The sequence below is a fragment of the Epinephelus fuscoguttatus genome, linkage group LG16 (genome assembly GCF_011397635.1).
Source record: "Epinephelus fuscoguttatus linkage group LG16, E.fuscoguttatus.final_Chr_v1".
Classification (NCBI taxonomy): Eukaryota; Metazoa; Chordata; class Actinopteri; order Perciformes; family Serranidae; genus Epinephelus; species Epinephelus fuscoguttatus.
In genome coordinates, this window is record NC_064767.1 from 41301399 (window position 1) to 41363128 (window position 61730).

Consider the following 61730-nt stretch of genomic DNA (forward strand, 5'->3'; position numbering starts at 1 on the left):
ATCATCCCAAAAGAAAATAAAGATCCAGAAGATCCAGCTTCATACAGACCTATTTCAAATCAAAATACAGACTGCAAAATACTGGCAAAACTTTTAGCTCAAAGACACCATCATTCCAAGGTTAGTATCTCCTGATCAGACAGGATTCATTCCTGGGAGACAGGCTTATTCTAATGTCAAAAGACTGTTGGGAGTTATGCAGTACATTAAAAATAAGAACAAAGATGCCTATATAGTAAGCTTAAAGCCTCAGTGTGTAAAAATGGTGAGTAACAGTGACATCAGCGGTCAAATTCTAGATTGCAGCACTCACTCGCACTCACTCACTCACTCACCCCTCCCGTCGGGTAGGGGTGAGTGAGTGAGGTGGCTTCATAGGACAAAAAGCCTTGCGCAGACAGCAGAGTTTTTCAAGTTTTTCAGAAGTATCTAGTGACGAGGTGAATATTTATTTAGGAATCTAAACCATGTTACGATATGTTATAGCTTACCAGTGAGATATAGGTTATCTGTGACATATATGTTAGGAGAGTTTTATTTCTAATTGTTTTGGTAACACGAGCATTAGCACAGTAATGCTAAAATAACACGTTTTATGTGATCGTCATGGCACAGTGCGGCAAATTATAGGTTGGTATGATTATAATATATGCATTTCCAGAGTGTTTTTCCACAGGACACAGGGAGATGAGAAAGAGGGAGAGAGAGAGGAGGAAGACCAGGGAGAGGAAGGGGGCAAAGGGGTAGAGGCGGTGCAGAAACAGCCAGGAGAAGAGGTGTGTCTCGGCTACCCCGAGGGAAGAGGAGGAGGAGAGGGTGGCAGCCTTCGCAGCAGCGCGAGAGGAATCAACAGATTAGGCTGTAGGCTAGGCTAACCATTAAGCTGTAGCTCTGGGATAATGTTAGCCAAGGCTAGGATAATGTTAGCACGTAAACGTAGCCGTCACGCAAACTTAGACAAGAGAGAAAATTAGTTGCAAACATGAAGCCAAAATGATTTTAAAATATCAGATTGAATTACCTGTCTAGCAGAAAGCAGGCAATCCCTGCATCCCTTGTGAAATCCTTCTCCTTCAGGAGTTCTTTCCACCTGGATTAAGCAGCGTCGATATTCACTCGCGTTTTGTCCCGTCCTCGCTTATCTGATCTTTTTCTTTTATTTGGTGGTGTGGTTTCCCTCTTACAGGGCAAAACATACGTTTGGTCCTCTATTTCAAGTGCGACAGAATCATAAAAGTACAAAGCAGGTTCACGCAGAAGCGCCTCGGATTGATCTTCTCCTTAACCCTCTCCAGTGACGGCAAGTTCTAGATCCCTTTCGGCCACTGTATTCAAATATGGCGACGCAAGAGGGCAGCCTCCAGCAGACCGCGCCCTGCCTGTGTATATATAGAGAAATCATTCTAAGCCTATGAGAAAGCTTCCATTTGTATGTGAATTGCATTACACTTTAGTAAATATATATTTATGAAAGCAATAGTTGATATTTGCTAATAAACAACCACGTAAATTACACAGTGTAACTTTAAATGCAGAAAAAGCTTTTGATAGAATTGAATGGATGTATCTTTTTTAAGTTCTTTACAAGTTTTCTTTTCTTGAAAGATTTATACATTTGGTTAAATTACTTAATACAGACCCGAATATATCAATCAATCAGTGATCTCAGTAAATGGTTCACTCTCGTCAAATTTCACCATTCTCAGAGGTAGGCCTACAAGACAAGGGTGTCCTCTGTCACCACTGCTGGTAGTTCTTGTTTTGGAATCCCTGGCTGAAGCTATCAGACTGAATGAAAAACTGGTACTGAAACTAAGAATAGAATGCACAAAATTGTCTTGTATGCAGATGATGTCTTGCTGTTTTTAACGAACCCAGACACTTCTTTGCCAGAACTTATAGAGGTTATTAATGAGTTCAGTTGTTTTGCAGGGTATAAGATTAATTTTGGAAAGTCAGCGGCCCTACCAATGGGCAGAATAAGAGAGAGTAAGTAAGACATCCCATTCCAGATGAACAGATCAGGTTATCAGATACTGGGTATTTTTTATCCCATATGACCTACAGCAATTAATAAAATACAATTTAGTACCTGTTATAGCCAAACTCAAAAGCAACTTACAAAGATAGTCTGTGCTTCATCTTTCTATGATTGGAAGGATTGCATTAATTAAAAAGAATATTTTACCAAGGATATTGTATCCCATTCAAATGTTGCCAATCGACATTCCAATTAAATACTTTAGAAATCTGCATAAATATTTATGTAAATTCATATGGCATAGTAAAAGACCAAGATTTAAATTTGTTAAACTGCAGCTTCCCATTTCTTAAGGAGGCCTCTCTGTACCCAACTTTAGGTTCTACCACTGGACATATCAAATGAGACATATTTACATAGACATATTTACAGAGAATCCTAAAAACATATTCACAGATTTAGAAATGATAGGGTGTGAAATACTATTACCATCTGATTTACCATTTATAGAGAGAACTAGCATGCACTCTTAGCCTGGTTCCAGACCATAGACTCTGCCCACTCAACTGAGTAGGCTTGCATCTCTGGTCTGGCATACTTCAATGAATTTGCGATTTATCTCGTCCAAACGATATACGGACCAATGAACGCTGGGGGTGGGGGCGGGTCTAGTGATTAGCCAATCAGCGCCACGCTGATGTCAAGCTGTACACCGGTGGGTAACTGGTGAGGATAGCAACAATGGCGACCGCTACAGATCCTACAGACCACATTAACGATGCTATCGAGGTATTTCGCCACTACTCGCGTTAATGGAGGACCAAATTAAGGAAGCTGCTAAACTGGATTTAATGGCGATGCAGCTGGGCGTGCACAACGACGGAGACATTTTAAACGGGCAATGCTCGCTTATTTTCGGCACCCCCGAGGCATGGATACTAATGACGTCAGATTCTGGGTGAGTCGTTGATCTCTACTGATTGGTTAGGGAAAAAATCAAATTCCCTCCCCCTTGTAAATCGCCTTCAATGGAAGCCATGTCAGACGGAAGGTTCTGGGAGCTTCAGTCTGACACTCTAATGGCTAATGCACTCTTTAATAAAAAAAACAATTCCGTGGTTTAACCATTTTAAGCACTGTTTGTAAATATTATGGTACGGAGGGATCCTTATCCATTTACTTGTGGTCCATAACCCTCATCCCCCCCCCCCCTGCTCAGACACCGGATTCAGGAGATGACGGGAAGTAGGGATAATTAATATGAAGGATCTGTTCGATGGACATGTGATGAATTCATTTTTTCAGTTGAGAACAGAGTACGGACTAGAACAAACTCAATTTTTAGATACTTGCAACTGTTCATTCGGTTTCCCACTATAAAAAGAAGGCTGAGATCAGTTTTTCTGAAAAATTGCTGGTTAAATCTGTTTCAGTACATAAAAAGACAAAGTTATGTGTATGGGGAACTTATTTAATGTGAGAAAATGGATACTGATGTCAGTAGATGTTCCTGGCAATTGGATTTTGGGTCCACAATAAGTAAGGTTGATTGGGAAAAAATGTTATTAAATGCAAAAAAGATAACTTGCTCAAGTACTTTTCATGAAAGTATGATCCTGTTTGTACTATTATCTGCCCAAAATGTAATACTGGCAAAGCTACATATTTTCATGTCTTCTGGGAATGCCCAAATATTGTTGAATTTTGATATAGTGTCAAAAGGAAAATTGATGGTATGCTGGGATGTAGGTCAACATTAAACCCAGGTATTAGTATTTTAGGACTAGATGAGGGAGATAAGTATGCTGCTAAGTATAAATATATATTGAGAATTTTTTGGTATGCAGCTAGATTATGTATTCTTCAAAAATGGGAGATTCCAGTCAGGCGAGGTTGAGAGAGTAAGATGCCTTGCAGTGGAGTATGAGGGGGAGGGAGGCTGCAGCTTTCATTTGTTTGGTGTTCTTTGTGCTTCAGTTTCATGTAGTGTTGCTGTATTTCTCGGGTTCAATTTTTGCCTTTGTTCCAGTAAACTTTTTGTTGATAAATGCCAGTCTTTTTTGGGCTACTCCTGTTAGTTGACCTGGTTCTTCAGTGGTGTGGTGCCAACCACCTCATCTGCCCTTTATATGGCAAATCTACTATTTTTTTTTTCCCCAAGTTAACTAAACAAATGTTTATTTTATTATGTCTAGTTACCCAGTGATGGCCATTTTGATGTGTAGGTGCACTCTTTATGTCTTACTTAACTCACCTCGATTAAAATATGATTTTAAAATGTCAATTTTTCAAACCACTGGTGCAACAAGGCTCATTACCTGTAGCAGCTGACTGTGAAAAGGTCATCAGGGCTGCCTTCAGTTTTTCTGAGACTGACAAGCTGGTTTCAGCACTTAAATACTGAAGTCAAGTCTTAAAAAAAAACAACTTTGGATTCTCAGTTAGGACTGACATACTGACACTCTTCTTGTTAACAAATGCCATGCGCAGATCCAAAGTAACAATAAATGGAAGTATTAACAAGCATATTGTGTATATGTACAGCTTGATGTATCTTCTTCCTCTGTGCCGTAGAGCTCTATTATTGTTAAAAACACGTGATACACACTGTTGCAGCAGAAAGTTATAGCCATTTATCATAATATTATAAAACTAAAGATCTATGCATTCAATAGTAACCAATGTGCTTGGAGCTGAGAGCCACAGACAGAACAGGGGATCAGGGAGTGTTGAGGCACATTGTTGGTTTGAATCTGCATGATGGAATTTGTTGACTTTAATAACAGTAGAGAATTACAGCAGCCTTTGAGAGTTTCTCCTAACTTGACATGTTGGGTTTAGGGCTACTTTTAGCCTTAGGATGTTCTGTGCATATGGTTGCCAGCATTTTATTTTAAAATGCTCTTTCTCCAACCACTGTGTACTTGACATTCTACAGAGTGTTCATGCGAATTTGTTTATTTTACTGTGAGGAGACAGGAACTAGAATTACTGCCCCGTGGCTGTATGCCTCCATGCACCAGTCAAGTTTCTCTTACAGTTTAAATCCATCCATCTCTTTAAGAGAACATGGATGCTTCACACCCATTGTTTCAACAGCACAGAATATCTATACAATCAGCAGTTTCAAGGTGGGCACCAAAGATGGCCACAGTGACCTTAACCTTTGACCACTAAATTCTATCAGTTTATTCTTCAGTCCAAGTGGACATTTGACCTTTAACCAGCAAAATATTATCAGTTCATCATTGAGTCCAAGTGAATGTTTGTGCCAAATTTAAGGAGATTCCCTCAAGGTATTCTTGAGATATCATCTTCACAAGAATGAGACAGACAAGGTTACAATGACCTTGACCTTTGATTTATGACCATCAAGAACTACTCAGTTCATTGTTGAGTCCAAGTGGACATTTGTGCCAAATTTGAAGAAATTCCCCAGAGGCATTCTTGAGATATCATGTTCACAAGGATGGGACGGACAGACAACCTGAAAACATACTGTCTCCGGTTGTGGCTATCATTGGTGCGGAGGCATGAAAATGGTAAGTGTTGGAAGTCTGAACAGATCTCTGGTGTAAAACATCTGAAATTTTATTTCAAAGCTGAATGAGAACCACAGTTTTTAGTAAACTAACTGTATCAGAAACTACAGAGGCCAGGAAAACTGTTATATTTGTACATGGAATGTAAAAACATTATTGAAACAAGGAACCATAATGGCAAACTGTACTGATTTAAATTATCTAATCTTTAACAAATGCAATTTATTGAATGGACAGTGGAACATAAAAAGTGAACAGCACTCCACTCACACATATTGTTTTTTTCCTCTTTATCAAGACAGATTCCATATCACCCCACCCCCCCACCCCCACCACCACTGCCACATCACCTATCTACACCACCTGCAACAAACAACAGTTAAAAAAACAGACCCATAAAACAAGAATCCTCACTTGGCGTCCAGCTTGGCCATTTCCTGAAGGTATATTCCAATACTCTCACTGTCAAACAGAACAAAGTAAATGTTTTTCAGAGAGGAGCTGGTGGACGACACAAAATGGTTGGAGATGGCCTTGAGGATAAGCTGGGCAGCTGTTTGTTTTGGGAATCCATTCCTGTGAGAGAAATTCAGGATGTGAAATGAATTTCATGGCAACAGCAGTTAGAGTACAGACTAGTAAGGACTTATGAATATAAGCTGCAGCTAAAAGCAACACAACAAACGAGGGTGCTTTGAAATGTCATTGTAAATATATATAATCTGTGAAAACAAATCAAAATCCTCTGCCCACTCTACTGCCTCTTAGCGCTTCTAATTGCCTAACCGCACCTAAATGAATTCAACCAATCAGAGCTGAGGAGTCTCTAGCGCAGCTGTAGCTCACTGCCCATTAACTGTGGTCAAACTGTCAAACTAGGCAGCACTGATCAAATATGTATCAAAATACTGTTACTGCCTTTCCTATTTCTCAACTCAAATGTTTTCAGAGACATATCGCTCATATCTGTTTGGCTTAGGGCTGCGCAATAATAATAATATCACCATATTTTTAGGCTTTATCCTGATACACAATATGTATCACAATATTTTGGAATCTCCCTCAAAGTAATGCAGACTACTAAAACACAAAATCATTAAATTAACTGCAGTTTTACAATAAAGCAGCTACTGCCATAGAAAGGTTAAAAAAGTACTGTTTTCACACACATAGTATTTGCAAGTCGCAGTGGTGTGACGGTCACAAAATGCAACTAAATAGTGGCAGTCTGGAGCCCTGCAGACGAGAAAACACAACTTGCTTTCTATCGCTCATAAAATGATCTGGATGGTTGGAGGATTGTGTGACGTGTATCATGTTTGTGAGTCTTTCTTTTTTTGTGTGTGTCAGTAAGAGGGAGAGAGAGCCACAGGAGAGAGTGAGAGAACCAAAACGCTGAAGTGAGTCTCATGCCGCTGGCTTAAAAAAATGACATGACCATTTCGAAACAAATTTCCAACATTCATTATATACATAGGACATAGAGCAAGCCGTGATACATCGAATATATTGCCCAACCCTTGGTTTAACTCTAAAATAAGGATTGAAGGATTATCATGCCAAAACACTGCACAGCAGTTTATAATGACACAAGATTTTACAACTCTGTAATGCTGTCAAGGAAGTATTTATCTTTTGTCGTGACAATTAAGAAATAAATACTAAAAATATGGGGTTCTACCAAAAATGTGAACTTGCATGTCTGTGATTGGCAACCACAGTGTCTTGTTGGATGATGGTGTATTGTTTAACAGCAAAAGTAGAGCTTTGAGAGAGGGGGTGTCACTGCTGGAGATCTGTGGTGAGCTGTAAAGTTTAACCACTGAGAGGAGGAAGAGTGTTTTCAGTTCTCTAACAGGCTGCATCAGTGATGATTTTTAAAATGTATTTTGCTGCTTTAGTTAATAGCCATCACTCACCATTACTTCTTACAGTAAATCCACAGATAAATTCATGTCAATGAATGTTTTTATTAGAGAATTCTGGTGCTGGTTTATAAAGTCACACAGTGCCAAAGTGTGGAATGACAAGTTGGGACTCTGATTGCTCCTGTTTGCTCACATGCTGTGTTTGGCTGGATATTCATTTATTCATCAAAACTCTAAGGATAAATATAATAACTTTCCCTGGGCTGAGAGGGAAAACAGTTTAGACTGAGCTGATCTGTGAAGAATCTCCAAAACATGTTCTACATAAGAGATGTATGATACATTTATCACAGTGCTCTGCATGTTTTACCTTGTGCTGCTGGAGTGTTCACATTAATCTGACTCTGCTGTGTTGAAAGTAATAGGGAAGATCAATATTACCAGCAAAACTCTTTCTTTTCCTGCTGGGTGACTGAAACAAATGCACAGGCACTTTTAAGTTTAAAGGCATCTGACACTTGCATTAGCGAGCTATCATACAGACTGTGAACCTGGCGTTCATTCTCAGACTTCATGTCAGAGTATATAAGCTCTAGTGAAGTGCTCATCATCTCTGAAGTGATAAATACATTAGCACACCGAGAGTTTGATGCGAGTCCTGTGTCAGAGTAGAGCTCACCGTCCAGCTGGAAGTGAAGGGAAAGCCACAGACTTGAGCTTCTTCTCCTCTGCAGCTGAGAGGCAGTTCTTCACAGTCTTCTCTAGCTGGTCCTCACACTTGTCTGAACCCCACTGAGGGACGTTACAGTGGATGATGAAGCGGGCTGCCATCCCACTGGCCTGGCTAACTGCCACTGCAGGGTGAAAAGACCCAAACACTAAGTTTGACAATTTAACCCTAACACACATACCTTGGGTCTCAAGAGAGTGGGGTCCATATTACACCCTGTTCACTAAATTCATTTTAGGCCCCTTGTCAATGAATCAATTTTATTTATAAAGCCCAATATCACAAATCACAATTTGCCTCACAGGGCTTTAACTATTTGTTTGTAACTATTTGATGCTGTTACTAGTGTTGGAAGTGATTGTTTTTCTGATGTTTTCCTTCCAAAAGCTGATATGGTCTTAGAGACCCAAGGTACGTCAGATTGTTTTTCATTTTTCACGGTACTGTTTGTAGGTAGCTGGAACATTCTGTTCTCCTTTTGGGCCTTATTGTGTCTCACTGATGCTATAGATTAACCCTAACGTAAGAATGACTGAGTTTATGTGTTACTGCTTCCTGTCACAGTAACATGATGATGCAGCATTGATGTGTCAGGTTCACCTTGTCACTTTGATTATTAAGAAGCAGAACTGAAGCTGTGTTTCATAAACAAGGTGTCTCATAAGACCTAAGGTTGTAGTGATGTTTGGGTTTGTAACACAGGAAAATAATGGGCTTCATACTGCAACCACTTATATGAACAAATTGCTCTTAAGTAGCACATGCAAATGTTTAAGAGAACTTGTCTCTGTCACTAGTTATCTTGTACTCAGAATTTTAAGATTCGTTAAGATTAGAAACATAATCACTATTACCATGTCACTTAACAAAGAACACAAGTGATTGGGATAAAAGTACAGACTTAAAATGAACAAAAACAATAAAAGCTCAAATAAAGTGTAGTTTTTTTCTTCCTCCTGCCGGTTCTGGAGCTTCTTAAGATGCTCTAAGCCAGAGTGGGTGAAAACAAAAATATATTTTTTATTTTTCAAAGTAAAACACATGGAAAAGATGTGGAGTATATGTGTAATACTTTTACATCTAAATAACTGTTATCAAGCCACAATTCCTTTTATTTTGAAAGTCAACAACACAAGTTGAACCTTTGACCACCGTTGTTACATTCATCACCGACGTGGAGGACTCCAGCGATGAAACTTTGCAGCCTAAGGATGAGATGGCAGCTAACACTGAGACACAAGGAGGATCCTTTTGAGGTTTTATGGTGGTGGAAGGCGCATGCTAAAATGTTTCCTAACCTGATTGAATGTTTTCAGCATCCCAGCATCGAGCACAGCCAGTCAAAGAGACTTTTCCTCTGCTGGATTTGTAATTCAAGAACTGAAAACTCAGCTTAATGTGAGTGACTGTAGCCTGTGTGTGTGTTTTTTTTTCCTGGCAACTCAGGGAGGAACCAAACCCCAAAACCCAGATCTATGTGAAACCTACTGGTCATTCAAGGTTGAAAAAGACGAACAAATACAAGATTACCTGACATCTAAAGCACTCGTGGACAATAACACAGGGGTGGGTGAGCACATTTCTCTGCCTTCAAATTGTAGTGCAACAGCAGTTTGCTTTGAGGTCTGAAACAACTACTGCTGTATACAGTATAGCTTTCCATTACAAAACAACCTTAAACAGCATCTCAAACAACACAGCTGATACAGTTTTCCATGTATGAAATTTAGTCCCGAGACTGTTGAGCCTGTACCTGACGCCACCTCCAAAGGCCCTTGTGCTTTCCGCAGCTCCTTGACTCCCTCCAGGAACTCTCTACCTCCAGCTTTCTCCAGGGCGTTACCTGAAAACAAAACAGGAGCAAGTGAACAGAGGGAAGACTGAAAACTTGTTTTTAAGACATTAAGTACACAAAACATGTCCTCACCCACTCCATCTTTGAGGTCCATCTCTGCATTTGTTGGGTTAATTATCCCCTCCACTTTGATTGTTCCAATTTTGCTGATTTCACTCTCTGTTAGTGAAAGCTGTAGATTCACAAACACAATGTGAGGAAACAGATGCTGTAGTTTTCTTTATTAAGTCAAAGTGGACACTGTGAATTAGACTGACATGTTGTTTGGCCTTTTACCAAAAATCACAGTGAGTAGACACTGTTGTCACTCTTATGCTTACATATTTAAATAAATAAATAAATAAAAAGGGGGAGTTTTTCCTAAGGACAAAGGGATGTCATATGCTGAAAAGCCCTCTGAGGCAAATTGTGATTTGTGATATTGGGCTTTATAAATAAAATTGAATTTACAAAATTAACATTTACACTGGTTGTCACTTAGAAGAGCCTAACAATAATGGTTCTAATGGATCATTTTATCACATATCAGCAGCTTCAGTTCACAAATAATAGCACTGGTTTTCTGTGAGTCTAATATACGTATATATTACCTTTTGTCCAAGGAAAAGGCTCTTTGCAGACAGGATGGTGAATCCATCTCCAGGACCGTCTTCCACTGTGGAGTTTGGTACAGACTCGTCTGTGCTCTTTGCCAGATGGGAAGAATGGCACATTAAAACCATACTTTGATTATAACAGAGAGCACAGTTAAACAAAGTGAGCTGAGTATTGAAAGCTCAGTACTTGTTGATACTGAGTGTAACAGGGTCAATTATGCAGCAGCAATATGTGTAAAAGAAAATGTACATTAGTTATTGTGTTATAATTACACAAAGTCTGTGTAACCTTAAGTTCATTTTATTTATATTTATTTCAGTTAATACCTGACATGTTAGGCCTCCGAGTCAGTTATGTGGAACTTTAATTTGAGACTGTAACCCTACGTTTACTATACAGTGTGACACTGCCCTCTGTAACTAGTGTCTCCACGCCTTTTCCTCTTCCCTTTTGTTGTTGATCTCTGTGGGAGAGGTAAGTGGCCTTGCAGTCGGGAGAAATTTCTGTGTTTTAGCCTCTGTTATTTGCATTTACGGGCTAGCTTAAACTTGTTGTGAAGTGCTTACAATACACTACAACATATTTCTGTGTTATTTAATTTGTGTAGGGGCACATTTTATGGAAGACAACGTTACTGACCGGAGGATTTTGTATTTATGCTGCTTTTGTCAGGTATGCTATGTCCTATTTTAGTTTTGTATTATTTACAACGGCCCTTTTGTTGTTGATCTCCGTGGGAGACGGGCACGTTTTATGGAAGACAATGTTACTGACCGGAGGATTTTGTATTTATGCTGTTTTCGTCAGGCTGCTTCTGTCAGATTAAATGAAGACTGCCTCCAAAGATATCCACGTCTGAGTCTCTTCCTCAAACACACAACGCAGAGTCAGACACCACCGGTTACATGAATATCATGATGTGTCATGGATCAAAAAACAACTTCCAATGCTTTATCAGATTCTTGGCTTTCTCATGATTTCTTGAGTCTAAATGTTTTCAGCTCTTGTACAGATGCTGCTGATAAATTTAACACAGATGCACTGAGCAGTGGGGCATATTTTGTTGAATGAAATAAAGGTTAAAACACATTAAGTGTGAAAGTTCATTCTTGACTGTGAACATAGTTGTTTGACAAAATACTGAAGGTCCACTTACTACCCTTCTCTGGAGCTTTTAACCAAATCTTAAAGGATAACTTTGGTATTTTTCAACCTGGGCTCTATTTCCCCATGCGTATGTGTGCGTATGATTGATGGGTACAACTCGTTCTAAAACTGGTTCAGTATTGAGGGAGGCAGATGCCGCAAAACGAGCTAAAACGGTAACGGGGGCAAATGTGTCCCATATAAGTTTGCGCATTAAAAGTGCTTTTTTTTCGCCACTGACCGGTTCAGATCGCCAGTGCTATGTCTGTAAATAGCATACTGTAGCGACCCTGGGGCAGTGGTGAGTGTGGTATGAGTGGAGTCAGCTGTCAGTCAGTGTTGGAGCAGAGAGGGGGAGGGTTACCCCGCTGGGTATTGTAAGTGAGGATGTGTGTATGAAGTGTGTGTGTTATGCTAGAAGAGTCAGAGTTTGGGACGGAGTCTTTTACGTGCTACCCCCTGAGTTTTTGGAGTGCTCAAATAAACAGACCTTTTTCCTGAACGCAAGAACAGGATGTCGCGCAACACCCCGTACAGCTTTCATAGGCTGCCTTTGTAGGACGGCGAGATGCTGAAGTTGTGGCTAGTTGTGCTACAAATGGATGCTAACACTCCTGTCCAGACACTGCACCTTGCAGACCATCGGGTCTGCAGTGCTCACTTCTCCCAAGATGACTACTGCCAGCCGAAGAAGAGAAGACATCCAATCCCGAAACACCTCTTTCTCAAGAAAATGGCTGTCCCATGAGTAGAGAGAGCTACAGACACAGTGGAGCAAAGCTTGTGACATCACACAGCCCAGAGGTAAGGGAAAGGCTAGTATGCTATTTACAGAGATAACACTGGCGATCTGAACCGGTCAGTGGCGAAAAAAAAGCACTTTTAATGCGCAAACTTATACAGGATGCATTTGCCCCCGTTACCATTTTAGCTCGTTTTGCGGCTCCCGGCTGCATCCGCCTCCCTCAATACTGAGCCAATTTTAGAACGAGTTGTACCTATGAATCATATGCACACATACACGTGGGGAAATAGGGCCCAGGTTAAAAAATACCGAAGTTGTCCTTTAAGTGCACTCTCATTGTCAGTGTGTGCAGTTTTGACCTAAAAATGATGATAATCCAACACTTTTCTCACAATATGAGCCATTATTACACAAGTTATCCTTTAAGGTTTTCTAAAGCATGTTTAAGACAGAGTTCAGTTCCTTAACTCAAATTGAGGGTGGAGCTGCTTGACTGTTTCTACCTGTTCTGGTGAACTGAACAAATGGGGATGACAACGCACACATTTAAACCCTGTTTCCACCAAACACTTTCAGTATGTTACCTTTGAAATCAAAAGTAACCCTTGAGACAGGGTCCACCCAGCACTCCCTGTATTTCCTCATCATAGGTGACACAGGGAGAAGTTGAGGTTGCATGCTGACATTTTCTGAACCAAAATAGAACAGGCTGGAGTGAGAGTCTCTCTCCATGGGATATTTAAAAATAGCGAGTTTTTGTGTATTTAGTCCTTCTAAGGCAAGCGCAGTTCACATAATTTGGTCGAAATTAATATTTAAGTTAACGCTTGAAGATCCACTTATTACTACATCCAAGAGAGACAAAAAAATTTATGGAATGGTCAGAGTTGTGATACTGAAAATTTAAGGTGAGCTGATGGATTCCCATCATTAACTCATACACTGCATAACATTACAAGTAAACATTTCACCCTTAAGTTCAGAATCAGAATCGGGATCCAGTGTTGATAGTCCGGGTGTCAGAGACATGTCTCCCCAGCTTCACGTGCTGCCTCCTGTCAGACAGGAAGTCAGTGATCCACCTGCAGGTGGAGTCAGGCACACTCAGCTGGGAGAGCTTGTCCTGTAGCAGAGCCGGGATGACTGTATTGAAGGCAGAGCTGCAGTCCACAAACAGGATCCTGGTGTAGGTTCCTGGGGAGTCCAGATGCTGGAGAGTGAAGTGGAGGGTCATGTTGACAGCGTCGTCTACAGACCTGTTGGCTCTGTAGGCAAACTGCAGGGGGTCCAGGAGAGGGTCGGTGATGGCCTTGAGGTGTGACAGCACAAGACGCTCAAAGGACTTCATTACCACAGAGGTCAGGGCGATGGGTCTGTAGTCATTAAGTACTGTGGTCCTTGGCTTTTTGGGGACGGGAATGAAGGTGGAGGTCTTTAAGCAGGCTGGCACACACCAGAGACAGCAGGTCGGTGCAGTGCTGCAAGGTGGCCAGAGAGACAGAGTCTGTTCCAGCTGCTTTGCGGGGATTCTGCCTCTTAAGTTGCGGACACACCAAACCGACATCAGAGAACTAGCGGTGACGAAAGCCAACTGCTGCATCGTCTACGTCGCCTCACATCGCCCTGTGTCAGTTGCATTTGAACACACGACACAGACTACATCCGACGGCCAAGTGGCATATACGTTCTGCGCCTGCGTGAGAGAGAGAGTGAGAGTGGTACATCCTGACAGCCGAGGTATTACCTATCTGTGCAGCCGAGCACCGCAGCACCTCCACGGACTATTACATTCAGACGATCCTGGTGTTTCCTCCGCAGGCTCCACTTCACTCAGCTGCCAAATAAATCCGCTGCTTCTTCTCAAGCTGCCGATGCCGAAGGGCCGACGGTGCGGGACACACCGCAAAAACTAGGCCGACAGATGCTCACCGACGGCCCGACTTTGGTCGATGGCCGTCCGTTGGCTTGGTGTGTCAGTGCCTTTAAAGAGCCTGTTGACATCCCTCACCTGGATAGTGAGAGTAGTGGTGGTGGAGGAGGGGACCATTGGTGCAGGTAGTTGAGGGGGGTGGCAGGCCCCTGTTGAGGTGGGGGAGGTGATGCTGGTGGGTTGGAACTGGTGGTCGCGGGGGATGATGTCCGGACTGATCCACTGTCTTTCAAATCGACAGTAAAACTCATTCAGAATGTTGGCTAGGCGCAGGTCGTTGACAGAGTGGGGGGGTTTAGGTTTGTAGTTTGTAATCTGTCAGAGCCCCTTCCAGACAGAAGCAGAGTCATTGGCTGAGAACTGGTGTTGTAGTTTCTCAGCATACAGCCGTTTAGCTTCCCACACCGCCTTGCTAAACCTGTACTTTGACTCTTTAAACCTCTCCTTGTCCCCACTCCTGAATGCCTCTTCCTTCAGCTGCCTCAACTGCCTGAGTTTAGGACTAAACCAGGGTTTGTCATTGTTATACATCACAGTGGTGCGTGATGGTATACAGTAGTCCTCACAGAAGCTGATGTATGATGTCACAGCCTCTGTGTACTCATCTAAACTATTGGTGGCGGTCCTGAAAACATCCCAGTTAGTGGTGTCCAAACATGCCTGAAGATCCTCCACAGCATCATTGCTCCACTTCTTAGATGACCTCACAACAGGTTTACAGAGCTTTAATTTCTGCCTGCATGAGGGAATCAGGTGGACAGTGGCGTGGTCAAAGGGGCCCAGTGCAGTTTATAAAATTTCTGACCAGAGAGAAGAATATCCTGAATCAGTTACACAACTGTCAACAATGCCTATCACGCCGCACTGCACAAGCAAAGGTGAGGGCACCTTTGGCTAAAAAGCCCAATAAATCCACCGAAGGCTTCGAGAAAAGTGGAAAAAATTGAGAAAAGTGGGGGAAAAAAACAAAACAAAACAAAAAGTTGCTGGGAGTCAGCCCAGGGAATCAAGTTATTATTTTCTCAGTCTACAGCTGCTGCGAGAGGCAGCAAAACATCATTTCATTTTACAGTTATAGTTTACAAATGTATGTTCAACTTGCGACAGTATGAACAGTGGATACATAGGCTTAAAACCAGCCACAACTCAGCCCTGAGCAAGAGTGACCATGCTCTATTTCTAGCTCCACCTTTTAGTGCCAGATCTGTGTGCTAGGTGCCCCAACAGAGGGGTGATGGACGGTAATGACCGGTTCCACTGGAGCTGAACTGAACTGTACGAAACTGCTTAGTGGAAAAGGGGCTTTAGTGGGATCCTACACACTTTATCATCTCCACACACATGGTCAATCATTGCAAAAAGCGGGCATAATATTTGTACTGTCTGCCTTTTTGTTCTTTGTTTTTTTTTTTGGCATTTTCTCCTTTACTGGACAGTTGACAATAAAGAGGCAAACGGGAGAGAGGGGGCAGGGAGAGGGAGGTGTGACATGGAGCAAAGGTCCCTGGCTGGACTCAAAGCGGTTATGTGGCATGTGCTGTAACTATTCAGCTACCAGGGTGTTCAGATGGACTGTCTTCTTGGGACAGTTAAATAAATTATCAGATGCAGCCGGCTCACCACAAGGCTGTGTGCTGAGCCCAACTCTGTACTCACTGTACACCCACGACTGCACACCTGCTCACTCCACAAATACTATTATCAAATTTGCGGATGACACGACAGCAGTGGGACTAATATCAGGAGAAGATGAGTCTGCATATCGGGATGAGATCCAGCGGCTAGTGAGGTGGTGCTCAGCCAATAACCTAACACTAAACACAAAAAAAACTAAAGAACTCATAATTGATTTCAGGAATCGCAGCAGGGAACATCTTCCACTATTCATAGGGGATGAATGTGTGGAAAGGGTTCAGAACTTCAGATTTCTTGGCATCCACATCTCCAATAACCTCACCTGGTCTGTCAATACCACGGCTGCGGTGAAAAGGGCTCAACAACGTCTGCATTTCCTGAGGCTTCTGAGAAGGGACGGTCTGAATACACAGCTGCCGGTGGTATTCTACCGTTCTGCCATTGAAAGCATACTGGTGTACTGCATCACAGTCTGGCACGCTGGCTGTTCTGCAATGGACAAGAAGGCTCTGCAGATGGTAATAAAAACTGCCCAAAAAATAATCGGCTGATGACATCGCCAGTAGCCGCTATCTCAGCAGAGCCTCAACCATCATCACAGACTGTACGCATCCTGGTCACCATCTGTTCCACCTTCTGCCCTCTAGGAGGCACTACACTGTTCCACCTTCTGCCCTCTAGGAGGCGCTACAGATCACTCAAAATCCGGACTACCAGATTCAATCACAGCTTTTTTCCGACAGCGATATGCACCCTGAACGGACTCAATAACACACACCACACACCACTAATGCTCCTTCTGTGCAATACAAATAATTGACTCTTCTTCTCCATGTGCAATATTCTTGTTTTATTGATTGATTTTATCTATTTATTTATTTATCTATGTATGTATGATCTGAAATGAGATATGTGAATCTGGCACCTAACAGAGCAGCACTTTTAAATTTCGTTGTATTGTTCTCAATATAATGACAATAAAGGCACTTTGACTTTGACTTGACTGTCTATTCCACTGTTAAAGAGATGGTTTCATTTCAGTCATTACAAACTGCTCTGATGAGTTTCAAAACTGAATGTAAATACGCCAAAAACACCTAATTGTCTTCTCAAACATTTAAGTAGCTTTATGATTTTAGCACATTTACATTCAATGGTAAATTCATTAAAAGGATGCCCTGTCAGGCAGCTGTGGCTCAAAGGTAGAGCAGATCGTCCACCAATCAAAAGATCAGCGGTTCGATCCCCGGCTCCTCCAGTCTGAACCCCAAATTGCTCCCGATGATGCTTCCATCTGTGTGTGAGTGTGTTAAAAACTGAGTAGCAGGTGGCACCTTGTACGGTAGCCTCCGCCACCAGTGCATGAATGTGTGTGTGGATGGGTGAATGTGACTCATAGTGTAAAAAGCGCTTTGAGTGGTCGGATGACTAGAAAGACGCTATACATATGCAGGTCCATTTACTATTCATACAAGAATTTGGGTCTATGGATAAACAAGCTTTTATTTTAAGTTGGAGTAAAGTAAAATCTGAGATTTACACCTCAACACATTATACGTATTAGAAAACACTTGTTGAAAACATGTGAAAAGACTATACAGTACTGAACTGTGAAGTTCAACTGTTTTTCACCATTTCTGTATCCAGGAATTTTTGGGCGGCGCTAAAAGCTTACTTGATGACACAATGGAGCAACCCTCACCATAAGCCCCACCCTTACACTATATGAGAGCAAGAGCTGTTCAGTTTTTTGTTGTTTGAAAAAAGAAATACTAATTAACATTCAGTTGCAAACTGAGAAGAACGAGGTTGATTTCAGGCAGGTCAGTGTCCTCTGGCTCTGAATTTGATTCTGGCTCTGGTGGTGCAAACATGGCTGTACAAGTCCAATAAAGCTGCTAGATGGAGCATCCACTGTAGTGTGACTATTTAAAAGAGGCTGCAGTTGCACGAGTGGATGTGGCTTTAGCACATTCAGCGGACACGCTCCCAGCATCTCAGAATAGAGAATACTGTCTATTATGTCACAATATTGAAACATAATTTTTTAATCATTCAAATTTGGCTGGGTGCTTATTAACACATTTTTCTGTGGTGTGACAAACTCATTACACATTTATTTTTACTTCATCAGGACTTTAAAGGTTCAGTGTGTCAGACTTAGGGGTATTTAATGGCTTCAAGCTGGACACACTATGCGTCGTTTGGGCCCAAAGGGTTAAAGAGGACCTGCTCCCTATGTAGATACAAACAGCTATTTCTAAGACAACAAAGGCACAGCGATTTTTATTTTCAGGTGATTATACACTAAAGAAAACATACTCATTATATTAGCATATATTTTATGTTTGCCAATATAGACCCCTAAATCCTACACATAAGGACCTTTAATATAGACATTGGTAATCTTGTTAGGAAGCTAAAAGTGAAGTTTGTTTTTTATTTTACAAATAAATCTTGCTTTACTTTCAGTGCCAAGAAAAACTTTGTAAAGGCTTTTCTGTGTGTGATTTATTATGGTGACATACTGCAGTCTCCTTTATTTTGTGGAGCCTTGATTCAGTGTACCATGTATTTCTATGTTTCATGACGAACGCTAGGTCCCTTACTCACTATTACATTCGCTTCTATGACTTGTTGAGTTGGACATCAGCAGCATTGGTATATTTCTATCTATAATGCATCTGGGCAAACCTCAAGCTTCCCTCTGTATCCTTCCCTATCTTAGTTCTGTTATTCACCGGCTGCAATCCTCCAAGAGGTTGCTTCTGATGTACCCTGCGTTTGACAGATCTGGGGAAAACTTCCATTTTCCTACTTAGCACCTTGGGTATGAAATAATCTGCAAAAAGATCTAATAGAAACTTTTCTATCCATTGATGAACGCAAGGGCATCATGAAGAATGTGATGATGGCGGCATCTGGTTGTTCTTCTTGAGAGGCTTCTGTGTTAAATAGCTGTTTTTCTGTTTTGTTCATTTTTGTATATAGTGTCATTTATCATAGTTGCTCCAAGTGTGGCCAGTGAGCTAGTGATGGGATGCTACAGGGATGCTAGTGCTGTAATTCTGGTGGACAACTTTATAATGAGAAAGTGAGATGGAAAAGATATTTTGCTTTATATGTGCTCTCATTTAGTCATCAAAAGTTTGAATCTCCATGTTGTTTATGTTGTATGTTCAGATGTGGTAATTTTGTAGGGCTGACAGTGGCCAGGTCTCTCTGTAAAGGGAAATTTTGGTTTCTCAGTGGATCTTAATTGTAAAATAAATAAAAAGACAGTCTTCAAGAATCTGACAAGCATTTTACTTAAAGCATACTGAGGCTATAATTTAATATTATGTCCATCCTGTTGAGTTGACTGACCTTTGGCTTGCGGCCACGTTTGCCTTTAACCTTTTTGAGGGATTTGGCTGGTTTCTTGTTCTTTGAGCGTTCTTCCTGCTTCTCTGGGAGAGACGCCTGGCTGTCCGCCTTCACCCGGCCTCCTCTCTTTTTGGAAAGCAATTCTGGGTGGATCCGAGGCAGAACCCCTCCATTTGATATGGTAACCCCCCGCAGAAGCTGATGGAGGAAGCATTTCCAAAACAGAGTGTGACCATGTGCTGTCCTACAGCACACCTTATTTCTTCACAAGAGTATCATTCTCTACAAGAACGTGTGACTTTTCTTGTGCAAACAAATGTGAAATGACTGTGTATATTCCCGGCTGAGGTTAACCAGTGTTGGGATACTGCTGAAATATTAGCTGCTATACACACCATCTGTTGTCAGCTGAAACCTTGAAATACTCCAAGAGACTTTCGGTCTCAACACTTATCATGTGATGACAGCACCTTGTTTCTTGTAATTGCAGAATCATAACTAATCAAACCCAAACATTACTTGTTTGGGCTGCACTGTTACATTTATTAAGCCTAGTTCAGACCCAAGATTAGGGTTGGGTACCGTTCATAATTGAACCGATATGGTACCAGTACCGGTATCTGGAATTCGGTACCGGTACCAAACGGTACCTTATTTCGGTACTTTTTAACCCTATGGGCCCTAGGTCTTTTTGGGGTACTTTTACTGCCTTTACTTTTAAGCTCATATCACAGTCATTATAAAGGCTACATACACAGGCTATATCTTGTTTTGTTTTTCAGGACAATCTGGGCTAACAATTCATGTTCTTCTATGTGCCTGTATTTTATATTAATTCTTATATCAATGAAAAAAACAAATCTGTGTGCCTAAATTCTTACATTTTTACATGTATCTCAGCATAGCAAGTTGGAAGAAGACATATTCTGCCATATATGAAGAGGGGAGACTCTCTGGAATCTGGCAATATAAGAACCATGATGCTGGGACATTCTGTCACTTCACAGTTGTCCAAAACATGTGGTTTATGCCAGGTGGACATGTTTGCCAGTATTTTTTCATTATTGTAAGAAATTCCATTGACTCATTCACAAGTCAAAAATGTGTTTTATCTGAAAGAAACATGCAATATTTACATCTAAGATCATAGAAAAACAATCAACCAAGTGCAATGATGTCCTCCAAGAAAATATTTGCCACTTTGTTTGCAGTAAACAAAGTCTGTTGTTGTTTTTCAGTTTCAGTTATATATTGGGGAGACATTTTGGGCATTGGTGGGGGGGGCACGTGTCCCCCCTCAATGTATATGGTGACTACGGCCCTGTCAGCATGCATAATTAGGCTGCAGTTGTCTGGGTGCGCAAAGGTGAAGTGGCTGGTCTTGTCATACAAAGTTTGATCGAGTGTCAACTGGACAATATGGAGATATCTGCATCTTGAAAGTCGGACTACAAATGTGGATAGACAGGGAGAAACACACACAAGCCTAAGACGTGGTAAGATATGATATTCCTCATTACATGAAGTGACTGACAACAAGATCTGTATAATGGATTGCAAAGAAATTCGTCAGGTTTTTATTTTGTAGACAACTTTTCTGGATTTATAGCGTGATGGGATGACAATACAATGATGTGTGTGGTATCATTGGAAAGCTATGCTCCTGTGCTTTCATGTGATATGCGTGGCATGTCTGTGCGAGCCTGTGTTCACGAGTAATCCATCCAAGAGTAATGTGTGTGCAAAGCTGTATGAAAGCTCTGTTATACATCATTTTATTGTAATTTTTCGCTGAGAAAACATTGGATTACCGACAAGTGCTTGGCCTTGTCGGAAAGCTACAATTCTGCTGTTTCCGCTGATATGTGTGGCTTCTCGCTAGGACGCACGGTCGCGGAGAAAATCCACAAAGAAGAACAAGTGTGAATTTGGACGCACTATGCATCGTTCGGGCCCATAGGCTAAACTTCTCAGTTTCAACATTTTATTGAGAACATTTAGGAACAGTGCTGCACGTTAACTTTTGTCTGCACATTGTTTTTGTCGCCATTGTTGCTAAGTCTGAGGTGCGAGTCATGCGCTCTCACTCCACCTCCACATCAGGTACCGAAATTTGGCACCGTTTCATTTTAAGTGAATCGGTACTTGGTAGTACCGACGTGAATCGGTACCGAGTACAAAAAGTACCGAGTTTCGGTGCCCAACCCTACCCAAGATTCATGATGAAACCGTTTTAGAACGTTGCAGAGAAAAGTTGCAGTGGTGTGAACTGGCTGGCCAACTGATGGCGTCACCTGCAACTCAGTTAGTCAAATCGCCAGTGGCTGGTTTAAGAACGTAAAGCACATCACCAATCGGCAGCAGCCAATCAACAGCCAATCGGCTTGTAGTGAAGCCTGCTGGTCAAGTCAAAGTGACTGCAGACGGCGTGTTTGCTTGCTGCAGCAGGTGCTTCGTCCCCACCAAGCCCTCTGTTTCCTTCCTCACTGTGTGCCGGTGTTGGACAGTGGGTCACTGCTGTTGTTTGCTGTATGTGCTTATGTCCCCTCACACACATTCTTTTTGACTGATTAATTGGCACTGCTTATTTACACTATTGTGGCATATTGATTATGAATACAGTTCATCTGATGTTCCTTTTGTTTCTGTTTTTCACTGTTTCATCACTACTAAAAATGCAGCTGTGGCCAGTAACTCACTATCCTCATTCATATTTTAAGAAGCTACAAATTATATTCAGCCACAAAATAAGCCTGAAAAGCTGGAAATCAGAACGAAAGCATAGAGAGTTGTTGCATAGAGATCATAGAGATTATACACTGTCTCATCTAGTTGCACCAGTGTGAACCAGCAGGTTTTAGAACGTTGCAGAACGGCGCATTGCAAGTAGTTGCCTCTTTCAATTCGTCTCACCACAAATCTTTGGTCTTAACTGGGCTTAAGAAAGTTGTTAATGTCTTGTGCATTTTATACATACTGTCAAAAATTATCCCAACGTGTCCAATATCCCTGGAAACTTCAAAACCTACGCTACAGTTTAACATTCTGCAGGTCCGCACATAGCTCAGCTGTACAGCATGTGTTTGTAGTGACAGAGCCACTGGTGCATCAGGCAGATGAGATGAGGTTAAAGGTGCATCAGGTAACCTGATCCACTGGCAGCCCCAGATGGCAGAGAAGGACACGTCTTTGAATGTTGACGTTTTCTTTACAAATGCTTTGTACACACTACACAACACTTCTGTCCGTTCTGAAAGTCACTATGTCACATTAGGGGATTGTCAAGTTATAAAATCATGCTGTGACTTGGCCAATAGACATGACACACTACACGATGGTCAACACCAATTATCCCCTTTCATCTTTCACGACATGTGTGATGTCATTAGGTTATTCTTGTCCTATTTTTTATTATTATTACTATTATTTCAGTCACTGTGGTTGTTCTTGTCTAAGCCGAAATGTTGTTGTAGTAACGTCAAAAGTACCAGCAGATGGCAGGAGCTACATTTGTAGTACAGTACGCAAACATACAGGTCACTAAATCCTCCACAACAAGTTCCTGCAAATGTTTCACAATAAAAGCCTTTTCAGAAAATGAAGGGATTCTCTCAACCGAAGTTATATGGAGCTTTTAATTTGAAACAGATAAAGGAAGTGTTGAGTTTGAAATGAGGGCGTGATGCATTAACTTTATCAATGCAAACAGGATAAAACGTATAAATATAAAAATACAGAGGGAATAATAAATAACAGCCTGTTTATTATGTAGTCTGTTTCAAATGAAGCTGGTAGCCTCTGCAGTTATGGTAAGTAAAAGCCCCGCCACTATTTTATTATTTTCTTACTTTATGTCTGTTTCCATTATGAAGAAGTAACACTGTTTGCTAGCTTGATGCCAATGGTAGTACTCACTGGGCTGATAAAGTGCTTCTGCTGCTTCACGCCATAATATTTCCCTTTTTACTCTGTGTGGTAACATCCCTAGAGGAAATATCTAAAAGTCTGGGGTGTTGTTGCCGTACAGTCGTGAACGAAAAGAGAGCTAGACTTTCTGTTGGAACGTTGTGAGGCGTCCTAGACACGGCTTCGAACGTCGATAACTATGACACACTACACGAGATGAAATGATGGATTGTCGTTTACGATCCATGTCGACACCGTACCTCGCTGCGTCGGGCTAGAATCGGGCTGATATCGTGTAGTGTGTCCCAGGCATTAGACATCATGCTTGGTTGCATCACTAATTTAAATGCCACTTTCTGTGTGAATACACTTTTCCACCAGTCACCAAACAAACAATTTCAAGTTGCGCTCCTTAATATGTTTTATTTCCAGTGGATCAAATGACTGTGTGTAATGTGAAAGATCAATAAGAAAAACACTGCAGGGTTCTTGCACCATTTTAAAAGTAAAATTTAATGCTTTTTAAGACCTTTTTAAGACCTCAAAGAACATAATTTAAGACCCAAAAATAATATATAAACATCAATTTATTGACTTTATGCAGATAATGGATAAACAGTACTGGTTATGTGCTCTTTTCAAGTCAGTCTAAAATACAACATATCTAATGTGTATTTACAACATAGCTTGATTCTGCATCTCTATTTACAGCTCATTAACCCTTACGTGAATGTTTACCGTTGCTGTGGCAACAAGTGAAAGACTGCATTAGCAGCTAGATTTGCCCAACCGTCAACAACATCCCATAAAACTATAATTCGGCATATTTACACATAATAAACCAAATCTACCAAGTTACACCCCTTAAACTCTGAGCTAATGTGTTGTTACCTGTTAGATTGTCAAAGTGACCATAGACCTGTGACCTAAATATAGCACATAACCAGTCCTCTGCCGACTCTGCCCGGATTGGGAGCACTGAGCACCAGGGGAGTGTTGGTGTTTACACTGCTAGTATAGGAGCTTTGGATCACATTAACGTTGCTCAATTTTACACCATACTTAAAGGGAAATTTCGGTTTATTTCAACCTGTCTCCTATCGTCCTAAATTTGTTTCAAGTGACTAGTGACATAAAAATAATAGTTAGCACGTTAGCCGTTAGCCTAGATACAGCTGGGGCGCATAGTAGTGTCAGACCTGTTAAAACTTAAGTGAACGGGCATCCCTTCAAGTGCAAAGTTAGTCCACTAAACAAGCTTTTTTTTCCACAAAGACCGCCTCATATCGTTAGGATAAATGTCAGAGAACATATAGTAAACGACGTGTAAACGTGTTGTCTTACCTTACCGGTGTGGTGCCATGTTTGTTTACCATCTAGCTCTGCTTTCCAAAGTGGGGCCGAAATATCGCGAGAACAAGCAGCGATCTCATACTGTGCCTGAAATCTTGCGAGAACAAGCAGCAACAGCTGGAAGGCAGAACCGGACAGTAGCCTGAAAAGTTCATTCATTTATTTTATGAAAGATCTACAGAATAATGGCTGACTTTTTGCCAGACTTCGACTTTGCGGAGGAGGAATTTGATTTTGCAGAGTTTGATGGCCGCCCTTTTTTATTTGAGCCAGAATACACTGACGAAGAGCTTCGTGAAATTGAAGAGGAGGAGAGAGAGAGGGAGGCACAACAGGTAGAGGACGAGAGAGGAGAAATGGCTGCTGCAAGGCTGCGTAGCTCTGGAGATTGGTGGTGTACCTGTGAATGCTGTGCCCCAGTGCCCACAGAAGAGGAATGCCTCTGTTGCAAGGAATGGGACCGGTTGCAGCCTTATTTTCAAGGTCTGGATGTGACCGAGGACGAGACACCTCCACCTGGAGTAGTATCCAGCTGGGCTTTATCTAGAGCTCGCAAGATATATTTCGGCCGCACTTTGGAAAGCAGAGCTAAATGGTAAACAAACATGGCACCACACCAGTAAGGTAAGACAACACGTTTCTTTGTGGAAAAAAAAGCTTGTTTAGTGGACTAACTTTGCACTTGAAGTATGCCCGTTCACTTTTGTTTTAACAGGTCTGACGCTACTATGCGCCCCGGCTGTATCTAGGCTAACAGCTAACATGCTAAGTATTATTTTTATGTCACTAGTCACTTGAAACAAATTTAGGACGATAGGAGACAGGTCGAAATAAACCGAAATTTCCCTTTAAGGGTCATTGTGACTGCTGCGATACGGAAATGCGGGACGGATTTGCGGAATATTCGCGCAGCGCTTTTCCGCGCTCAAACCATACACACAGGCATGGTAAGGACGCGGTGCAAAATTTCGCGTTGTTGTGTTCCAAGTCCGCACTGCGTGAACGGGTGGGGATGAATATGGACGAGAGTAGCTGCAGCAGCATCGAGCTAGCAAGCTAACGTTTAGCAAGCGTCAACATCAACTTTCTTTAGCACTTAAGCAACCACTCTCACCGCAGCCACCAAGCTGGACAATGGACTGCCAGACGTCCTTTAATTCATTGTTCATAAAATCATCCCGTCTTTTATCAAAAAGGACTGGGTGCTGTGAAACGAGGTTTATCAACCTTTCTCCCATACTGTCCTGCCTGGCTGGATTTTGGACTCTCCCCGGTCTGCGCGTCTATGAACAAACAATTTCACTGGCCCAGCGGTGTAGTTCCGCTGGCAAATTCCGCAGTGGGTCAAAGTCTGGGCGGGAACTTTATTCGCCGCATGAAAGTTCTGCCCCGGTGTGCAAACTTCCATAAGAATCCATGAAATCAACTTTTATATTTTTCCGCGAGAATAATCGGCACGGATATTCGCCCTCCGTGAGAATGGACTTTTAGCATGAATAATATATGTGATTTCAAACACAATCGTAAAGTTATTTACACTGAAATGACCCAAGATGTCCTCGGCTCTGGAGTGACCCATGAACTCCGACCCATAGTAACGGGCATTGACATGATGTGTGCCAGTCTCATCAGTAGTCCAGAACCGCAAATGAAGGTCCATTTGTTTGCTCTTTTTGCTCGTTTTATTCATGCTTTCGTCAAACATGACAACATATGACTACTAACGATTATTGTCACACATGTATACTATCAGATATCAATATATTATTAATTATAATATTATTACTTTCATTAATGTTGTTCTAAGCTACTGTCATTACCGTCTGTCCTTCATCTCTCTCTGTCTCTGTCTCTGTCTCTCTCTCTTTCTGTCTCATTGTGTCATACGGATTACTGTTAATTTATTATGTTGATCTGTCCTGTATGACATCTATTGCACGTCTGTCTGTCCTGGAAGAGGGATCCCTCCTCAGTTGCTCTTCCTGAGGTTTCTACTGTTTTTTCCCCCGTTAAAGGGTTTTTTGGGGGAGTTTTTCCTTATCCGCTGTGAGGGTCCAAAGGACAGAGTGATGTCGTATGCTTTAAAGCCCTGTGAGGCAAATTGTTTTTTGTGATATTGGGCTTTATAAATAAAATTGATTGAATTGATTGATAACTCAATCTTTTGATGAATGAAGCAAGACCATATTTGGCGACATATGCAGTTTTATTTTCACCACAGATGAATGACTTGGCAAGCTGGGAATTGGGGAACATGGCGGCATAGATGTCTCGTATGTCCTCGTTAGATCTGAACAAATTGTGCCTTGCCAGAGTATGCAGAACCCACAGTACCTCTGCCTTTTGGGTGTCTGGCGGTGAAATGAATCTCGTCATAGCCAACTGAGAGGTGGCGTCTGAACTTGTAACGTCTTTCGGTCACGCTGCAAACAATGCAGGGATTAGCCTGGCCCCGCTATTGCTAACTGCTGCCATGTACCGCTGGTGCTTTACTCCTTTCATGTGAGACTTGACGGCTTTGAGCCCCATGGTCCCTAAAGAAAAAGTCTTCTTACAAAATGTGCACATTGCCTCGTTGTTGTTTGTCGGTGCCGGTGCCAACCACCTCCTAAATACGTCCTCCTCCATCCACTTCTCGTTAAATTTACATTTCCCCATCTCTGCATCTTCAACCGCTCACCTCAATATCCGCGAAATGGTGAGGCACTGCCCAACGTCAGCATCTGTAGCAGACGTACCGTAAAACAGCCATTAATCGCGGAGATTCATTTACGACACTGTACCATATAGGCACCATACTAAATTAATCACACAAATACACACCATTATATGTTTTACGATGGGCCACTGTGCTTTCCCATCGGCATTAAACGCACCGGCTGAAAATTTAATACCTACAGCAAATTTACGGTAAATTTAAGACAATTTAAGACCTTAATTACCTGGATTTTAATTTAAGACTTTTTAAGGACCTGCGGGAACCCTGCACTGTTTTACTGTATTTGAAAGGCTGTTGTTGCTCTCACTGAACTACTGAATATATTCGTAGTATATTCGCAGTATGATTCTTTCAAACCATACCAAAACATTACCATGTCAAATTATGGTTTCCCCAGTTGTTACTGCATTAAATCGTATTATTAATAAGAAAATGTATATTCATCACAGATAATAAAATGAAACCTGTGGTGCGTTAAACACCATGTTGTGAAAAGCAAGTGCACTGCTTTTTTAAAAGGGTGGGTTTTATACCTGTCACCTGTTATACCTGAGCAAAGGCTTTTACACAGTGAGTCTGTTTTTTGCCGTCCAAAATTGTTGCACGTCTAAAAATAAATACGACTTCATGTTGTTGCATCAATCATGTTTGCACACTGACTGCAGAACTTTCGTCCGTCATTAAAATTTTCGGAACAGGTTTGATTTTCTGCGTTTTCACATCCGTCAGAAGCCTTTAGATAGTTGTTTCACCAAGAATCAGTAAAAATAATGTGGCAGTGGGACACAGCTGCGACAAGACAGAGGAAAGGCTCATACAGAATCATTTCATAACTCAGATAGCTCACTTTCAGCAGGTCAGATAGTAATATTCAGGTGGATGATGAAGAGGAAAGGGATGTGGACTGCACACAGAATGTGGAGAGAGAGAGGGAGGACAGCTCCACCCCTTCATGCAGCTGCGGTGCCCAATGCAAGACAGGGAGAGAGGTGACAGCCAGACAGGTAACTCCAGTGAAAAGAGGCAAGGGAGGAAATATGTCTTTTCATTTTGTATGGTATTGCAAATTTTGGCAACAAATAGAACAATAAAATGCATCAGACTCTGTGCAAGGTTTCTGTGTGTAACAATTTTTTCTGAGGGATTAAAAAAATGCATCCTAAAAAAAAAACAGACTCAGGGCCGAATTCACAAAAGGATTGCGTGGCTTTTGCGGCCGCTAAACCGGTAAAAATGGAGCAAACAGATACCGTCTAATTCACAAAGCATGCGCAGAGGGTGAAATGCTCCACTAACTGCGCTGCCAAGCAGATTGTGTCTCGGTGCTCCGGTGTTATTTGCACATATTTAAATAAGGTAATATGCATATAATTGGCGGAAAAATTGGCCATTTCTATGCAAATGAGCCTCATTGATAAACAACGTCTAATTCACTAACACCAGCGCTAATAGCCACACGCAGTTTGAGTGAAGTAAATAACGTCTTTAGAAAGCTGGTGCAAACTGGGCGCTCCTCTGTGGAAGCCTCTCGCCCAGACTTTCCAGTGATCGTGGCAGCAGTGATCGTCTGTTAAATCAGTCTGTAAATAATATTTTGACATTATTATTATAATCATTATTACTTTAATGGCATCCGAAGATATTGATGCGTTGAACAGGTGACAGTCTGCGGTCGTTCTCAAAACGCACTTGTGTCACGCACTTCAAAAGCAACTTTCAATAATTTATTTTACGAAACGGGGGAAACAAACGTGAACAAAAACGGTTCCATAATTCATATTAAATTCAAAAGGTAACGAAAAACAGCTACAAGTGAGAGGGAATGGTGACAAAGTGGTCAAACTTGGTCAAATCCACAGCCTCAACCCATCCGACACTGTTAGACTGACTCACCAGCAGACATCACTACATGAGGGTATACAGTATTCAGTACTGTGCCAGACAAAGTCTGCCATTGTTCTGCCACGGTGTTCTTGGTGCAAAGCCAGCATTTATACTTTGCCATGTGTGGCTTATTGCAATCAGGAGCAAGTCAGGGGCAAACTGCACTCAGCTGCCAAACTTTGTGGGCGTGTTTGCGCTGGTATATCATTAGCGCAATATCCTTTGTGAATAGGATGTTAAGACGGAGCAAACTGCGGGTGCAAATGAAGTGCAATTCAAGGTGCTATCAGCAGCCGCAGTTCATTCTTTGTGAATTCGGCCCTCAGTGTACAAAGGCTATTACACCTCTGACACACCCACTAAATGAGAGGAAACGTATTTAATGGGGTTCAGTCGTGAAACTGGAGCAAAACGGTGCACAGTGCACACCCATTGAACGTGTCCCCAAATAACAAAGTAAGTTGATAACCACATTTGTGCTAAGTGTTATCTCTGATTGGGGCTTTAGGTTTTGTTGTGTTGTGTTTGTGAGTACTGTTACCTGGTTGAGCTCCTCATCATTGGCCACAGCCAGCTTGATGTGCCTGGGAGTTATTCTGCCTTTCTTGTTGTCCCGTGCTGCATTTCCTGCCAGCTCCAAGATCTCAGCTTATACAAGAGAAAACACAATGTGGAAAGTACCCATCAAACATACAGTGGAATCTGGAATTTATTTACCTCCCACTTTGTGACTCCCACGGCCTCAGTAACAAGAATACAATAGTCAAGAAGTTTAGACCGAACTTTACTACCAACAGTAAGGTGAACATACAGGGTTCCGCAGACAAACTCCTGGAAAAGTCAGGAAATAAGAAAAACTATTTTCCAGGCCTGGAAATGGTTTGGAATTAGCAGAATGTTTTAGAATATAATGTAATAATATAATTTTGAATATACATTGTTTAGGCTGTCGTTAAAAATATGTTCACAAAAATTTCAAAACATGTTACACAAAATACTCTATGTTCCTTATATTACTTATTTGAAAATCTAGGGACCATTGAAACGTCACCAGTATCATATGATACACTTTGGCGTATGCAGCTAGTTGGCAGCAAGAATGTCTAATGAGTGTGTAAAGTTAGCCAGCGCTAGCAGTTTGCTTATATGCAAATATCTGGGGAGTGTGTGTTTAATAACATATGGCTTATGAATGACAAATACAATGCACGGCTCAAGAAAGAGGCACACTCCAGCTGCACTGGATGTAGACTCAGTCTGCACCACAAGGTTTGACGGTGGCAGCATGGTGGAAAACAGATCTAGTGAGCCATGCTGAAGGGAAAAGGCATCACGATAACCAAAAGGCCACTCAACAGACTGCCAGTGTCTGCACATTTATTGCAATGATTTGCCTACCTATTAGGGATGGGCACTTAAAGAAACTTCCATATTCGAGTACTGGGGAAAAAAAATCTAACATTAGAATAAGACTACATTGAAAACAAGTGCAATTTGAAATTAATTTATTGAACAACCAAGCTTCAATTAACCTATTACACCATAAATTTAAAGTTCACATGAGAAAAATCACCTGTTACGTTACTTTGCATAGGTTAGGCACAGCTCTGAAGAACAGTCTCTGAGTTGCTCTTCTGAAGGTCAGTTTAACGTCTGCCTGGTTAGCACAAGCTAACACATCAGCTGTTTAAAGGTCCCAACAAACTCACATCGACATTGAAATGGCTGGACTCTTGTTAAATCCATTTAATAACTTACAGGTAACATGTAGCAGTGTGATGCAGTTAGCCCTGTCAATGTGTGTGAGTAGACAGACTCTCACTAACTAACTGTTACTAACTCTAACTGTTCCCTTAAGCTCCCACGGTCTCATAAGCAGAGAGGCAAGGACATACTGAATAAAGCAATACACTACACGCAGCTCTACAACAAAATAGGATTGTACCTATATTAAATACTAAAATGATACATATAAAAATCATGTTCAGATGTGGGACAGTCAGCAGCAAGTGCTCTTGAACACTCCAAATGAGTACTTGAATACTCATGCCCATGTCTACTACCCATTTTAACTTACTTAAACAAAGTCATGGAAATGAGGAAAAGTTACGGAAAAGTTTTCAAAATTTCATTGGTAAAAATGTACAGGTGTTGGATAATGAACTGGACAATCTCCGCTCCCATATCAGTTTCCAACAGGATATCAGGAATTTCAATGTGCTTTGTTTCATAAAAACTTTGCTAAATCTTGAAATACTGGACAGCGCCATTTAACCAGGTGACTCTTTTTCCATATACCAATGTGACAGAGTAGAGGACTCTAGGACAAAAAGGGGAGGAGGTGTGTGCTTTATGGTTGAATAAGAGTTGGCGTGACAGAACATTAAAATGCTATCATGTTCCTGCTCACTTGATACTGTGTATGCTGTTTCAGACACTGAAGCTAGCATGTATGTAGCTTGAATCATGTGATCACCCTACCTGCCAGGTACTCGATGACGGCTGCCATGTAGACAGGTGCCCCCATGCCAATGCGGTATTTGTGTGTGCCCGTGCGAAGGTACCTCATCATCCTTCCCACAGGAAAGATGACACCTGCCCTGGCTGAACGGGACAGCTTGGTGGCCTTCTTTTTTCCTCCTCTGGCTGACATGCTGCTCTGAACACAAGAGTACAACCATAGCGAGTGGATGGCAGACATAATATATGCTACACATACAGCAGTTTCCATATTGTGAGCGGTTAGTTCTCCTGAACTGAAAAAGATGTGGCATCAGTTCATACTGACAGTTATGATTTTATTTGTCCAAGATTTGACACATCTGTCTCTGAGATTCCAGCCTAACACAAGAATGGAATTTAGTTTGTAGTGGTCACAGCATTAGCACTGTAAATTTATATTTTAATAATGTATCAGGAAGATCTCTTTCCAGAAACAGTGCCTCTGTTATGTCTTGATAATAATGTTGCAATGGTATGAGATTGTCATGGTATAATAACTGTCTCAGAAAATAGAGCAGTTTCACTGTATTATACAATTTATATTATCATCAGTCAAAATGACCCCTAAAGGAATAAAAGCAGAGGGGTTCTTGCTGGTTGAACAAATGTTTTATTACTGTAATTAAAACCATTTTGTTAATGGAAGTGTATAAAGGTCTCGCCTCAGAAAATAACTAAAATAAATTGGAGATTTACTGTCCAGTTGCTTTTTTTCAGTATCACAGATAAGCAAATGTACACAGTATGGTAAGTGTCAACTTTTATATTGTGGTATACTGTGGAACCAGTATATTGCTGCAACCATACTTGATAATTTAAAGAACACACTGGAGACCGTTTTCATAGGGATAATTTCTTTGTTTGAAAATAGTTTTACTGAAGACACCTTTCTAAACTAAATTCCAGGTTTTAAAATTTAAAAATCTAGACAATAAAACCAACACAGCATATCAGCATAGTTCATTTTGCAAATCTCTGGCCACCTTTTTTGTAATGAAAATCAATTGATCCTTTAATAACAGTAAATATCTTAAGTTAATACCAAAGTGCCACACACCAGTGAAACTCAGAGTGCTAGAGTATGTCCATAATTAAGGAAATTTACTATTTTCCCATGAACCCCTCTGCTTAATAATTTATTATTAATTAACAATAAACTGCATCGTAGTGTACATGTGTAGGTCTTTACCTTCACAAATGATTTGAGGGTTGAATTAAATGTGTAATAAACTGACCACAGAGTAAGACAAGTATAATTTTCATTTTTTCATGTTTTTCAAATGCAGTTTGTTGCCATTTGTTTAAATAAATTCTGAATATTCAGTGGAACGGATGATAAACTTCGACAGGTATCAGCTCACGGCAGCCATCCTCCAGTAGGCCTACTCACTTACACGGATGATTAAGAAAGCACAGGGGAATCTGTAAAAGCGTAACTGAACAATGTCGTACTAGGAGGAAAAAAAACATACGTCACGTCCACTATCTGTATCAAGGGTGTCATAATGTCGGCCAGTCCTTTGTGTTTGTGTGTTCTTTTTTCTTCTCCTTCTTTTTTTTTTTTCAACAAACCATATGTTGACCAAGTATGTTAGGGAGGAAAGGTTACCATTTCACCCCGAGCTTCCCATGCAAACAAGTTCGAGCAGTGAGCGGTCTGATAGGCTGCGGCCTGCAGCAGCGCCGCTGGAACTCACCGAATTTACACGTATGCGCTCATTAACCCAGGAGCTCACCTCTTGCGGTGAAGGTCTAGGGATATTTAGTGTGCTGCTTGCAATGTTCGGCGAAAGAACCGAATGGAAAAAGAAGGGAATGTGGCCGGGGCTATGTAGGTTAATGTTACTGTACAGATATAACGTTACAGTCAAGCATGCAACAACCCTTCGACGTAGCTACGCAGGCGTTAACATCGACTCTTCGGTTATTTAAACTGTGGAAAAGCCTGATACGGCAACGCAAGCCTAAACAGAGAGGTGTTTTTATTAATTAGCAATAATTCAACCAGGGGAAAAACAAGCTAAGGGTTAATGTTAGCTACGCCTGCTTCGTTTTGGCTTAACAAAATCATTACGTTCACATTCCGCGAGGCACTTTGGCGTGTTATTGTACAATAGAGACATAAACCACAACGACCCGTTTCTTCAGGAAAGCCCCCGCCCGCCCCCTTCTTTTTCATGTAGCCTCTAACACTGTCATCACATCAGACATGGAAAGTAAAGCGCCCCACTCAATCCGGATATGCGCCGAGGCAGAGAAAATAAAAAAGGTTTCTAAGTTTCTACCTGTTTGTCCGCTTTTCACGCGAATAAGCGCGGATGAGAGATGCTCCTGCACGGAAGACAGACGAATCCCCCCCCCGGTGAAAGACGAAGCGCTTTGTTTTGGTTCTGTTTATTTGCTGTCCTTGTGCGTAATCTATCTTCCCAACCTTACAAAAAGGCACAGAGCAGGCAGGAATAGCGTAGCCTGGTTGGAGGCTGGCTCTGTGCTACTGATGCTGCAAAGGGGAAAAATTCAGTAGAGGGAAAATTCAGGGAAACGCCCCCCCCACCCCCACCCCCACCGAACCCACACACACTCTCACACATGACTTCAGCAGGGACAGTGCTGATTACAGGATCGCGATGTGGGTAGAGTTGTTTTCAACGGCAAAGCAAATCAAAATAAAAACCTATATGAATACAATAAATTCTCTTCGGAGGTCCAATGGAACCCAAATCGTATCCTAAAATGACCTCTCACAAGGCCTTAGAGTATGCTGTGTATATTTCATTGAATGCAGTTTCTTAGTGATTTACTGTGGGCTGTAAGTAAAATATGAATGAAACTGGCATAATTCCAGGTCTAACAGGTAATAAAACATCTCTGTTCCTTGAACATGCAGAGTGTGGGAAGTAAGAGTGCGATGATCCTAGCAGCCTGCTTCATCAACAGAGAAAGCCTAAGAGCGGAGAGAGCCTCAGCAGCCAATCACATTACTTGACTCCAGCTTTGATGTGTCAAAGCCAATACATCCATGAAGGGGATCTATTCAAAAAGGCTACAAATCAGTCAAGTGAGGCAAGTGAGTCAAGGAAAGGGCTGACGGCACCAAACCAATAAACAAACAATAAACAATAATTAACTCAAACAATAATAATATAGGACAAACTCAACTTTCTACAAGGCTAACTAAAGTTTACAACTGGCTGTTTGGTAACACCAAAAGGAACCAATGAGGAGCTAACTGCTAGTAAATCATTAGTTAATCATGCATCAAATTTTAGTTACTGTTTTTGTGTCTCCCCCCAGGTCATTATCTTTTGATTACTTACCCTTTTAATGTCCCCCTCAATAAAGTTATACATTATACTGAATATTTACTAAGTAGTCCTGAATTACAATTAGTTCCTTCACAAAAAAAAACCCCTGAGACAGCGGGATTCTTGACAAGTGTTTTATTGCTGATGTCATCATGTTAGCAGATCTATTTGTTGTGGTATGCCCTAGCATTTTTGCTATTAGCATAAATGCTAACATGGTTTGTCACAGGATACACTTCACTCATCTTATGTTGGATATGGTAGATGGCAGTAAAAGTAGGCCTATTCAACTGTAGTATACGGGACGCTAAAGTATTCTACTGTAATACACCAGCACACACCTACAGAGAATTTATTGATTGATAGGTGACTGAAAGAGTGATTGAATAGGCTGTTAGCGTCACAAATTTCTGCATGTCTTTGGATTGTGGGAGGAAGCTGGAGACATAGGGAGAGCATGCAGGCTTCGCCCAGGGGGGGCTCCCCTGCCCTGGGTTTCGAACCACCCACCTTTGGTCTGAACTATAAACCCTCTTGCTGTAAGGCGACAATGCTAACCGCAGCATCACCGTGCCATCCCAATGTATATCAAAAGAATAAAATGGGCTATTTGATGGTAGTGGTTCTAAGCTCCTAGAAACTACTTCAAATGATTCAACAATGTTCAAAACAGGAGCTCTTCATCGACTCATCCTTGGTTAGAGGTGCTCTTTGGACAGGGACACAAAATGCATACAAAAAACACAGAAAAGTCCAAGGCACTCTCTTTAAATCTATAAAATGCCTTTAAAGGCATTTTATAGATTTAAAGAGTTGTTTAAGAAACAGCCACAGACAACAGAGGAGCAGCAGGTACTTCATCATCTCCTGAGGATGTGAGACAAGGTGAGTTCATATAGTTGCAACTGGAAGTTTTTCCAAGCAATCATTTGAAGTATACAAAAAAACACAGAAAAGTCCAAGGCACTCTGTTTAAATCTATAAAATGCCTTTAAAGGCATTTTTTTTTACATTGCTTCGTAGAGTTCAGTGATGTCATTGTGATTACAAATGCAAACTGTGTCAAGCTGATCAACAGTATTTATATTAATCCATATTGTAACAATAGTACTGAAATCAAAACTGAATTGGCAGCTTTTCAAAGTAGACATTTAAAAAGTTCATTTAACTTCTAGGGCTCCTGCTCACTTTAATGTAAATGAGCAGCTTTTTTGTACTTGTATTTGGAGAGCTTATTTTTCAAAATCTGTGGACTTTGTAGTCTGTGTACAATTTAAATTAGTTGCTTTCAAATTTGCAGATGCTTGACTGATGTAGAAGTAAAAGTTCTGGTGTAAAAATCTAAGTAAAAGTAACAGTAGGCTATTTGTACTTGAGTAGGACATTCCACTAGTCTTTCTACAGCTCTGAATAAGTGTCATCTGAGATGCTCCAGCAGGTGTGCATGTTGTTGACTGGCTCCATAGACATATTGTATTTTAGGCTGTATTCACACCTGTGGCTCGTTTGCTTTGTTCCGATTCAGAGGCTGAATCGATACAATGTTTGCATATTTAATTTGGGTCGTTTGTGTTCACAAGGCAAAAGTCTGTAGCGGAACAAAGTTGTAAACAAACGCCATGTGCGGAGCAGCTGTTCTCTCATTGGTCAGAAATCCCGGAAGGAAAACGCCGGGGAAAAACAGCAACAATGGAGCACAAACAGCGTGTGTGGCTAGTTTGTTTTTGCGCGTTTCTGTGGGTAATATACCAGTGTTATCTGCATGAAGAAAATATCCACTACTACCGGGAATCCAGACTGCGCATGGAAAACAATGTTTTACTCCATCTACTAAGAAGAAGACGTGCCGCATCAAGGAATCGCCGGCGAAGATGGGCTCTGATGGGTGCACTGTCTGCACATCACATACTTACACGACACTACAGACGGTGCATCAGGTAAGCTTCATTAGATAATTGTTATCTAATTAGTAAACTGTGCTTCTTCTTCTTCTTCTTCTTCTGTTTGTTTTGGTTGACGGTTGGCAGCCGGGTGCGTCACTGCGCCCCTCTGTTGGAGGATGAACCGCAGTTATGAGTCAGTTGTGTCGGTTGCTGTGTCGGTTGTGTTCTCACTGCAAACGAACCGCTACAGGTGTCGAATGGAAGCGGTCCGAGACCACCTCTTCTAGGCGATCTCGGACCGCTTGTTTTGTTCCGCTACCGAGTGCGACTGCTGCGTTCACATATGTCCAAACGAACCGATCTTTTGAGGAAACGCTCCCTGTTCCGGAACAAACAGACAGGTGTGAATACGCCCTTAGTCCAAAGCTTATATGTAGTCCAAAGAAGATCCAAAGGCCTGTCTGCATAAATCTAATATTCATCTAGCTGAACCCTGCTGTACCAGATCAGTCTTGTGCTACTACTGAAAAATAGTAATTATTTATAGTTACTGTATCTGCTGGCTCTGACTGTTACTGTCCCATTACTGCTGCATTTGAGTACTAGTTAACAGTTAACAAAGTTACTGAAACACCGTCCAAATACTGTTGCCACAGAAAGCAATGTTGCAGTAGAAGAAATAGTGAAACAGTATGGGATATTTTTTATGATTTTAGCATATAATTAATAAAGTAATAACAATTCAATTCAATTTAATACAATTATATTTAAAAAAGCCCAATATCACAAATCACAATTTGCCTCAGCGGGCTTTACAGCATACAACATCCCTCTGTCCTTGGACCCTCACAGCGGATAAGGAAAAACTCCCCAAAAAACCCTTTAACTGGGAAAAAATGATAGAAACCTCAGAAAGAGCAACTGAGGAGGCATCCCTCTTCCAGGAAAGACAGACATGCAATAGAGGTTATGTGTACAGAACAGATCAACTTAATAAATGTACAGTCATTCATATGACTAAATGATTTAAGGAAGGAGAGAGAGAGGGATGCTTAGTAAGAACAGTAAGAACAATTGCTACAGTAATATTAACTTTAGTAATAATATTACAATAAAGATAGTAGTTTCATAGTGTGTATTTTATAGTTATATATTAACATAGGATAGTATACTGTATCTATGTGACAGTATTATTCATATGTGTATAGTAATAGCAGTAGTAGCAGGCATCAGGCAGGACCACAGCAGCAGTGCAACCACAACCCACGATCCAGATGTAGCTACGATTTGAGGGAACCTGTGAGACAGGGGAGCACAAAGGCTCTGGAGAAGAAGCTGAGTTAGTGATATGTAGTAAAAAGACATGAATGTTAGCAATGGAAGGAACAGAAAGAGAGAGAGAAGGGGCTCAGTGTATTATAGGAAGTCCCCCAGCAGACTAGACCTATGTCAGTCTAACTAGGGGCTGGTCCAAGACAAGGCTAAAAGATGTATGTACGTATTTCAACAAAGGAAAATTAGAAGGAAAAAAAGAGAAACTTTCCCATTTTAAACAACCTTCGTGACCATTCCAGTATAGGAATACTGGAACCGCTGATCTTCCGATTGGTGGACAACTGCTCTACCTCTGAGCCACAGCAATATAGATGAGGTACCTGCTCCTGCTATAATCCCGGCAAGTTGCATCAAGCAAATTTTTTGACTTAAATATAAAGTCTTCCAAGATGGTCAAGATGGCGGCTGGTCAGGCAGGAGCACTCACAACTCTCCTAGTATATGGATTGCTTTTTAATTTTCTAAGACCTGTTAACATCAACTTATTTTTGAAACCTGTTACCATCAACCCACTCCTAACCTTTTATAGCTGTGAAAAAATATTTGCAAACAATGCTTATCTGCTAAGTCAACAAACAAATCAAGCCATGGGAAACTTTGGATATGGGAAGCATGCCCTCGCCATGACTTTCATTTATCCATCTCTGTACAACCTGGTGAAGAAACGTACAAAGCCAGCAACTCACTTACTACAACTAAGTGACCCCCTGATCATCACGCTTTGCTTGCTGTTATCTGGGGATATTCATCCGTGCCCAGGCCCGCTCCACACTAAACCAGAAAATGCCAACATCTCAGCAGATGTAACACGCAACACACCGGTCTCACAGGTAAGCACTCTGTGTAGTGACAAGTTACCGTTTGACCATCTACAGCTTACTAACCCTTCTCACCGCCTTCGCACGATGGTCGTTGTTGGAAGTGTGCGGCCTACCTGGAGTGTTGGGGCTGGTGTGGCGGGTGCAGCAGCTGGACTGTTGAGGGCTTCGCAGACTGAAGGCGCTTGCACATGATTGCCGATTTGCCGACGCCGCAGCTCTTGCCATCAGCTTGACCCAACGCTGATCATCTCCATCTTGCAGTCGGATCTTTAAATTTTTCCGTGCCCCGTCTCCGCTCCTGGCCTGTGTTCTACTGTAAAATCATTGGCTCTACACTGAAAGGTCAGCGTCAAACGGGGTCAAAGTTCAACAAAACTGAACTTTTGGCGTCGCATCAAAACGCCGGTGAAGCCCACAACGCAACGCAGAAGTCAAAAAGTACCCTGATGTCAGTGTCAACGCCAGCTTCCATAGGAAAACAATGGCACAGTGGGCATCAAGAGATTTTTAATGCTGGTCATGTGCAAGCGCCTTGAGGGTGACGGATGCTGGGGGGGGGATTGTCGGTGCAGGGGGTGAGCCTGATAGCCGGGAGCGTCACGGGGTTGTTGGCAGGTCCGTGTGTTTCGACTGCATCAGGGAGCGGGGCGGACACTGTACTGACTAAACTACGGAGTATTCCTTCCATTGCTGATCTTCAGGCAGTCCACGTGTAGTTGGAAAAATAACGCACAATGCAAATAGGACAAACCATTGTTTTCAATCGATGCAGTAAAACTTTCAGCTGTACTCTGGGACAACCAGCGCCACTCTCAGCAGCACTCAGCATGGCTCCTGTGTTTTCTTCTGGCAACAAGCAAAGCTCTCACAAGATGACGTCACAGCCGGGAGGAGGTGAAGGGTCAGGGAAACGCTTAGTGTGCTATAGATAACACTGGCGATCTGAACCGGTCAGTGGCGAAAAAAAAAGCACTTTTAATGCGCAAACTTATACGGGACGCATTTGCCCCCGTTACCGTTTTAGCTCGTTCCGCGGCTGCTGGCTGCATCCGCCTCCCTCAGTACTGAGCCAATTTTAGAACGAGTTGTACCTATGAATCATACGCACACATACACATGGGGAAATAGTAGTGATGGCAGAATGAAGCCTCATGAAGCATTTTCTTTATTTTCTGAGCCCACAAGATGGCGCTTTTAGTTCAACAAAAGGTTTAAAACACACTGAATTGCCATTCTTTGAGCCTCTCTCTTTAAACCAAGAGTGCCATCTAGTGGGCTCAGAAAATAAAGAAAATGCTTCATGAGGCTTCATTTGGCCATCACTAGGAAATAGGGCCCAGGTTGAAAAATACCGAAGTTATCCTGTAAGGGCAGAGGTCTGTGTTTGTGTTTGACTATGATTTGTTTATAGTTGGCGCAACAGTAACCAATTCAAAAGCCGGCTGGAGAAGAGGGTGGATTAGGGAAGAAGGAGGGGGACTGTAGTTCATGTAGTTTAAAAGAGCATTTCCTTTCTTTACTATTGCTACAATAAATGCAGGACACAATGACTTCTACAATTAAAACACATTTAAGATTGGTCTTTTCAAATAAGTAAGTGATCACTCTCTCCTTCCGTACAACCTAGTGAAGACCTTCCAGTCAAAATGTTACTGTTATTTTATTGTTGGTCTTAATGCCAATTTAATAAAGACTTTTAATAAACATTGTTTTCCTACTACTTATGTTAAATACATGATAGCAGCGTAACATATTCATTCAATTTACTTTATCTTGGAACTTGTGCAAGAATGAGCAGAGCTTTTTAGAACCATGTAATAACAATGGGCCAGCTCAAACACAGCCTGTCAGGACACCCAAGTAAAAACATAAGTCCAAATAAATTTAACTAAACAATATGCATAAATAATACATAACCATAAATTATAGTTGCCAACAAAAATCAAGTCCAGGGGGCTCCATTTGTCAGTGACTGTGCCAGTGCTCACTCAGATCAAGGCTTAACGAGTGAATGGGATTTTAAAAAGAAAAAGAAAATTTTATTTTCTCCAATGAATGTCTTTAATATGGAACCATCCAAAGGATATATGTTTAGTCACGATCCAGGCTGTAATCCACCTGGCATTTTCGCTGAAGAGCTGCCTGATATTGGACGCAAGGCCACTATTGCGTCCAGCCACTCTGTATAACCTACTAATACTTATGCAGCAGTCCTCATCCGTCATAATATTTAAACTTTCCACCAACTGCTTACCTGCAACAATCAGACAGTGGAAGTGAGCATGGCATTCTCAAAGGCCCAAAATACCTAACACGGGTGCCACCTAGTGGCTCAACTTTATACATCTTACATATTAAAATATAAGAATGCAATTAAAATTACATAATTCTTGGTTTCACTAATTAAGTTTACTATGCGCTGAAACCCATGCCGTTTGCTTTATTTGCACCTTTAAGATGTAAAAATGATGATAATGCAGCAGTTTCCTCACTGTAAGAGCCAAAATATATATTTTGCTTATGTTTATTGTTTATTTGTATGTATGCACAGGTATGTCACATCCGGTGGTTGACACATGGGTGTGATTTAAGTTATTTAACTGGGCATTTAAATCCCTGGCGAGAAGGGAGACAATGGGGGTTGAGTGAGCTCTGATATTTTCTGTTGACCGTCACGTCGGATCACTGTATTGTAAGTCTTCTTTCGTTTGCAAAATAAAACTTATACAACTGTCAAGTGGACTGATTCAGTGAAGGAACGAGTCACAGATGCGAGCCCACTTAAGCCTCTCAGCGGCCTTTTTATGGATAGCAGTCACTATACTCACAATATGAGCCATTATTACATTATGAACTGTTATTACATTATGAGTGATGCCAGTAAGGCTAATAATGTAATAGGTTATTACATTATTACATTATGCGCAAAGCCTTTATTACGTTATGTGCTCATGATTTTATTACATTATGAGCCGATTATTACATTAAGAACTTTTATTACATTTAAGTTATTACATTATGAGCCGTTATTACATTATGAGTTGCAACAGGTTCCTACTAGTTCCACCAGGACTCAGATTGACTTAATTTGTACCAACAGACCTGAGAGAATTTTAATATGTTAACTGGTCTTTCTGACCATAATTTCACTCTGGTGGCAAGGAAACTAACCAAAAAGCGATTTAGGCCTCTAGTCAGAGATTATGAATCCCATAGAATCCCGAAAAGTAAACAGGAGAACTTTAAAAGAGCTGTTCAAGAAATTGAATGGGATGATCTGCTGTTGGGAATAGACCATGAGGAAGACAGTCAAATGTTATCAAAAAATACTTGAGAGTATTATTAAAGATTTTAACTGCAAAGTTAGGCACAAAAACAACAAAACACTGCCCCTTGGGAAAATGCAGATATCTTAAAACTAATGAAAGAATGGGATCTTGCCTTAAAAACTGCAATTAAAACTAAATTAAGTCATGACAGACAACACTTTGCTATATTAAGAAACAAGGTGGTTAAGAGATTAAGAAAAGCTAAGGCAGATTTCTTTTTGACTATAATGGAAAACACAAGAGATAATTCTAAAATGATCTGGGACCAGTTAAAAAAACTCATGGGAAATCACAATAAAGAAGGGAAGCTGCTTGAACTTAAAGTAAATGGAATGCTTACAAACAATCCAGCTGAAGTAGCAGAAGCTTTCAACCACTACTTTATCGACTCTGTAGCTAGCATTGCATGATGTTTTTCACCTGAGAGCTTAAATGTTTGTCCAGTAACAGTGGCGGCTGCTGGTCTTTCAAGGAGGGGAAGCTCATCTTCGGCCTACATCATAAAATGTGTCTGTTTATTTATACGTAAATTCTACCCTCCGTTTCATTTCAAGAAAATGATCTGTGACCCTGTCGTACCAACTAGGCGTCTTTTCCAGGGACTTGACCAGTGTCCTCTCAATGGCCAGCAGAGCTAGGCTGCTTAAACGGCCTTGGCCCATTGTGTTGTGGGTGTAGGACTTGAGCCGCTTTAAACAGGAGAAGCTCCTCTCTACACCTGCAGATGTAGCTCCAATTATTGCCACTAATGACAACAGTTTGTACAGCTAAGGCATTGCATTATCCAACTCCATGTCTTTAAGAAACAACAAGAAATCACACAGCTTTCCCCTGTTGCCCTGCAAGTCCTGGTTTGAATATAGGACTTGAAGTTCAGTCCTCAGTCTGTCTTGTCTCATCTCATCAAATTTTCCTGGACTGACTAATTCCAAGAAGCGCATGCTTTCCAAATTTGCAAAACGCCAAGGAATCTGCTCTGTGAGATTGTCTAGGATGGCCATGTACAGATTTCTGTAGCGCTCCTTGGGATCTGCAGTTGTGACAGGCGGCGCTTTCTCATGGGCTCAGCTTGTGGGTCTGATGTGAAATCTGCTGCTTTGGCATAAACAGCTTGAAAAGCCCCCTCTGACCTCTTCTCTTTGACAAAAGCAAGAAGAGACTCAATTCTTTTCTTGCAGTACAGAACATCCATAGCCCTCTGCTGGACAATATCAAACACCACATCAGTCTCAGAGAATATTTGTTCATATGTGTACAACATGAACACAAACTCAAAATCCTCCAGTTTCATCACAAAGCCTTTGGCACAATCTAATGTGTCATCATCCATGGTCTTATCTGCAATGCTCTTCTCAAAAGTCTGCAGGAGGGCATCATAATTGTTTGCCGCAGTGCTCACTATCTGTGATGTGAAATTCCATCAAGTAGGAGCATTTCTGGGCAACCTGCAGACTCAAGAAAAGATGTCCTCTTTGTGGATTTTGAGAAAAATGTGGCAAACCCAAAAGGGAGCAGCCTGAATTTCATCTTTGATCTCATCAGAAACAGTGGCTGCAAGAGCAGAGATCAAGTCATTTTGGATTGCATGGGACATACCAGAAAACAGCTGATGGCTGGAATTGTGTGCCCAGGATCGAGTCATATTTAGCTAATGTTTCTGTAAACTCCCTGTAATTCCCCTTGTTGGATGATTCACCACTCTTATCATGCCCCCTAAATGATAGCTCCTGACGGCCAAGCAAGGAAGTCACATCAATAAGGTGGTTTAGGAAGGCCCTGTTTTGTTTGACTGTTTCATTATGTTTTGCCACTTGAATGCAAGCACCTTCACTGATTGCATGCTCAACCCTGACTCTGCCCAGGCAACTTAACCTTGCACATGCACTCACATGTTCATTGCTCTTTTCATGCCTTTTGTATGCCCTGTCAAAGTTAGATAGATCCTCAAAACCCACTTTTGACCAGACAACACATCCCTGAGATGGTTTCATCAAGAGACATGGCCAACAGTACATTTTATTTGACACAGCACTTCCAGTCAGCCAGCTTACTTTGTCATACCAGGATAGCTGAAAAGACCTGTTACTTTTCCCCACCCTTTGCACCAAATCATTCTGAGGTGTTGATCTGCCCTGCTGTTTAACTCTAAGTTTCTCCTCGTAAGGAAGACTATCAAATGGCTTCGCCAAATATGGTCGACAATATTCAAATTGTCTGCTATTATGTGCAGCTTGCTAGCTCGCTCGCTAGCTGGGGCTGCTGCGCAAGGCTAATGTGACCGCCTGTGAGTGCTTTGGGATGGTGGAGGGGCTCACAGCAGCACCCGCTGCTCACTGGGGACAGTAACTGCAGAGCCACAGAAGTCAAAGCCTCCAAACACGAGTACAGTCTCCAATAACACCAGAAAGATGCTAGATGTGTCACTAGTCGTTTTTAACAAAGAAAAAGTCACTAAGAGGATTGGAAAAGTCTCCAGATCAACTCAGAACAACGGAATGAAACTTGAAAAATGCTCCGGTGGTGGTTTATATTTCAAGATCGCTGATTCGCTCATTTCGCTGTCAATCAAAAAGGGATTCAGCCTCAGACAGATCATCCAATAATCATGCAGAAGCCCAGTGTCCAGGCCAGCCGAGGCCAGCCCACTGCCCCATAGACCCCCAGAGACGCTGAGTGTCCGATGGGCGGGACAAAACCGAGCATTTATCCAATGACTGTCTAGTTTCGCTGCAGTGGAACAACCCAATCTATGCTTCCCCACTGAAGTCTTTGGACGCTGAGCTTCGACACTGTGACGCTACGGGAATGAATGAGAAGAAAGTCGCAACAGTGACCTGTGGTAAGTAGCTGATTCTGAACAAAAGTTGAACATGTTCTAGCGCATATTTAGTCAATGAAATGTAAACACAACAGTACATATTTGACCACTTATTTTTTTGACATTTTAGGGTAAGCTGAGCTTCCCTTGCAGTCTTAGAGCAATTGCCACTGTCCAGTAAATACAATGGAGCCAGCTTTCAGCATAAGGAATGTCACTGAATCAGAGGTTATTGATTACATCTCTTAAACCATCCAAAGCAAAGGATATATTTGGTATGGATGCAGTTATGCTCAAAGAGCTTAGTACAACACTAACCAATCCTATTACCAAACTAATTAACCTCTCATTATCTCAGGGAATGTTTCCAAGTGTGGCTGTTGTTGTACCAGTATTCAAAAATGGAGATCCCTTCTCCATTTGTAACTACGGCCCTACCAGCATCCTACCTACAGTATCAAAGGTTGTAGAGAAGTTGGTAGCTGAGCAAATCTTCTGCCATCTGAATAGTAGCTCCTATACCCTGCACCCCATGCAATTTGGTTTCAGAGCCAATTACTCAACTGAGACAGCCAACTGTTTTTTCACAGAAAAAAAAAATCAAATCTCTGTTGAATAAAGGTGTTATCAGAGCTGTGTTTCGTGATCTCACGAAGACATTTGACACTGTCAATCATAAAATTCTCATGTCAAAATTATCTACCTTTAACTTTCCTTCAGATACACTTAAATGGTGGGAATCATATCTATTAAATAGATCTCAGTGTGTCAGAGTACAGAATCATCAATCAGCTGCCCTCCGTTTGTCCACAGGTGTCCCACAAGGATCTATTCTGGGCCCATTGTTATTTACATTCTATATAAATGATCTTCCATCTGTATGACACCAACATCCAAATGTATGCAGATGCCACTGTAATTTATTTACATGGTAGTGTGGCAGTATGACGTGACGTATTGCCAGCTGTTAATGCTGTACTACCTGGGGCTTGTTAGCCAATCGCTGTGGGCCAATCCTGTATAAAGACAGGAGGTTTACTATCTTGACGCCCTTTGTTCTTTAATGCTGACGCCTCACTTCCTGGTCGCCTCGCCTCTGCCTCGCACCTGTGCTGCACTCGCTGCAGGTATTTTTGTTATCCTGGATTTGGCTGTAGTTTGTCAGTTTCCATTTCGTTCTGTTATTTATTAGCCATTTATGCCTCCTGTATGTTCCAGTCCTCCTCTCTGGGTCCCCTCGCTCATTCAAGCTGAGCGCTCATTCACTGCTTTTCTGGTAGGTCCATTGTTTATTTCCATTTCCCTGTTAGCTTTGCACATTAAACCTAGTGTATCATAACATCAGCTGTTTTATTTTAGATGTCGCTTGTGACAGTACTGGGGACTGATGTAATTACGGGAGAGACGTCCAGAATCACTGCTGCTTTGATAGATGCAAAGCTGCTTTGCTAGACGCAAAACTGCCTTGCTAGACCCAAAACTGCTTCACTTATGGAGATCTGCCTGGCTTGATGGGAATTTGCTTGCTGCTTTGCACTACTGGGAACCCTTGCAGCCGTGCTTTGGCCTAAACTGCATGCTTGCTTTGCCTTACTGAACGTTTATCCTTTGCCTGCTCCCTTCACCTCACGCATGAACACTGCCTCTGCTCTGTTGACGTTAACAGAAAGCTTCGGCTGCTGTTGGCACAGCTGTTGACGAGCAGTGTTTGCAAGGTGTTGAGTACAGTTACTTTGAACTGTTTTACATATCGCTGAATTTGGGACAAAAGGATTTATTTAGCTAATTTGTATTTTTGTGTATTGTTTTCTTTTTGGTTTTGTTTGCCACTTGACTGTTTGTTTGTTTGGTTACAAGTTGATCTTTAGTGAATTGTTAACAGAAGTTTAGTTTTCATTTCCTCGTTTCATTATCTTTATAAATTTGATTGTGTTTATTCATAATTTCATTGCTTTTCATAGTCAACTTTGGATGATTTATATCATTGTAAAAAAAAGTAATTTTGTTTAATTTGGGGTAATAATTCCCCACTAATTTGTTTTTTTGGCTTCCCCCTTTCAGCAGCTTAGGGCCAATGGTGGTGGGACTGGTGTCGACGGTGTGGGTGTCCTTCCTTTTCGTTTAGGTTTCAATTCAATTCAATTCAATTTTATTTATAAAGCCCAATATCACAAATCACAATTTCCTCACAGGGCTTTACAGCATACGACATCCCTCTGTCCTTATGACCCTCGCAGCGGATAAGGAAAAACTCCCCCAAAAAAACCCTTTAACGGGGAAAAAAAACGGTAGAAACCTCAGGAAGAGCAACTGAGGAGGGATCCCTCTTCCAGGACGGACAGATCAGCATAACAAATTAACAGTAATCCACATGACACAATGAGACAGAGAAAGAGAGAGAAAGAGAGAGAGAGAGAGAGAGAGAGATGCAGGTAATGACAGTAGCTTACAACAACATTATTGAAAGTAATAATATAGTTATAGTTCTGGCTACTGCGGTACAATATGTTGAAAGTATGTATTAATATCTGGCAGTATACAAGTGTGACAATAGTCATATGTGTATAATAACAGTAGAAGTATGACTAATGACTAATGATGGCAGCAGCAGCAGGAGGCATCTGGCAGGACCACGACAGCAGCACAACCACACACGTCACGCTGTCCAGGCACCGCTGCGATATGAGTTAATCTGAGAGACAGTGGAGCACAAAGGCTCCGGAGAAGAAGCCGAGTTAGTGACATCCAGAATGGCCGAGTTAGCAAGATGCAGTAATAGAATACCAGAGAGAGAGAGAGAGAGAGAGAGAGAGAAGGAGAGAAGGTGCCTGGTGTATTATAGGGGGGTCCTCCGGCAGACTAGGCCTAAGTCAGCCTAACTAGGGGCTGGTACAGGGCAAGCCTGAGCCAGCCCTAACTATAAGCTTTATCAAAGAGGAAAGTCTTAAGTCTAGTCTTAAATGTGAAGACGGTGTCTGCCTCCTGGGCCGTAACAGGAAGATGATTCCACAGGAGAGGAGCCTGATAGCTAAAGGCTCTGGCTCCTGATCTACTTTTGGAGACTTTAGGGACCACGAGTAACCCTGCGTTCTCAGAGCGCAGAGTTCTGGTGGGATAATAAGGCACTATGAGCTCTCTAAGATATGACGGAGCTTGACCATTTAGAGCTTTATAAGTTAACAGTAGGATTTTAAATTCAATTCTGGATTTTACAGGGAGCCAGTGCAGAGAAGCTAAAACAGGAGAAATATGATCTCGTTTCTTAGTTCCTGTTAGTACACGTGCTGCTGCATTCTGAATTAGCTGGAGAGTTTTTAAGGACTTACTAGAGCTACCTGATAATAGAGAGTTACAGTAATCCAGCCTTGAGGTAACAAAAGCGTGGACCAATTTTTCTGCATCTTTTTGGGTCAGGATAGGCCTAATTTTCTCAATATTACGCAGATGAAAAAATGCAGTCCGTGAGGTTTGCTGTGCTGTCCAATCTCCAGTGTGGCTGATTCACCATTGTGTGCGTGCTGTGTGAGTGCAATTTTACATGTATGACTGGGGTGACCCCTTCTGACTCCTCCCCATCTTCACTGGCCCATTCCCACCGGTAAGCACTCAGTGCTGAAAGCCCCCTGCCCCCTTCAATTAATTTGTTCCTGAAGTCTACATTTTATATAGTACATTAATCGTATTTTAAATTTTGGATAATTGTTTAATAAAAGAAGTGATATATTTTTGAATGCAACCACGTCTTTCTGCTCCATCTGTATAACATACCTGTGTGCTTATTCTGTTAATATACAGAAGTAAATCAAATCTCCAGGTGAAATTCCTGGGTGGCGTTGTCGGAAATCTTCAATCCTAATTACAATAAATTTCTTATACTTACTGTCCAACTACTTATCACATTCCATTACCAACTCTTAACCCCTTGTGCTGCCACATTCTAGCGTTGTCAGTAGGATATACTTGTTGAAAGCAGAGATGTGTGTTCCATTGCTAGTTTTTTTTTGTATTTTCCTTTCCTCGTGTGTTCACATGACTACTGTATGAGTGGTTGTTCTAAAATTGGTTCAGAAGCAAAGCAGCAGTACGTTTCTGGTGGTCCTGTGGTGAGTGCCAGTGAGGATATTTTTTTTTCCTTCTCGTTTTTTTGTCATTATTTGGCCAAATTGCCTTCTCACACCGTCGTCTTCTTGAGTATAGGGTCTCCCTTTAAAGTAGGGTTTAACTATGGAGGGAGAGTTGCAGGATTTGCGGGATGTAGTCGTACAGCTTAAAGCAGATAATGAGAGGTTGCGACGGGAGCAGGCGGCGACCGTGCCTGATCTCGCGGCTCAGGGCCAGAGTGCGGCACCTTCTACGTCTTCTGCGTCGCTCAACAATCCCACTGTCACCCCTGTAGAGAGGCTAGTTTTTGTGCCCCGCAATAGAAAATGTCCCATGTTTAGGGGAATGTCGGGCAGTGTTTTGACGGAGTGGCTTGAGGAAGTGCAAGCTTGTATGAGGGCACGCCGCTTAACTGCATCCAAGCAGGCATACTTTCTGTTTGATCACTTGGAAGATGAAGCACGGGAAGAAATTAAGTATCGCTCTGCCAAAGAGCGAGGCGACCCAGGCAAGGTAACTGCTGTATTAAAGGAACTGTATGGTTGCTGTGAATCTTATATAGCCCTACAGGAGGCATTTTTATCTCGTTGACAGCAGGACGGTGAGACTCTGCAAGAGTTCTCCCTTGCGTTAATGAGCCTTATGGCGGCGGTGAAACAGCGTGCGCCTAGTGATATGCCAAATTCTGAAACTTTACCGCGCCATCAGTTCACTGAGTATGTTCTTGATTGTATACTTAAATGCAAGCTTAAACAGTTTGTGCGCAGGAAACCAACTGCGACTTTACTTGAAGTTCGCAGTGAGGCGATCAGGTGGGAGCATAAGGGTATGCCGCTAACTCCTTATCACATTCCGTTACCAACTCTTAACCCCTTGTGCTGCCACAATAGCAGTATGACACAAGTTGTCCATGAACTCCATGGTTCATGTAACAGCGTGGTTAAAGCAATGCTGTTTACAGCTAAATGTGTCGAAAACAGTATGCATGTGTCACAGACTGTTTTTATATACTTGATTCACTTTGCATGTTTTTACCCTTTTTTAGTGTGGTTTTATTATATTTGTATTTAACTTATATTTGTATATGTTTTAGTTATTTATATTTGAATTACTTATTGCATGGTTTGTGTATTTTATGGGGTTTGTTTTTACTTCCTGGGTTGTGGATCAAGTGATGGGACTAATGAGAGACACCTGTGACACACCACCGCTGATGAAGATTGGTGGATGGGAAACTGGGTACTTGTTTTTAAGAGGAGCATGGAGAGGTGAAGGGGGACGGGGAAAGGCAGAGGACAAGAGACGCACGGGAGCCAGGACAGCGTACAGCACACACTGGATCACGGAACAGAAACGGCTGCAGCAGGTACCTGAGACAGCAAGACAGGAGTGTGGTTGAGAGGAACATGGAACTGACCACAGAAGGACGGGTCCGACCGACGCGGTGACACTTGGTTCAACGCCCACCATAAAGTAAAGGAAAGCGAACCAAGTTAGCCTTCCTGTGTGTGTGTGTGCTGCCCATTGTTGAAAAGTCAAACACTGAAAGTAGATTACTGTTGTCTTCCCACAGCGCTCGGGTCGGGAGGATTCAGCAGGATTGGCAGGGCCGGAGCAGAAGACTCGACGGCCACAGGAGCCCCTTTCCCCCCTTGCAGACTCTCAGACTTTAAGTACTCTGTTCCTCTTTCTTTTATTACTTACTTACCTCTTTTACTTAGTTTCCTCCAACATAGACGTCCCCATCGAAGGACACCTATTGTGTTATTTTACCCTTGGTTTTAATTCCTCCATTTTTAAACCTGACTTTGATCCTGGTTTTTAGTATTTTAAATAAATCATTTAAACTGACTGACTGTAGCTGTTTTTATGTCATCTTTTAACATTGGTAATAGTTGCTGGTATATTCAAGAACCCCACACCTTTGTGTGACATTTTAATTTGGCGTTGTTGGCAGGATATCTGCTCCACTGTTAAAAAATGGACACGGCCTAGCAGAGTACTGCTAATGTACCCATAAATGCACATTTTGTTATGCCATGGTTTATGGGGGCTGCATGGATTCCTAAATTTGATGGTGAAAAAGCTAAATTTGTAGAATGGGGGCTCAGGTGGAAGCCATGCTGAGGGCACAAGGGCTGAGCCAGCAACAGCAAGCCAATTTTGTCCTGGGTGCTCTAGAAGGAGAGGCTAAGCGTGAGCTGTCGCTAATTGCTCCAGGGGACAAAGACACAGGTAAAAAAGTACTGGACATTTTACAAAGACTTTATGCTAAACCAGCCACAAAAGCGCAGCTGTGAGCTAATTTTTTAACTGCAAACAGAGGCCTGAAGAAGGTGTGAGTGCTTTTATATTGCGGCTGCGAGAAATGTTTTTCAGATGGCAAGAGCAAGATGGAAACAACACAGAAGAGGGTGAAGATCTTCTGTTGGACCAGCTGATGGTCGGGCTACAACCAGGACCGGTGAAGCAGGAACTGAGTAGGCAACTGCGACGTAATGAGAACATGACCTTCGCTGATGCCTGTGAGGAGGCACGGGCCCTGGGCCAGGAGCTGCAAGATGGTGAGTCGGCCATTTTGTCTCAGAGAGTTGCAGTCCCAGCCCTACAGATTACATCTACGGTAGACCTGGAGAGACTAAAGGGCCAGATACAGGCTGAGCTGCAAACAGAGCTGATGGGGGGAAATGAGGAAGGAGCTTGTGGGACAGATGAAAGCCCTCTCAGCTGATCTAATGGAGGGAGTGCGAGCACAGCTCTCAAGCAGGGAAGTGTTTCCAGCCTCCAGAGCCCCAGTCATGGACCATCAGGCTGGCACAGCACAGACCACTCGGGTGAGGCGACAACAAGCAGGCACAACAGCACCAGCCTACCAATGGGATGCACAGGGCCGACCAATCTGTAGAAAGTGTGGGGCTACAGGGCATGTTCAGCGACAGTGCCCCCAGAGGCCATTGAGGCCGCAGGATTTTTTATCTCCCCTACAGCTGAGGGCCACACAGTGGGGGCAGTCACGGAGGATGAAGAGCCCACAAAATTAGCAACCCAGCCGAAATCTGCCTTGGTTGGTGAGTGCCTTGATGTTGTTGTAAAGATGAATGGATGTTCTGCACCTTTTGTGCTTGATACAGGCTCTCAAGTCACCCTGCTAAGCCAAAGCTTGTTTGCAAAATGTCTGGGAGGAACTGGTGTGACCAGTGCTGATAGAGTCCCTTGGCTGACACTCTGCGCTGCCAATGGCCTTAAGATTCCCTACATTGGCTATACTCTGGTCAACTGCCTGGTAGGAAGAGTTCATGTTCCTGGAAAGGGTGTAATAATTGTCAGTGATGAATGTTTGGGTCCAAACAAAGGCATACTTGGCATGAACATTATTCAAGCTGTGTGGTCTGCTCTCACTCAGGGGAATCACCCAGGGCTGTCAGCTTTCAAAACCACCATGCCTGCTTTTGAAGTGCGGGTGTGGGCCCAAGCTTTTGAAGAATGCCAGCGAGTTGCCACCAGTGTACCTCCCCCACCTTACCAGGGTGTGGCAAAACTACCACGACAACAACCAGTCATCATCCCTCCACACTCTGAGATGATTGTTTGGACACAAGTATCTGAAGGTGTGACTAACCAGTCTTGTGATGTGATTGTGGAATCTCTCCCTGACAGTGACACTGAACGGCGTGTGGGTCGGACGCTAGCCACACTAAATGGAGGATGAGTGCCCTGCAGGATCTGCAATCCCAACCCTTACCCGGCAGGGTGAGGAATTATTGTCTATTTGTTTGTTATTTGTTGTTTTACATATTATGACTTCTGTGTTCCTGTTTTTGTTTATTTGTTGTTTTATATATTATGACTTCTGTGTTCCTGTTTTTGTTTGTTATTTGTTGTTTTATATATTATGACTTTTGTGTTCCTGTTTTTGTGTTTTTTAATGGCCTGAGGTCTTTTTAACATCATGCCGGAGGACTACGGTTGAAAATTAGCCTTTGGCTAACACTGGCGCATTTACAGCAATGTCCATTAGTGTGCACTGTCCTCTAAATAAATAAATAAATTAAAAAAAAAAGAAGAAGTCCCACAGCAGCAGCAGCCACTGGCGCATGTGTTCAAGGTGGCGAAGACCGACATACAAGGAGAACAGGAGGTGGTCCTCAACAGTGTGGAGCCAGACGTTGTGGAAGTATCGGTAAGGTGGGTAGAGGTTACAGAGGGAGAAAATGAGATGGAGATGGGCTGACCCCCCACCAACAGAATGAAATGACCAGCCTGCTGCAGAGGTGGAAGAAAGCGTTTTCAAGTCACGATGAGGACTTTGGCTGCACTGGCATTGTGAAACATCAGATACCTACTGGTACAGCACCACCAAGCCGTGAGAGGTATCGACCCATTCCTCCAAGCCTCTATGCTGAGCTGCGAACCCTGCTGCAAAATATGCTTGACAGTGGTGTGGTGAAAGAGAGTGTGAGTCCCTGGGCAGCTCCCATCATGCTTGTAAAGAAAAAGGATGGGAGCTGGAGGTTCTGTGTTGACTACAGAAAGCTGAATGCACTGACTCACAAAGATGCATATCCCTTGCCTCGTACTGAGGAGTCACTGACTGGGCTCAAAGTTGCAAAATGGTACTCCACACTGGATCTCGCAAGTGGCTACTGGCAGGTGGAGATGTAAGGGCGGGCTGGCCATCTGGAGGTTCTGGAGAATCACAGAACAGCCGGCTCCAGGACGGCCGACAGCCGCCACACAGTCATCACCGTTGTTTTTTTTTGTTTGTTTGGTTTTTTTTTTCTCCCTGATAATCTACTGTTCCACGTCCAGTCTGCTAGGTGACAGCCCTTAAATTGGATGCCAGTCGGCCCATAGATATCTATGAGCCGGCCGGCCACCAATCAAATTGAAGAAGAAGGAAGCGCATACCGTATGCTCACCGGTTGTTGTGGGCTGGGCCGAGTCAAAGTCCAGGGCTGTTTTTTAGTCCCAGTCCGCCCCTGTGGAGATGGACCCCTCTTATAGAGAGAAGACTGCCTTCATCACCCTCTTTGGCCTTTACGAGTTCGAACGGATGCCATTTAGTCTGTGTAACGCCCCTGCCACATTCAAACGGCTGATGCAGCGCTGCTTGGGGAACATGGTAAATGAATCATTGTTGATTTACTTGGATGATATGGTTGTGTTCTCCCCTGATTTCAGCAGTCACGTGCTCCACCTGGAAGAGATGTTCAGTTGGCTCCATCAGCATGGATTGAAGTTACAGCTGAAAAAGTGTCGCCTGTTCCAATGAGAGGTCACTTAGCTGGGACATGTCATCAGTGAGAGGGGAGTGGGTACTGACCCAGCAAAGACAACTGCAGCGCGAGACTGGCCAGTGCCCCAGACGGTAAAGCAGGTAAAATCCTTTCTCGGTTTTGCTGGTTATTACCGCCGATTCATACCTGCCTTCTCCAAAATCACAGCACCACTGCATGCTTTGACACACGGTACCAGTCATCAAAAGTCTGCCCTGATCAGCTGGTCCCCAGAATGTGTAATTGTAATTTCATTTTCTTTGTGTATTCTTTGTGTTTTTAAACTACTTTAGATGTCTAGACCTCTTAACCTCCCACCCAGATACAAAATCCTGCAGGATACACCAGGTGTGAAACCTAGGGGGTCGGAGCCAATACTTGCAGCAGACAAAAGAGTGTCAAAACACTGGGTAGGGGCACCGCTCCCTGCCGCAGACAGGGGTGTGAAACACATCTTAAGAGGCGGTCCTCAGGTATAAATGTTTAAGCTTTCCCATGCTCGAGGTCTTTCTTCATTCTGACCGCTCGTGTTCTGATTGACCTTTTCTTTGCAAAGAAAATAAAAAACCTTGTCAGCCGGCAAAAGTCTCTATTTCATTATTCACCAGCAGCAGAGAATTTCCACAATAAATGTCAGCAGGCTTTTGATCAGTTAAAGCAGGCCTTGATAAATGCACCAATCCTGGCATACACTGACTTCTCCCTCCCATTCAGGCTGTACACGGATGCCAGTTTTGACGGTCTGGGGGCAGTACTGACACAGGTACAAGGGGGCAAAGAGAGGGTAATTGCCTATGCCAGCCATAGTCTCCACCCATACAGACGCAATGACCAGAACTACAGCTCCTTCAAATTGGAGCTGTTGGCCTTGAAATGGGCGGTTACAGAGAAGTTCAAAGACTATCTCTATGGTGTAGAATTCACGGTCTTTACAGATAACAACCCACTGGTCCATCTTGACACAGCCAGGCTTGGAGCAGTGGAACAGCGATACAGGTATACCATGAAATACCGCCCAGGTACCCAAAACAGAAATGCTGATGCTTTGTCCAGGTTGCAGGAGCAGAGGGAGGAAGTGGCGCATGCAGATCAGGTCACAGTGGAGCGTGATGACACATGGGGGGAATGTCAGGCCCAGGACCCGGATCTGGGTGAGACCCGGGTCCCAGGCCTGATATTCAGTTCTAGTGTAAAGCCAGATGTCTTTGTAGCAGGAGAAAGGCTACAGATTGTATCTGAATACAAGTACCTCGGAGTTCTGATTGACTCTAATCTCTCTTTCAAGGCACAGGTGAAAAATGTCTGTAACCGGGTCAAATTCAATATTTCAGTCTTCAGGTTAACTCGACAATTTATGTCAACAGATGCAGCTAAGATTAAAAAAAGTGAAGATTTAAAAAAGGGACCAGCATTTAATATTTTTAGATCTTGAAAATGCATTTGGTTCAGTACCGCTTAGCCTCATTTGGAGTGCGTTTCCACTACTTCAAAGTGCCACAGGTAGTTGTTAACTTAGTGAAAGCATATTTTCAGGATATTAGGTTGTGTCTAAATACGGCAGGTTTCACAACAGGTTGGCAGATGCTAGAAATAGGTATTATGCCAGGGTGTACAATTTCTCCATTAGCATTTACTATGGCGACGGAAGTAATCATCAGGGCTTCTAAGTTGGTGGTAAGTGGGGAGAGACTGCAGAACGGGTTGCATCTTCCACCAGTTAGGGCTTACACGGATGACATGACACTGGTGACCACAACAATGCCATGTACAAAGAGGCTGCTAGACAAGGTAAATAAGAACCTCAGGTGGGCCAGCATGAAGATCAAGCCTGGTAAGTCTAGAAGCATCTCGATACGGGAAGTTAGGTGATAGGAAATTTGTCATAGATGATGAGGAAATCCCAACAATTAGGGAAAAGTCAGTAAAGAGCTTAGGTAGGTGGTTGAATGATGTGGAACAGGGGGTGAAACTGGCTGAAGGATTGGATGGAATAGATAAATCCAAACTTCCAGGAAAGTTGAAGTTGTGGTGTTTGCAGTTTGGGCTATATCCTAGATTAATGTGGCCATTGTCAGTTTATGAAATTCCAATATCCATTGTGGAGAGAATTGAAAGGTCGGTTAGCTCCTATATTAGGAAGTGGTTGGGCGCTCCTAGGTGCCTCAGTAGTGTTGCATTGTATGGAAAAGGGAAACTTCAATAACATTCAATTTCAATGCTATGCGGATGACACCCAGCTCTACCTGTTCCCCTTCCCCCCAGGTTAAGAGTCTGGGTGTCATCCTTGACAGCACCCTATCATTCCAGTCCCACATCAACAATGTCACTTGCTCAGCTTACTTCCATCTACGTAACATCCCACGCCTGCGCCTGTCCCTCACATCCAACAGTACTGCTATCCTGGTCCACACCTTGGTTGCATCCCGTCTTGACTACTGTAATTCCCTTCTTTTTGGTTTACCAGACTAGCCCATCCATAATCTGCAACTGGTTCAAAACTCTGCCGCCAGAATTATTTCCAGAACCCCCTCTTCTAGTCATATTACACCTGTCCTGCAGCAACTCCATTGGCATCCAATCAAATACCGCATCACTTATAAAATCCTACTTCTCACCTTCAAGGCCATCATAAACCTTGCCCCTCAGTATCTTGCTGAGCTCCTTCACATTAACATACCCAGCCGTACTCTCAGGTCTTCGTCCTCCATTCAACTCACCCTCCCACCTGCTCGCTTATCCACCATGGGGTCGAGTGCCTTCAGCCGCTCGGTCCCCCACCTCTGGAACTCTCTACCGCAGGACATAAAACACTTGGACTCTGTCACCTCCTTGAAATCCCGTTTCAAAACTCACCTTTTCAGACAGGCATACTCCCTTTAATCTGGACTGGAATGACCTCACTGTTGCACTTTACTGCTGTTTTATGTGTTACGTCATTATATATTGAGTTTTTTGATTGTCATGTTTTATTGATTATTAGGGCTCGAGCACTGACCGAAGGCTGGGCAAAGGCCCTATTGAAACTGAAGGAATTACTATTATTAGGGCCCGAGCACCGACCGAAGGCCAGGCGAAGGCCTTCTTGAAACTGAAGTAATTATTATTAGGGCCCGAGCACCGACCGAAGGCCGGGTGAAGGCCCTATTGAAACTGAAGGAATTATTAGGGCACCTAGCGGTGCAAGGACCCTATTGAAATGCCTAATGGGGCGTGGTCGCTAGGGCGTGACAAATTTTGGCGACTTTTCGTTTTGTGACCATCGAATTTCGAGTGGCTCTCCCACCAACATACTTGATCTCAGCAGCTTCAAACTTGCTGGACATGATGATGGCTCCGCCCCGAATGCCCTGATATGTTAATATCCCACCTTACTCATAAAGCCCCCCGGTGGTAACAGGAAATGACCAGTTTTTACTTTAACATGTACTAATGCCACAAATTTGACTGCATCAACTTCATTCCACTTCTAATGCATGCAGAACAAGTTGATGAAGCTACCTTATGAACGCTGTGAAGCTACGTCTAATGGTGTCCATGTGGTGGCATGGCAACTATCGATCCCTCGCCACTAAATACGTTTGACATTTTGATGGCTTCAGCGACCTCTTCTCCTCATGACAATTGATACACAGGTCAAGAATGGCGAGCTCTTAAATCTGATAGGGTCGTTGCCCATGGGGGGGACAAAATGCCTCTATAGCGCCCCCTTGAAATTTTCAAAAAACCCTCCCCATAGGGGATTTTTGGAGTTGGAACATGAAAATTGGTAGACATGTGTATGTTGTCCAGGCGCACATAAAAGTCTCTGGCACCAATGGTCTACTCCAAACAGGAAGTTGGCAATTTTGATTTTGACTTGTCATTTTGGCGTGATTTCCAAATGTTGTATTTTGACAAACTAGTCCTAGGGATTTCATCCAATCGACTTCAAATGTTTTACAGATAATACAGAGACCATGCTGATGAAAAGTTATTAAAAGCTTTTCTCTATGTCAAGGGGCGTGGCCTCCGTGGCACCACCATATATGATGCATCGCCATGCATATTGAAGCAGCTCTCTCTCCCACATACTTCATCCAAACTGCTTCAAAAATTATGTACAAGATAAGAGCCCCGCCCTCAATGCCTCCATATGCTCGTAGGCAATCTTGCTCATGCCGCCCCCTTGTGGAAATAGGAAATGCCCTACTATACATTGACATTGTCCGATTTGCTCGAAACTTCACGTGTGATGACGGTCCGCCCCTGAACGCACCTGCTCACATCTGGTTACACTCGTAGTGCCACCTGGTGGATGAACGAAACATTGCGTTTTTTTGCTCCTGCCAGGTTTTTTCTCCCTTCTCGCTTCACGCCACAGCCCCTGCATGCCTCAGGCCCCTGCGGTTGCATGGGGGAGCGAGGGCCCAATCCGAGCTGCTTGCAGCTTTAATTAGGGCCTGAGCAGGAGACCTGCAAGGTCTCTATTGTTTTTCTCCCGATTATTTATTTATTTATTTTTTTTCTTCCACCCATATGATCACATTTTTCACTGCCTGAACATACCCCAAAACTCACCAAACTTGGAATATAAGTCACACCTGGCGAAAAATTTTATAATCTATTGTCATCCTGAATTTCCACCACTAGGTGGCGCTATTATTAAGGAAAGTGCGTTTTGGCTCATAACTCCCATATACTTTGTCGCACATTCAAAATCCTTATATCCACGCATTCAGTGAATTGTGCTGAATCTTGTGGTATAGGCTACGCCCATTTCTGCCTCGTTTTTTTCCCGCAAATTTGCAAAATGTCGCAAACCTACTTTTTCGAACTCCTCCTAGGCAATTTCACCAATTGGCACGAAACTTTGTACACATCATCTGTAGACTCTTCTGACAAAAAGTTATTAAAAGAATTTTGATATTCCAAAGAATATTAAAGTTATTAAAGTTATTAAATAACAACTTCCTGCAGATTTCGTTCTAAATAGGAAGTGCTACATATCTCCACATTGGTGTATCCGAATGACATGAAACTCAGATTACTACTTCCCCATGAGCCCCTGAGGCTCTGTGCAAAGTTTCGGGTGATGGCCACAAGGTGGCGCTCTTGAAATTGAAGTATTTTATATCTCAACATCGGCTGGGCGGATTAACAAGAAAATTGGTATAATTATTGTCAATGCCCTCCTGAGGATATCTAACAAAGGACTTACCGATCCGCCACTAGATGGCTCTCTGGTGGCCGTCTAATTTAATATTTGGCACTGTGCCAACACCATAACACGGAAATAAAACATAACATGGAAATAAAATTGATAGGGGTGGTATAGACTGGCCCCTGAAACTCACACACCAAAAATGACCAGCAGGTGGCGCTATTTTCAATGCAAAAGTGTTTTTGGCTAATAACTTTCACATAATATGTCACACATTGTTAAACCTTCTATTTACGTGTTCTCTGAATTCAGCTGAATTGTGTGATGTAAGCCACACCCACTTTTGCGATAACTTTCCATTAGCTAAATCGCCACAAATGAAAAAGGTACTTTTTCGAACTCCTCCTAGGTGATTTGATTGATTTGCACCAAACTTTGCATGAAGGATCTGTGGACCCTTCTGACAAAAAGTTATCAAAAGAATTTTGATCGTCCATAAAACGCCCAAAATATGAAACAACAAATTCCTGCACATGGTGTTCAAAACAGACAGTCTTTCACATCTTGACCAAATACAGTCTGATTACCATAACACTTTTGCTAATTGTGTTCCATGGCCCAATGAGGGATTGTGCAAAATTCGGTGCAAATCGGCCAATAGGTGGCACTCTGCTGGCAGTCTAATTAGTGTGAATGGCAGTAAATTGGAAAATCTTCAAATCCTCTTCAAAACTCAACGACTTTCAACCTCTTCTTGTCCCTCATACTTTGAGCTAGAGATACCATGTCAACTTTTAAAGAGTCAGAAGACCTTGAACTATTGGGCATGCATTCAGCTTCTACTTTCTGGAAAAATACATACGTGGGTGGTGTTGGGAATAGATTGATTTTATGTGTTTTACTATAAGTTGTGTTTCACTCTATAAGTTTTAGATGTGTGAACAATGAGAATACTGAGATGATTTCAGCTGATCTGAATGTGTTTGCTTTGCAGAAGTGGAGAAGTACAGGAGAGGAAGAGACATGAATTCTGAGGAGCACATACCGCAATGCTTAGATAATTAGTTTCATATATGGTAAAAAGAATAGAAAGTGATGTACAGGTAGTAAGGTACAGCACATGTAGGGAGTTGTGTTGTTCTCTTGTCTTTCAAAACAGGAGTCAGATTAACACGAGGCAGGGGCATGGTGTGGCGAAGGAAGAAGTGGAACCGCCAATGAGAAGAGGACAACGCCTCGCGTGCACAATGACTCATGTGACGCTTATATACAGTGAGTCAGGAAGAGATAGTCGGTCAGGCTTTGTGAACTGGCGCACTTTTGTTGCTTGTCAGGGAAAGAAGCTGAAACCCAGAGCTCTGTAATTTTATTCCTTTACTGCTTAATAAACTACATTATCTGAGACCGACTATCTTCTCCTATTGCTTCATTATAGAAGCAATAAGAGCACACTGGAGAGTAGGACGAGCCTCGAGTCGACAGTGGAGTGCCTACCTGTATACTGGAAATGTGAGTAAGAGATAATGTTAATTTTTTTATTTATTACAGCTGACAAGAAATCTAGGTGCAGACCCCCCGACAGCAGCATGCCCCGACGCGTGTGGACTGCGAGGGACCGTTCATCGCTGCTTGCAGCTTTAATTATTATTAGGGCCCGAGCACCGAAACGGTGCGAGGACCCTATTGTATTCCTTAGGATTATTATTATTAGGGACCGAGCCCTAAGGCAGAGGACTGCTCACAGAGCAGTCCTCGCCAAAGGCGAGGACCCTATTGTTTTTGCTGCGTGCGTTTATAAGTGACCGGGCCCAACAGTAGTGGGCTACTCACAAAGAAGTCCTCGCCAAAGGCGAGGACCCTCCCTATAGTTTTTGCCGCATTTTTTCTCACTGACCAGTCCTCGCCAAAGGCGAGGACACTATTGTTTTTGCTGTGTTTATTCTTTATTAGGGACCGAGCCTAG

The 61730-nt window shown here is 42.4% G+C and overlaps 1 protein-coding gene across 4 annotated transcripts; it reads right to left on the minus strand.

The window, feature by feature from the left end:
* Positions 1–5867: 5867 nt before the first annotated feature.
* Positions 5868–34271, minus strand: LOC125903984 (core histone macro-H2A.1). Of its 4 annotated transcripts, none has more exons than XM_049601229.1 (10): positions 34045–34271; positions 31739–31911; positions 29799–29905; positions 24646–24771; positions 19396–19593; positions 10567–10662; positions 10049–10148; positions 9875–9964; positions 8071–8245; positions 5868–6099 (listed from the first exon to the last, which is right to left on the minus strand). In XM_049601229.1, the coding sequence occupies exons 2-10, from the start codon at positions 31908–31910 to the stop codon at positions 5934–5936; spliced, it is 1230 nt and encodes a 409-aa protein (XP_049457186.1). In that variant the 5' UTR covers position 31911; positions 34045–34271; the 3' UTR covers positions 5868–5933. The 4 variants fall into 4 exon arrangements, with proteins under 4 accessions (XP_049457186.1, XP_049457185.1, XP_049457187.1 ...); XM_049601228.1 differs by having other exon boundaries at positions 31739–31916; XM_049601230.1 differs by lacking the exon at positions 24646–24771 and having other exon boundaries at positions 31739–31916; positions 34045–34270.
* Between the last annotated feature and the right edge of the window lie 27459 nt (positions 34272–61730).

Coding starts and splice junctions, on each gene's coding strand:
- LOC125903984 (XM_049601229.1), bottom strand. CDS start 31,910: ATGTCAGCCAGAGGAGGAAAAAAGAAGGCCACCAAGCTGTCCCGTTCA. Junction 10,663..19,395: donor AACGTGGCCGCAAGCCAAAG/GTCAGTCAACTC, acceptor CATCTGGCAAAG/AGCACAGACGAGTCTGTACC. Junction 10,149..10,566: donor GCCTTTTCCTTGGACAAAAG/GTAATATATACG, acceptor GTGAATCTACAG/CTTTCACTAACAGAGAGTGA.